At 45.5% G+C, this 71,311-nt stretch overlaps 3 protein-coding genes across 4 annotated transcripts; all 3 read left to right on the forward strand.

Moving 5' to 3' along the window:
* The first annotated feature begins 11,523 nt into the window (after positions 1 to 11,523).
* Positions 11,524 to 18,264, forward strand: LOC126993977 (protein RRP5 homolog). The gene is made up of 8 exons (XM_050853197.1): positions 11,524 to 12,285; positions 14,639 to 14,681; positions 14,853 to 14,993; positions 16,056 to 16,196; positions 16,506 to 16,611; positions 16,852 to 17,028; positions 17,474 to 17,654; positions 18,127 to 18,264. The coding sequence occupies exons 2-7, from the start codon at positions 14,646 to 14,648 to the stop codon at positions 17,590 to 17,592; spliced, it is 720 nt and encodes a 239-aa protein (XP_050709154.1). The 5' UTR covers positions 11,524 to 12,285; positions 14,639 to 14,645; the 3' UTR covers positions 17,593 to 17,654; positions 18,127 to 18,264.
* LOC126993976 (protein RRP5 homolog) lies at positions 18,128 to 32,479 on the forward strand. The gene is made up of 4 exons (XM_050853196.1): positions 18,128 to 18,317; positions 19,954 to 20,227; positions 31,209 to 32,071; positions 32,431 to 32,479. The coding sequence occupies exons 1-4, from the start codon at positions 18,262 to 18,264 to the stop codon at positions 32,477 to 32,479; spliced, it is 1,242 nt and encodes a 413-aa protein (XP_050709153.1). The 5' UTR covers positions 18,128 to 18,261.
* Positions 32,480 to 32,583: 104 nt separating this feature from the next.
* On the forward strand, positions 32,584 to 35,588 carry LOC126993978 (protein RRP5 homolog). 2 transcript variants are annotated; one of them, XR_007748611.1, is made up of 4 exons: positions 32,584 to 32,757; positions 33,065 to 33,259; positions 33,917 to 34,182; positions 34,677 to 35,588. XR_007748611.1 is itself a non-coding variant. In XM_050853198.1 (3 exons), exons 1-3 carry the CDS (start codon positions 32,626 to 32,628, stop codon positions 33,965 to 33,967), a joined length of 378 nt encoding a protein of 125 aa, XP_050709155.1. In that variant the 5' UTR covers positions 32,585 to 32,625; the 3' UTR covers positions 33,968 to 34,056. The 2 variants fall into 2 exon arrangements, 1 of the variants encoding a protein (XP_050709155.1); XM_050853198.1 differs by lacking the exon at positions 34,677 to 35,588 and having other exon boundaries at positions 32,585 to 32,757; positions 33,917 to 34,056.
* The last annotated feature ends 35,723 nt before the right edge of the window (positions 35,589 to 71,311 follow it).

The following is a 71,311-nucleotide window of genomic DNA, read 5'->3' on the forward strand; positions in this document are numbered from 1 at the left end:
TTTATTTGGTTACGTCATTATCAGTGAAGAGTTCGTTATAAAGGTTAATAGATTTGACAGGCAGGATCTTTTGTTTCGGAAGCCATGTTGTGAGTCCCCAATTAATGAGTGGCTTTCAAGGTAACTCACAATTATGTCTCTAATTATGCCCTCAAGTAGCTTACCTACAACCGAACTTAGACTAATGGGCCTGTAATTACCTGGTACTTTTTGTCTCCTTTCTTAAAATCGGTGTCACGTTAGCCTTTTTCCAATCTGAAGGGACAATGCCTTGTCGCAAGGACATATTGAATACGGTTGTGAGGGAGGAGAGTATTTCGCTCTTTGTTTCTTTCAGCAAAGTTGGATATACTTTATCAGGTCCATGACTTTTATTTGTTTTAAGTGATTTGAGGGCTTTAAGGACTTCATCGGGTTTTATTTCAAAGTTAGACAATGCATGCTCGGGATTTACATTAGTACTGGTGTTGGTGGTGGTGGTGGGAGGACTGTTATTATTAAACACCGAGGAAAAGTAATTATTTAATAGGTTTGCAACGTGTTGGCTGTCAGTCACTAGTGCACCGTCGCTGTTTGTTAAAGGTCCAATTCCACTTCTGATCGCCTTTCTGTTGTTTATGTAACTGAAGAAGGATTTCGGATTATTTTTACAGTTGGCTGCAATATTTTCTTCATATCTACGCTTTGCCTGATGCACTAATCTTTTTACTCGTCGCCTTGCATCATTGTAAAGTCTAATGTTTTCGGGCGTGCTTTGGTCTTTCTTTAACCTGTAAGACAATTTTCTCTCCTTGACTGAGTGTTTAATTTCGCTATTAAACCACGGTGGACTTTTATTAGTGTTAATTCGCTTCGCACAAGGTACAAATGTGTCCTGCTGAGTGAGTAAGTGATTTTTAAAGTTTAGCCAGGCGTCCTCTGCATTGCCGTCATCTGATAGTTGCATATCTATTAGTTTTCGTCGGATTTCTACGAAGTTGGCTCTTTTGAAATTGGGCACCTTAACTTTATTTTCAGTCACTGATGTTTGGGCTCTAATGTCAACGCGCACTAGTTTATGATCGCAGGAACCGAGGTGTTCTCCTACCGTGACATTACTGACTAGGTTATCTTGGGTCGCTATAACAAGGTCAAGTATGTTATTTTGTCGAGTTGGTTCAGAAACCATTTGGCTTAGATAATTTTCCTCTAGAAATTCGATCATTCTATGGGACTCACCTTCTGTACCCGACAGTGTCGCCCAGTCGATATGGGGGAGGTTAAAGTCTCCTAGTATCAGTGAGTCGCTGTTAATGAGTGACTGCCTTAAGACGCTGTACATTTCAAGATCGCCATCAAGTGATTGCCCCGGAGGCCTGTAAGTGACAGATATATTTAAATTGACTTTGCAATGTTTACTGCACGCACAAATGTTCAACTTTACTGTTTCCTGGTGTTTTGTCAGTAGGTTGCAAGTAGCTTTTGACAAAAATGGCGACACCACCCCCTCTACGGTTTACACGATCATTGTTGAAGAATCTGTAGCCATCTATGTTGTATTCGGAACTTAAATCAATATTAGTGGTGTCAATAAATGTTTCGGTTATAGCAATTACGTCAAAGTTTTCTGTCAGAGCAAGACATCGCAGTTCATCAAACTTGTTTCTTAGGCTACGCGCATTGAAACTAAGGACTCTTAGGTTATCTTGAAGCTTGGTAATAGAGGTACTGGAGGGTTCAATGTTACGAGTCTGTTGCGGTGTATGGTGTCTATTTACACGGGCGGGATGGAAGGACGTGGCTGAGAGTCGTTTTTTGTTGTTCGGGCGTTACGTACGGCGTTGTTGAGGAGCCTTCCAAATCTGGCTGCCCCGATGGGGGACAGGTGTATGCCGTCCCTTTGGAAAAGTTTACTCTGGCCGTAGAAATCGTTCCAGGCGTTAAAGAATTCGACGTCAAGCTCTCCGCAGAGTCTGCAGGCGGTTGTTGAGGCTGAAGGCCTTACTGTAGAAGTCGCCCTCATCCCATGTCCGTGGTAGAATTCCTGAAATCATAATATTAGGGGATTTAGACTTATACTGCTGGATGAGCCTACGGTACTTGTCCAGCAGTTCCTCAGACCGGGTCGTGGTGACGTCGTTTGTACCTGTGTGGAGAACAAAGAGTGAGTCATTAGAGGCCACAGCGGAGACCTCGTCCAGGGCAGCTGTGATGTCGTCAACACCAGCTCCAGGATAACAGTAGTTACGCCTACGACGGGGACTCTGCCAGAATTCAACCACCTGATGGCGAATCATAGAGTCACCGACCAAGAAGGTGCTCTGTTCCTCGTCCTCCTCCTCCAGTATGGCAAATCTGTTGTAGCAATGAGTAGGATAAATGGCTCTAGGGGCGGGTCTGGCTCCTCCTCTCACGGGGGTGAAGCATTCAGCGTCAGCTCTACCGGTTCCCTGTGACGTGCCTTCTTCGGAAGGTGGCTGGGCATCGAGTGCAGGTGAGGAGGGTGATGAGGCGTCCGTTGCAGCAGGGGCGACGATGTTGGCCTGGATAAACTCCTGCAAGGTATCAACAGTACTTGTTAGTTCGGTGATCTTCTTCTCGCCAGCCGTCAGCCTTTCGTCCTGTTGAAGGAGTCTCGTTTCCATCTGCTGTGTCAACAGGCAGATCTTGCAGACGGTCGATCGTCCTGAGAAGAAATGACCAGAGAAGTTTCCTGTGCAAGTCGAACATTTCTTTAGCGCCATCTTGGTAAGGAGGATTAAGCAATTGAGTAGTGTTTATCTATATATTTGGTTTGCTTTTCTTTTTCGTAGGGCAGAGGGACGCGTGCGTGAATAAGCGAGAATAAGGAGAGAGAGAGAGATAGAGAGAGAGAGAGAGAGAGAGAGAGAGAGAGAGAGAGAGAGAGAGAGAGAGAGAGAGATGGGAAGGCGTAGGAGGAGATAGGGATGGAGGGAGAAAAGGGCGGAAGGGGAGAGAGGGTGGGAACGAGATAGGGAGTGAGGAAGGAGAGACAGAGAGGGGCAAGTGGGGGTAGTAGTGAGAGAGAGAGAGAGGGGGGGCAATGGAGAGGGAGGCGAGAGAAAAGGAGGAGCGAAACGAGGGACGAGAAGGAGTGACGCAGGTGATGAAAAATTTAGAGGATTAATGTCTCTGGGAATAATCTGGTCAAGTCAGGTCAGGTAAGTCTGAACACCTGCGTATGGAGTGGCGTCAGGTTGGAATCTGAAAATATATAAAGAATGTGGCTGAAAGAGTGTAACACTTTGTTTTGTGTATATGTGTATATATGTTTTACAGGGCGCTACGGCGAGAGGGTAGATACAGGCAGAGAGAGGTAGTAAAATAAGGGCAACACTTAATCCTGTCCAGCGAAGCACGTGGTCGCACAGCAAACAGCACACCTCTGCAGGCAGCTAACTCGGTTGACAATAAGCAGTACGCAGCACGACGCGAAATAGCACACGGCACACAGCACAGCAAGATCTACAGTACAGTTCAGTACAGCACACGAGGGTGGAATCGCAAGCGAGAGGTCACGGAAGTGGGAGCGCGTGCGGTTTGACCTCTCGGGGTGAGGGCAAGGCGCTGACTGACTGACGAGAGAGAGAGAGAGAGAGAGAGAGAGAGAGAGAGAGAGAGAGAGAGAGAGAGAGAATATCAGATACACAGGAAAAGAAGGAAGAAAGAAAAAAACTGGAATAACCCAGAGAGAGAGAGAGAGAGAGAGAGAGAGAGAGCTCATTACTGCCGTGTCGTGGGCGGAAGTATAAGCGTGTGAGGTTGACCAGACGAAGGGGACAATTATATGGCGCTCACTATGAGGAGGAGGAGGAGGAGAAGAGGAGAGGAGGAAGAGGAGAAATAAAGGACAAAGTTAATATATGGAAGAAAATGAAGGAGGAGGAGGAGGAGGAATTGGAAGACGAAGATAAATAAGATAAAAAAGAAGGAATAAGGAAAAGAGAAGGAAAAGGAGGAAGGAAAGGAAGAAGAGGAGGAGGAGGAGTTACAAGCGGCAGGAGAACTTCTTAATGTTTACACAGGGCACGCCTCCTCTCTCTCTCTCTCTCTCTCTCTCTCTCTCTCTCTCTCTCTCTCTCTCTCATTTTTTTTCTCCGTTTGGAAGGAAAAAATAAACGTAGGCTGTGTGGAGAGAGAGAGAGAGAGAGAGAGAGAGAGAGAGAGAGAGAGAGAGAGAGAGAGAGAGAGAGAGAGAGAGAGAGATATCTTTAGGTCTTTCACAAGTCGTCACCTACGTGTGTGCGTGTGTGTGTGTGTACTAGTAGTAGTAGTAGTAGTAGTAGTAGTAGTAATTTTGTCCTATATCCCTAGCGATGCTGCCTGTATTACTAGAACTACTACAGCTACTGCTAACACCTCCTTTTTTTTTGTCTTACGTTTCTGTGTCTGCCTGATGATGATTGGCCCAGCTCGTTGTGGCGCAGGCAAGTGTTTATAGAGAGGTCCCCAGAGTCCGGGTTGTCCCGACGCGGGCAGTCTGCGGACACTCGGCGGGGACGGAAAATTCACGGTTTGTCTCGGCGGACGGGAGGCGAACCCGCTTCCGCCTGACGCAGCGCCGGCATGCTAACCACTCAGCCAGCGCCTCCCCACTACCACTAATTTTACAGCAACAACAAATACCACACCACCCCGGGCGGCGGCGGCGGCGACGTGTGAAGTGGTGCCGCCATTAGTCAGCGATCAGCTGCTTGTCAGTGCCAGATAGTGCCAAGTGGTGCCGCGCCGACCTGCTCGTGTCCGCGCCGTTCCTGGCCTGCGCTCAGCGCCCAGCCAGTGGGCGGACACGACCCTGACGGTGGCTGGTATTTGCTTAAGATATCCCACTCCTCTGTCACCCCTTCGTGATCCGACCCCCCCCCAGGCATGTTACTCCCTCCCTCCCCCCCAGGCATGTCCCTTCCCTCCCATCTCCCCCACATCCACCGCAGGCATATCCCAGCTCCTCCTCCTCCTCCTCCTCCTCGCCAGCCGTGACCCCAGATAACCCGGCCTGAGATGACTCCCGCCGCCGAACACGAAGCAGACGCGTTAGTCAAAACACAGGACGAGGACGAGGACGAGGCGGCTGGCGATGGAGCGGAGATTTATGCCGCCAGATGGTGCGGCCAGGGGCGCCGACACACCGACGACCTGACACCCTCCCGACACCATAACACTACCCCCAACAGACTCACACCACCCCGACACAAGCACCGACAACATCCCGAAACCCTGGCACTTTCCCGACACCCCGACACCAGAACGACAACACCCCGAAATGTTTGAGAATAGGATCCTTTGTGAGCTCTTGTAATAGTGTGTGTGCGTGTGTGTGTAAGTGATCACTTGTGGGGTCAGGTTACGCTCCCTTCCATTCCCTTCCCTTCCCTACCTTTCCCTTCCTTTCCCTCCCCTCCCCTCCCCTCCCCTCCCTTCCCCTCCCCATCTCTGTGGTTTCGTGACAAATCTGTGTTTCTTGAGGCGTCAGAAATGAGGCGAAGGTTAGCAAGTTACTATTTGTCATGTGGTCCAACCCCATTCATGTTTGGGAAGGGAAGGGAAGGGAAGGAAGGGTTAGGAAGTTTATGAAAGCCTCCTCTTCTTCCTCCTCCTCCTCCTCCTCCTCCTCCTTCTTCCGTCTTCCTAATCCCTATACTTTAGCATCCTACAGAGATGAAAATTATGATGTAATCTATCTTGATTTTAGTAAAGCGTTTGACAAAGTTCCTCACCAACGACTGTTGCTTAAATTACAGGCTCACGGAGTAGAGGGAAAAGTTTTGAACTGGGTCAAGGCGTGGCTTAGCAATAGGAAGCAAAGAGTGCAAATCAATGGTAAAAGATCTGACTGGGGATGTGTTACGAGTGGGGTCCCACAAGGTTCGGTATTAGGTCCACTTTTGTTTATTATTTATATCAATGACTTAGACACAGGAATTAGTAGTGATGTTAGTAAATTTGCAGATGATACCAAGATCGGTAGAGTAATTGAGTCGGATCTGGACTCTAGTATTCTACAAGGTGAACTCAACAGATTATATGACTGGGCGGATAAATGGCAGATGGAGTTCAATGTAGGGAAGTGCAGTATTCTGAGTGTAGGTAGGAACAACCCCTCACATAACTATTGCTTAAATGACACTCTCATAAGTAGGTCTGGGTTCGAGAGGGATTTAGGGGTCTTAGTGAGCTCTGATCTCCGTCCAAGGTCACAATGCATTCAAGCTAGAAATCGAGCTAATAGGGTACTGGGATTTATTTAAAGGCGCGTAAGCAACAGAATCCCCGAATTCTTCCTCAAACTATATATAGCATTAGTTAGACCTCATCTTGACTATGCGGTTCAGTTCTGGTCACCCTACTATAGAATGGATATCAAAATGTTAGAATCGGTGCAGAGGAGGATGACTAAGATGATTCAGGGGTTGAGAAACTTGCCATACGAGGAAAGACTCAAACAGTTATAATTGCATTCTCTAGTAAGGCTAAGTGTTCGTGGAGAAAAGATCTATGTTTATAAATGTATGATGGTCTTTAATAAGGAGACATTCATAAGGTTTTGTTGGTAAGAGAACCGGGTAGGACACGAAGTAACGGGTTTAAACTGGATCAATCCTGATACAACAGGGACATATGACAAAATTGGTTTACTAATAGGGTGGTGGATGAGTGGAATAGGCTTAGCAGTCATGTGGTGAGTGCCAATACAATTGTCACATTCAAAAATAGACTAGATAAATTCATGGACAGCGATATTAGGTGGGGTTAGATACACGGGAGCTTAGGGTCAAAGGAGCTGCCTCGTACAGGCCTACCGGCCTCTTGCAGACTCCTGCGTTCTTATGTTCTTATGTTCTTCTCTTCCTCCTCTTATTCCTATAATCCTATCCCGGTGTCATCCTCTTGCCCAAACCTCTTCCTCTAGCTATCCCTCCTCCTCCTTCCTCATCCTACTTCCTCCTGCTCCTCCTCCTCCCTTCCTCGGAGTCTTGTAGGCCGTGTATTTATTTGTCCTGGCGGGAAATATTGGCCGGAATTCTGTGGTCGTGTTTATTTTCCGAGATAATTCCGAGGCGCGACGCGCACATAAATTCTCAGCCCGAGGAAGGGAGAGAAAAACACGGAGGGAGATGGAGGAGGAGGAGGAGGTGGGTGGGGGCAGGAGGAGGAGGGGAAGTTCTTGGTTTTTTATCTATTATTGTTGTTTATCTTTGAATGGCTTAAAAATAGCTGTAAATAAAGTGTCACACACACACACACACACACACACACACACTCACTCACACACCGTCGTGAGTGGTTCACGTGGGTGTTGACGCGGCTCCGCGCCCCCACCAGCAGCCGACGGCCTGCTGGCCGCCCCTCTGTGCCCTGAGACGCCTTGCCCTGCCCCGCCCCGGTGCTGGCAGGGCACCACAGCCCCCCCACACACGTTGCCGCTTCTACATTACGCGTACAGCAAAAGCTGGCCGCCCCGCGAGGCACCCAGGCAGCCACGGACTCACGGGGACGGGGCAAGTAAACCTCGGCTCACGACATCGCGTGACCCAGCGGAGGCAGCAGACGGGGCACCCCGCGCCCCCGCACGCTGTGAGCAGCCCTCCTTGTGTCTGGAAGAATGACCTGGCTAACGCACGCCGCCCCGTGACCCACAGCCAGCCCCGCCGCCCCGTGAAGGCGGGACAAAGTCGCCCTGCTGGCGGCGTGCGGCAGCCTGTGGCGGTCTGGCTTCCTCTTCTTCTTCCTCCTCTTCTTCTCCAGGCGTGCTGCTGCCCCTACCTGGCGCCGCGTGTTTTGGGACAGAGGGCAGCACCTACCGGGGCGGCCAGGCCGTGACTCACCCTTGCCCGGCCGTGGCTCCTCCCCTGGCGTGACGTCACGGCCTGCACCAGGGCCTCCAGCAGGCCGTGGCAGGGCCTGGCAGCCCCGGGGTCTCGTCTGGCACACTCCCCTGCGTGTACACACACGGCCTGCACCCACACACCCGAGGGCCCGGCCCCCAGAGCCTCACCATGGAGGAGAATCCTGTTGTGGCGGCGACGTGACGTCACGCGTGACGCCACCAAAGAGAACGGCAGGGGGGACTCGAGCAACTCCAGGCGCACGGCTGGCCACCGCCGGAGCGGCATTAATGTACGTAGCATTATCGCCGCCGCCCACAGAGGCAGGAACTCCTCGTTGGCTGGTGACACATCCAGGGACGGGGGCGTTGCCAGGCTCACTTGTCCTGCCCTGAAGGTGGACGCGGCAGCTTAATTGTCATATGTCCTCACAGTGAAGGCGACAACGTCACCACTAGTCACTGCTGTTACTGCAGTGACGCTAAAAGGTTTACATTGTCATTGTGACGGAGCAAACAGCCCGTGCACCTTGACGAGAAAACAGCCTTGTGGGGATAACGGCTCGGCGATAGTACACCAGCGCCTTGTCATCATCAGGCAAAACCTCGGGAGCACCTACTACTACTACTACTACTACTACTACTACTACTACTACTACTACTACTACACTTCTCCCTTTTCTCCTCTTCCTACTCCTTATCCTCCTCTTCCTACTACTATATATACCGGATCAATTGAAGAATCGCCCCCCCAGAGTTCACAATTGAAGATTCGCCCCACCACCAACTCTGCTCAACTGAAGAATTGCCCCTCAACTCTGCCCAACTGAAGAATTGCCCCTCAACTCTGCCCAACTGAAGAATTGCCCCCCAACTCTGCCCAACTGAAGAATTGCCCCTCAACTCTGCCCAACTGAAGAATTGCCCCCCAACTCTGCCCAACTGAAGAATTGCCCCCCAACTCTGCCCAACTGAAGAATTGCCCCTCAACTCTGCCCAACTGAAGGTGCCCCCAACTCTGCCCAACTGAAGAATCGCCCCCAACTCTGCCCAATAGAAGAATTGCCCCTCAACTCTGCCCAACTGAAGAATTGTCCCTCAACTCTGCCCAACTGAAGAATTGTCCCCCAACTCTGCCCAACTGAAGAATTGTCCCCCAACTCTGCCCAACTGAAGAATGCCCCAACTCTGCCCAACTGAAGAATCGCCCCCAACTCTGCCCAACTGAAGAATTGCCCTCAACTCTGCCCAACTGAAGAATCGCCCCAACTCTGCCCAACTGAAGAATCGCCCCCCAACTCTGCCCAACTGAAGAATCGCCCCCCAACTCTGCCCAACTGAAGAATTGCCCCTCAACTCTGCCCAACTGAAGAATTGCCCCTCAACTCTGCCCAACTGAAGAATTGCCCCCAACTCTGCCCAACTGAAGAATTGCCCCAACTCTGCCCAACTGAAGAATTGCCCCAACTCTGCCCAACTGAAGAATGCCCCTCAACTCTGCCCAACTGAAGAATTGCCCCAACTCTGCCCAACTGAAGAATCGCCCCCAACTCTGCCCAACTGAAGAATCGCCCCAACTCTGCCCAACTGAAGAATTGCCCCAACTCTGCCCAACTGAAGAATCTCTGCCCAACTGAAGAATGCCCCAACTCTGCCCAACTGAAGAATCGCCCCAACTCTGCCCAACTGAAGAATGCCCCCAACTCTGCCCAACTGAAGAATTGCCCCAACTCTGCCCAACTGAAGAATTGCCCCCAACTCTGCCCAACTGAAGAATTGCCCCCAACTCTGCCCAACTGAAGGTGCCCCCAACTCTGCCCAACTGAAGAATTGCCCCCAACTCTGCCCAACTGAAGAATTGCCCCAACTCTGCCCAACTGAAGAATTGCCCCAACTCTGCCCAACTGAAGAATTGCCCCCAACTCTGCCCAACTGAAGAATTGACCCAACTAAGCCCAACTGAAGAATTGCCCCCAACTCTGCCCAACTGAAGAATTGCCCCCAACTCTGCCCAACTAAAGAATTGCAACCCCAACACTGCCCAACTGAAGAATTGCCCCCAACTCTGCCCAACGCAAGAATTGCCCCCAAATCTGCCCAACTGAAGAATTGCCCCAACTCTGCCCAACTGAAGAATGCCCCCAACTCTGCCCAACTGAAGAATTGTAACCCCAACTCTGCCCAACTGAAGAATTGCACCCTCAACTCTGCCCAACTGAAGAATTGCCCCCAGCTCTGCCCAACTGAAAAATTGCCCCAACTCTGCCCAACTGAAGAATCGCCCCAACTCTGCCCAACTGAAGAATCGCCCCCAACTCTGCCCAACTGAAGAATTGCCCCAACTCTGCCCAACTGAAGAATTGCCCCCAACTCTGCCCAACTGAAGAATTGCCCCAACTATGCTCAACTGAAGAATTGCCCCCAACTCTGCCCAACTGAAGAATTGCCCCAACTCTGCCCAACTGAAGAATTGCCCCCCACGCTGTCCAATTGAAGAATTGCCCCAACTCTGCCCAACTGAAGAATTGCCCCAACTCTGCCCAACTGAAGAATTGCCCCAACTCTGCCCAACTGAAGAATCGCCCCAACTCTGCCCAACTGAAGAATTGCCCAACTCTGCCCAACTGAAGAATCGCCCCAACTCTGCCCAACTGAAGAATCCCCCCTCAACTCTGCCCAACTGAAGAATTGCCCCCAACTCTGCCCAACTGAAGAATTGCCCCCCAACTCTGCCCAACTGAAGAATTGCCCCCCAACTCTGCCCAACTGAAGAATCGCCCCACCAGAGCGGTCTGGGGGGGAAATTGTTCAATTGATCCCATTTGTAACCTCCTCCTCCTCCTCCTCCTCCTCCTTATCTTCCTCCTCTTCTTCCTCTTGTCGAGTCACGAGGAGGAGGAGGAGGAGGGAAGGGATGCAGGGTTTTTTCTTACGATTTTCATTTATTTAGGTTTTGTTTTCTTTCTTTTTCCTTCGTCTTCGTATTTTTTTTTATTCTGCTATTTTCGTTCTTTCCTTCCCTTTCTTCCTTCTCTTCCTTCTTTTCTCTTCTTTCTTCTCGACCGTCACTTCCTTCAACTTAATATCAACTAGAGTAGAAATGCAACGTTTAGGAGCCTTCTGATTAATGTAAAATCACTTAGGTTTAAGGACAGACCACCTAGTCTGGACCATGGGGTCTGTGTGGTCTGATTTTCTATGTAAATCTATGTAAATCGTTCTAACTCACACACACACACACACACACACACACACACACACTCCATCCCAGCATCTTTCCCTCCCTTCCTAATTCACTCATCCAAACACTCGTGTGTGTGTGTGTGTGTGTGTGTGTGGCCTATACGTATAAGACCAGTTGGTTGCTCACAACACGGAGCAATAACGATTGATTGATTGATTGATAGATAATTTACAGGTAAACAACAATAAGGGAGAATTAAGGGAGGAATAATAATCATTTCCCTAGTGTTGGTCCTTGGAGAGTTGATTGCATTGTTTTGTTCTTATTTCAGTAATTATAAGACCTGTGAGCACATTGGATTGAAGTATCTAGGTTTGCATGATGTGTTTCCTCGTTAATATTGCTTTTGATCCCATCCCATGCGAGAATAAATCATTCATCTAAATTCTTTCACACATTATAGGTACAGTGGAACATGTGAACGACCCATAGATGTAAAAATGAAGATCTTACCTGCAAATATCACTAACAACCGCCGTTTATTGAAGCCGAGGCCAGAGGAAAACAGATTCACTGGCTTTTGAACTGGAGCCACAGGCTTAATTAGGCCTCTTCCAGAGCATCATCTGTGAGTATCTGTGAGCATGAGGCAGCTGGCTCTGGACGAAGTGGATGCAGAGGACAGGAGATTTTGGCGACAACATACAAGAGTGGCCGATTTCAGCAGAGAAGAAGAAGACGAGGCCAGAGCCGCCGGGGGGTGACGGGCCGGGACGAGGGCAGTGATGAGGTCGTGCTGGAATGCAAGAAGTATGACAGGGAGAGAACGAAGATGATGCATGTGTTTCTGAGTGAGATGGGACGTGGAGTGAACGGGAGGACTGGAAGGGAATGGATGGTGCTGCTGCTGGGGCTCAGTGGAGAGACGAGTGGACGAGTGATCGAGGCAGTGAAAGAGTTCTTGGAGGGCATGTGGCGTGCAAGATGTAGGGAATGATATCTTGCCCCGAGAGCATAGACTTTCCGCATGTTTTCTTTTCTTTTCACGGGAGCTGCCGATACAAAGGCCTGGCTGGGGAGAAATCCCGCGCCACCTGTGACATCAAGATCAAGTAAACACCTGGGGGACATAAACACTGGCGATACAAAGGCCAAGCTTCCCGAACGACACCTGACCTGCCGTGTGTTCCTGTACGAGCCGTGTTTCCATGGCCTGCCAAGACCCATAACACACAAGGAACTGCTTCAGGGTGCCGGTGTGAAGCCGCAGGGAAAGGTGACTGCTGCCTGGGAGTGTGGGTGGACGGTATGCTTCAGAGAAGGGACTTGCAGGTGTGGGTGTGGGGTGGACTGTGTGCTGGGGATTGGCAGGTGTGGGTGTGGGGTGGACTGTGTGCTGGGGATTGGCAGGTGTGGGTGTGGGGTGGACTGTGTGCTGGGGATTGGCAGGTGTGGGTGTGGGGTGGACTGTGTGCTGGGGATTGGCAGGTGTGGGTGTGGGGTGGACTGTGTGCTGGGGATTGGCAGGTGTGGGTGTGGGGTGGACTGTGTGCTGGGGATTGGCAGGTGTGGGTGTGGGGTGGACTGTGTGCTGGGATTGGCAGGTGTGGGTGTGGGGTGGACTGTGTGCTGGGATTTGCTGGTGTGGGTGTGGGGTGGACTGTGTGCTGGGGATTGGCAGGTGTGGGTGTGGTGGACTGTGTGCTGGGGATTGGCTGGTGGGGTTGTGGGGTGGACTGTGTGCTGGGGATTGGCAGGTGTGGGTGTGGGGTGGACTGTGTGCTGGGGATTGGCAGGTGTGGGTGTGGGGTGGACTGTGTGCTGGGGATTGGCAGGTGTGGGTTCGGGGTGGAAGCTGGGCTGGGGATTGGCAGGTGTGGGTGTGGGGTGGACTGTGTGCTGGGATTGGCAGGTGGGTGGTGTGGGGTGGACTGTGCTGGGGATTGGCAGGTGTGGGTGCCGCAATGACTGGTGGTCCACCAGTCACCCACACCCAGTCCTCCTCACACCACTGGTGGGTGTGGATGTATGCCCGAGTGGACTGTGTGCCGCAGAGAGGGGAGGGACTGTTAGGTGTGGGTGCCGCAGTGACTTACTTACTTTGTTGAATCTCCGCTGCTTCCCACTGTCTCCTCTCCTCTTGTGCCTTGGAGACCATTTCCGTTGCCACCTGGCGTTGGTGGCTGGTCAGGTACTGTTGACAGCGTCGCTCGTGGGTGGTACAGTTATGGAAATGAGTTCTGCACCCACTGTGGTGTACCTTCCTCCAGCCCGGCAACGTTGCAGTAGTACTACTCAAGTGTTGCTGTGAATGAACGGTGTTCGTCGTGTTCGGGTGTGGGTGGCGGAGAGGTTCACTGCTTTTCAGGAAGTGTAAGGGAGGCTTTATTCATAATTATCCAGCCTAGGGAGCACCAAGGATTTCTACAGTGTCAGCATACAGTCCTGTTTTCTGGTTCTGAAGGTGCGTAGTATCCAACCAGTGAGTCTTGGGGCTGTCGCTGTGATCTTGTCGTAGTGCAATGTGAAGGTGGCGTCATCACTCACATACACTCCAAGATCCTTGACGTGGTGTTTGATTTCGATGGTTTGCTGGTTGCAGATGTAACTTGTTGTGGTCTTCAGCTCCTGTAGTGGGCCATATCTAAGTGCTTCAAATTTGTCACTGGATAAATTCAGATTCAACAGGGACATAGGCAAAAATTGGTTTACTAACAGGGTGGTGGATGAGTGGAATAGGCTTAGCAGTCATGTGGTGAGTGCCAATACAATTGTCACATTCAAAAATAGACTAGATAAATTCATGGACAGCGATATTAGGTGGGGTTAGATACACGGGAGCTTAGGGTCAAAGGAGCTGCCTCGTACAGGCCTACCGGCCTCTTGTAGACTCCTGCGTTCTTATGTTCTTATGTTCTTATGTTTAGCAGCATGTTGTTCTCTTCTGCCCAAGCTATCACTCGGTCTAGGTCAGCTTGTAGCAGGGCAGTGTTACCGTGGGCTTGTACATGTTTAAGGATCCTCATGTTGTCTGCGAAGGATGTGGCTTGCGCATGCTGGAGGTCTTGGTCGATGTATTGTATCATGACCAGGAGCAGTAGTGGTCCCAGCACCGAGCCTTGAGGAACGCCACTTTTGACTGGGCTGGGTCGAGATAAACTGCCCTGGACTGACACCTGTTGAGTTCGGCCTGTGAGGAAACTGTGGCTCCATCTTCCTAGGTTACCGCTGATACCATGAGCCCTGAGTTTGTGTACCAGTAGCCCATGGTACACCTTATCGAAGGCCTTGGCGAAGTCTAGGTAGATGACGTCTGCGTTCCTACGATCCTTCACTGCCTCAAGTATTCCTCGGTAGTGCTTCAGTAGCTGTGAGAGACAGGAACAACCTCTCCTAAATCCGTGCTGTCCCTCGTTTAAGGCATTCTTCTTTTCTAGATGGTCGATGATGTCGCCCACTCACCCTCCGACCAATGGTGGGTGTGGTTACGGAATAGGGTGGACTGTGTGTCGCAGAGATGAGGATGACTGTAGTAGCCATAACATTGCTGGAAGGGTCGTGTGCATGATATTAATGTACCATTTTGTTGTGCTGTCATTATTACTACATCATATTACCTTGTCTTGCAGGGGAGCCATGACGCAGTTGAAGCAGAAAGGCGACTTGTTTTCGGTGAGTGAGACAAATACCAAGTTTCTGCTGTTTTAGTTAGTCATTCACTTCTCTTGTTTCCGTCTCCATCTGGATATTTTTTTTATATATACATAGCGTTGTAATTTGATCACCATTATTACTGGTTAAGTTTGACGAGGAATTTTCCAAACATATTTCTGTTTATTTCAGGTCAAGGTCAAGAAGGAAAAGAAAGGCAGTAAAGGCAAGAAGAAGAAGAAGCAGCAGGAGGGAGACAGAGAGGTCCACGTGAAGAAAACACCCAAGGCTGACCACTTGTCTGCCCTTGATGTCCAGCCGTTAACTTACAAGGTATAGACTAATGCTCTGTTGGTACTTTTTTTCATCATTCTTTTCCTTACTCTTCTGTCACTGTCTCATTGTTAAGTTTTCATATCAGTGTCTGCATATTGAGTAGACTTTGTTTGTGTGTATATCAGTTTTCTCTTTTTCCCGTGATGCAGTTTCATGAATCTCATTAATAATAATAATAATAGTCTGTGGATGGGGGATGGCTGTCTTCCTTTGCCATTACAGCATTGGGAACAGTAAGGTTGTGGCAATGGATCAGTGTTGAAGAGACCACAGTAATGCAGATGGCTAACCCTGGAAATGACATTAAAATGTTTAATGAGAGATGAAGGACAGAGTAGCAAAATAATGAGATGTAGCTGTATCCCTCTAAGCCAGGGGTTCCCAACCTTTTTGTTCCTCTGTACCCCTTGGGAAATTTAGGGAAAAAACCACAAAACTGTGATATTTTGATGTTATTTTATAATGAAATCTGTATGTGTAAACTGATGATATAATTTAAGTTAAATAACAGTTTTGCTTACTAAAATGAGGAAATTGAAAAAAACACAACATTGTGCAATATGAATGCAGATTACAACACATGTATTGTACAGTAGTGGTTATTCTCTCGGACCCAATGTACCCCCTGAAAAGTGCAAATGTACCACTCGGGGTACATGTACCCCAGGTTGGGAACCCCTGCTCTAAGCCCTGATTAATAAAAGAAAAATAGCATGAATGTAACATATTTTAACCCATCCGCTGCGATGGGCACGGATTTGGCTTTCAGTGGTAGCTTAGTAACGTATGCTCCCAGGTCTCTCTCTGGCTCTGTGGTGGATAGTGGAGTGTTTCCCATGTGGTATTGGTATACAGGATATCCCCTCCCAAGGTGCATGACTTACATTTTTCTTCATTGAATTTTAGCAGCCACTTTTTGTTCCATTCCTCTATCTTGGTGATGTCTTCTTGCAGGAAATCCCCAGTCAAGGGGTTAATGTCAGTTGTAAATCATCATTATATCCTATGGAGTATCATTTTCTTGTTTGGTTGTGTGTGTGTGTGTGTGTTCCCCTGCAGAGCCTGACGGTTGGCCAGGTGCTGCTGGGCTGTGTGTTGGAGGAGAGGGACTATGAGCTGGTGGTGAGTCTGCCCCATAAGCTGGTGGGCAGCATCAGCCTGGCACACATCTCTCGGCCCTACACGGCTCCTCTGTCCAAGGTGAGGGTTGCCAAGGACAGTTTTACCTTAGTATTGCTGAGAATGGTCATGAGTTGTGTGAGTGACTGTGTACACTCATTGAGTTTTCTTGTATTGCCTCACAAATTATTTTAAGTTTCATTTTGTTACTCTTATCTTGCTCATTCTTGTGTGACACCTTGAATGTGCTCAAGTTCAAGGCTAAAATACACCAGCACAGTTTTTCCCCCTTTGATATGTCTATAAACATTTGTGTGTCATTGGAGTCTTTCTTTACACTCCACCACAGTGACCTGATCATTCATTTTTCTATTTATTTGTATTTTCCAGCTGAAGGATGATGAGGAGGGGGAGGAGGAAATCCAGGCCCTGCAGGAGCTGTATCAGCCAGGCCAGCATGTGGTGTCCATCGAGAAGGTCAACAACATGACCTGGGGTGAGCTGGCCTGCACACACACACACACACACACACACACACACACACAAGGCATTAGACCTGTCATCATCATTCTCCTTCATCATCTTCTGTTTAACAACATACTTTCCCATAATCTTTCTGAGGTTTGACGGTCAATGATACACTTCCAATTATTTCTGTCCATTGCCTCAGCCTCTGCAATGCCCAATGCTGCCAGACTTCAACATATTCATCCCTCCTCTCCCTCCCTGTCCACAGTGAGTCTCACACTAATGCCCAATGAGGCGAACTTTGGCATCTCAGCATCGTGCCTGGAGAAGGGTCTGGTGCTGCCCTGTGCTGTGGCCAGCCTGGAGGACAAGGGCTATGTCATGGACACAGGCATTCCCAAGATCAAGGCAGCGTTCCTCAAGAGGGAGGACACGGATAAGGCTCGTAGGTGCCATAGATTGTTTTACGCTTATTTTTTTTTCTCTCTCTCTCTCTCTTGGTGTTGTTGGCATATAAAGAGCAGCTTTGAATCATTTACAAGGACTGTGGCTTCATTAGAGTAAGCATTTTGTCATACTATTACTGTTTCATGCTTTGTACATTATAGTTTCTAGTACAATGAACAACAATATTTGCCAACTCTTCTTTCCTCAGTTTGTGTCCCCAAACTTTTATGTTTTAATCCCTTTGTTATGTCTCTCTTGCTCATCTTCTTTTTTAGCTGCTTTTTCTTTCTCTTCTTTTACTTCTTCTTTTGCTTTCTATTTTTCTTCTTTTTCTACTTTTCATTTACTGTCCTTATTTTCCCTCATGAGGTTGGATGGGCTATGTGTCTATCCCACTCTTAACAGTCATGTACTCTCTGCCTGACTGACACGCACCGTTGCAGACACTTGGGTGTGCAGTGTGTTACGCTGCGTCCTAACAAACATCTTTGGGAGGGACACCAAAGACAACCTGCGCCTGACCCTCAGTGCCAACCCCAAGGCTCAGCAACCCTGGACCTAAGCCACACCACCAATTTGGCACTCCTGCTCGCGGGCACTGCCGTCAACACTACCATCTCAAAGGTAGGCACTCTTGTCTAACTCCCTAATCAGCAATGTATCTATTTTCTTCCCCTTCAGGGCCAGACAGCTGCTGCACTACCAAGGCTGATATTATTATTATTATCATTATTATTATTATTATTATTATTATTATTATTCAAGTTACATATGAACTTCCATGTCAAAAACAGCCTGATATTAAAACATTGTTAGCCTGTCCCACCAAAACAGGTGAGTTGCAGTTATTCTGATACTGCATTGAGAGAATCAAGATCTAATTAAATTTAATGCATTTATTTTCAAGGATTTTAGTATAGTACTCCCTTGAGCTGACTCCACACACACACACACACACACACACACACACACACACACACACACACACACACACACAATAAATCTCATTGAAATAACACCTCCATTTTGTATGAATTTTTTTGGTACATGTCTTGCGTACTTATAGAGGGTCTACTGGATTCCAACCATTCCCCAGATACGAGGCGACGCGCTCACCCTCATGTAGGCGGGGCTGGATGGTGTGGTGAGCCCCCCGCACCTGGCCCAGCCCTTTGACCGGCTGCAGCAGTACGGCCTCGGAGGCAGCGTGAGGGGCAGGGTGCTGTACGTCATGCCCCTCAGCAAGGTGGTTCATCTCACCCTCCAGAAGAATGTCTGCACCATGGGGTGAGTACGGAATGCTGTCGCTGGTGTCAAAGCTTATTGATGTATGAGGCTTAAATAACTATATTGTTAGTTGAGTGTAGCATAGATCAGTTTTCATATCCTGACTTAACCTGTCCGCTGCAATTGGCATGGATTTGGCTTTCACTGGTATCCTGGTAACATAATAGTCCCAGGTCTTTCTCTGCCTCTGTGGTGGGTAGTGGAGTGTTTCCCATGTGGTATTGGTGTGCTGGATATCCCTTCACTGGTATCCTGGTAACATAATAGTCCCAGGTCTTTCTCTACCTCTGTGGTGGGTAGTGGAGTGTTTCCCATGTGGTATTGGTGTGCTGGATATCCCTTCACTGGTAGCCTGGTAACATAATAGTCCCAGGTCTTTCTCTGCCTCTGTGGTGGGTAGTGGAGTGTTTCCCATGTGGTATTGGTGTGCTGGATATCCCTTCACTGGTAGCCTGGTAACATAATAGTCCCAGGTCTTTCTCACCTCTGTGGTGGATAGTGGGTGTTTCCCATGTGGTATTGGTGTGCTGGATATCCCTTCACTGGTAGCCTGGTAACATACACTCCCAGGTCTTTCTCTACCTCTGTGGTGGATAGTGGAGTGTTTCCCATGTGGTATTGGTGTGCTGGATATCCCTTCACAGGTAGCCTGGTAACATACACTCCCAGGTCTTTCTCTGGCTCTGTGGTGGATAGTGGAGTGTTTCCCATGTGGTATTGGTGTGCTGGATATCCCTTCACTGGTAGCCTGGTAACATACACTCCCAGGTCTTTCTCTACCTCTGTGGTGGATAGTGGAGTGTTTCCCATGTGGTATTGGTGTGCTGGATATCCCTTCACTGGTAGCCTGGTAACATACACTCCCAGGTCTTTCTCTGCCTCTGTGGTGGATAGTGGAGTGTTTCCCATGTGGTATTGGTGTGCTGGATATCCCTTCACTGGTAGCCTGGTAACATACACTCCCAGGTCTTTCTCTGCCTCTGTGGTGGATAGTGGAGTGTTTCCCATGTGGTATTGGTGTGCTGGATATCCCTTCACTGGTAGCCTGGTAACATACACTCCCAGGTCTTTCTCTGCCTCTGTGGTGGATAGTGGAGTGTTTCCCATGTGGTATTGGTGTGCTGGATATCCCTTCACTGGTAGCCTGGTAACATACACTCCCAGGTCTTTCTCTGCCTCTGTGGTGGATAGTGCAGTGTTTCCCATGTGGTATTGGTGTGCTGGATATCCCTTCACTGGTAGCCTGGTAACATAATAGTCCCAGGTCTTTCTCTGCCTCTGTGGTGGGTAGTGGAGTGTTTCCCATGTGGTATTGGTGTGCTGGATATCCCTTCACTGGTAGCCTGGTAACATAATAGTCCCAGGTCTTTCTCTGCCTCTGTGGTGGGTAGTGGAGTGTTTTCCATGTGGTATTGGTGTGCTGGATATCCTCCCAAGGTGCTTGACTACATTTTTCTTCATTGAATTGTAGCAGCCACTTTTTGTTTCATTCCTTTAGCTTGGTGATGTCTTATGTAGGAAATCTGCAGCCAAGGGGTTAATAGCTGAGATGCTTCACCAAATGCATGCATGTCAGTTGTACATAATGCCACCACCATGACTGGAATCTATAATGGTTATGTTTTTGTGTTTTTAGCCTTGCCAAGGACCCCAGGGATGGACATGAGATTGGAGACATCGTTCAAGAGGCGGAGATCTACAAGTCCTCGCCCAGTGGCATATTCCTGAGTTTAGGCGGCAAGGCTCGAGGGTTTTGCTCGGCCAACCACATTAGCGACAACACCAAGGTCCTCATGCACATCAACCGAGACTTCCGGGTGGGCAAGAAGGTCCCGTGTCGCCTCCTCAAGTACAACCACATGGACCAACTCTTCATTGTCACACTGCAGAAGTCTGTCTTCGAGCGGCAGGTGAGTGGATTACTAGTGGGACTTAGACTGCCATTATTCAGTGCCTTTGCCTTTCTTTGATTAGCAGGCTTTTTTATTTCTCTCTCTCTCTCTCTCTCTCTCTCTCTCTCTCTCTCTCCCCCACACACACACACACACATGATCTGCTTCCTTTACTGACAATAAAAGACAGACAGTCCGGACGCAAGGAATTTCTTTCATTTATAGTTAAGGTATTGGGTTTAGGGGGAGTGGAACCACTAACCACTTGTTCAGTGTGTTACTTGGTCTTAAATGTACTTTGGAATTTATTGCAGTGAATTGAAGGGATATCATTTGTTTTATTTATTTATTTTTTGCATGATGTCATATTATGGGTCTCAGTAATAGTAATATCACACTATACCATGACTGACATATCATTCTCATTAAGCTCATTGCTTTGTGAATTCAAGGCATATCTTTTTTTTTTTCAATATATATTCCCTAAATGTCCTCTTTTTAGACCCTTCTTTTCTTGTATTAAATGAACTCTTTTATCACTCATTAATTACTCCATAAATGATCTCACCGTCTCGTATCCCTGGTAGCGTGATCCGGCTTAAGTTGTTATTGGAGACTGGTGTTCGGGGATAAACAAGGGAAAAAGTAAATATACATTTATTTAAAATTAAATGAAAGCAATTGCCTTACGCAATATTCTATGCTCAGACGATCATAACACTGGCATATTCAGCAATGGATGCAACATATGACAAACGACATGTCTTAAACATAATACTACAATATGTGCTCAGTTGTTGCCAATAATAATAACACTGCTGCTCCACAAGCAGTGGTTTGTATCTCTCTGCTTACATCACAATCATTATGTACTCTCTTCACAAAATCCTAATAACACATTCCTGTAGTATAATCTACTACAAGTCATGGAAACACATTATTTTACCACACCCAGTGGTTTTACCTTTGCTTTACATCGCAAACAAATAATCACAATCCTGTCCCACTCACAATCCTACTTCACATCTCCTACATTATAATCTCCAGGACAATACAGTCGGTTTCCCTTAGATTCTCGAATTTCTACTCACGATTAAGATCACAACAGCCATTCTCGGCTGAGTGAGTAGCAGGTCTGCTTGAGGCGAGAACCAAGCTCGGTCTACCCATACCACTGATTTCTAGGCCACATTTTTCTGTGCTTTAGGCGGACTTACATCCTTGACACGCCCTTAATTTTCTACATAACCAGTGGCCAATACTTCCTGTCACACCCATCTGCTCGCTCATTATGTTGTATTGTTTTACTTCTCCTGCTATTCGTGAGTCAGTCTTAAGACACTCCCTCAGTGATATTTCTGTTAAATTATTGGCTCATAACATGTCGCCACGACTGACGACACGGGTCAGAGTCTTTTTCAATGGTTGTTCACACTTTCTGACCACGCCCACTGGGCATCTGTTTTCTGTACCTGAGTCTGGGTATCTGTTTTCCTTTACCCTCGTTGTTTCCTCTTGGTACTTGAGATGCTTACACTGTTATATATGTCACTTTTTTGTTAGTGTTTGTCCTGTCAGATGTCTACACAGTTGTATACCTGCCTTTCCTCTCTGGGTATCTGTTTTCCTTTACCCTCGTTGTTTCCCTCTTTGTACTTCTGAGATGTTTACACTTATATATATGTCACCCTTTTTGTTAGAGTTTGTCCTGTCAGGTTTTTACACAGTTGAATATCTCAATCCTAAGTTTCCTCGATTACTGGGTCCTGACCTACTTACCCAGCCGGAAGATCTCTCCCATGAGATCTCACAGTAGTTGGGGGAGAAGATACGCCTTGCAATGTCTGCAGTTGGTTCGAGTCTGGAATTAGGCGGCGCCGTGCGAGCGTGGGACATAGGAATACCCCACGGCAGACGCCACCAGCAGAAGAACCAGGATCACGACATGGCGAAGACAATCCACCAATGGATTGCTGGTTGAAAGGGCTGATCCGGCTCGACTACATAATTTAGGGGCTACAAGCCAGCTGTTAGCTCCTGTAGGGGGATGGACTCAGCACTGCGAAGAGAACCTTGTCAAGCATCAATATCCCATTATCCGTCAGGCTGACAGTATGTCTGTTTACAGGATGGGTAGGGCATGTGAGTGTCAGAGTGATGGGGGAGGCAAGTGAACAGGTCCAGTAGCCAGGACCTTTCAAAACATAGGGGGAAATGTTTTCAAGACTATTGTGTGGCAGAGGTTGATCACTGACTCATGTTTGAAGAAAGCAGCCGATTTACAAGAGGCTGCGTTAGCCTCATGGACGGGCCTGTGGGAGGACAAACTAACATATGGTTATTCTTGTTACAGTGTTTTATACTAGAAAGCATAAAATATATTTTCCTATTCTCACTGAAGGCAATACATCTTGAATCAACACTATACATAAGAAAGTAAGTGCTATTCTGCACAGAAAATGGAAGGGAGTCGATTCGAAAGACATCAAAGGTGTCAATCGGATCTCCTCGCATAGGTTTGGTGAAATAGAAATTACGAGAATCGTGCAAAGCCGTTGTCCTGGAGGACAGTTATTACATCCCTATATAGAGCTAAAAAATCAAGAACTGCAAGGCACAAAAGACCTGGAGGCCGAGCCTAGGCTTCCTTTAATGTACTGAACAACTGTTTGTTTCACATAATGGTTGGAGTTATGTATGTTTGCAGGGGAGCCTGCAGACTCAAATATAAATCTTGTATACCTGGTCTTATGTGTCTCAATGCTAAGTCAAAATATAACAATTCTTGTAGGAGCTTTTTTTTTCTCTTCCTAATGCCATAGTCTATAGTAAAATGGCGCACAACTTGGTTCAATACATCTACAGCTGAATATAGCCTATGAAAGGCAGATTGCATGGCATGCATGTTACTTAATGATGTTGAGTTTTCCATAATAAACATTTAACTATATAAAATCTTTCTCAGTTAATGACTCTAGTACTTTATTTTTTCATGAATAGCATCAACTTGAGCCTGGGTCGCGGTACCAAATAGGTTATTAGACAAGGATCCTCAAAAAAAATTATTTCCCGTTTTTTTCTTTTCTCTATAATTCATAGAAGCATGCAGCTTGTTTTGAATAGTAGTCATCACATAGCCTAAAACTTTTCTTAGATGATGCAACAATGAACTGAATTCGTTTTCAAAATTAAAGAGTGTGTATTTTTTTGCTTTTACAGCTGGATACTCAGGTGACATTTGAATAACATTTCAAGTAACGAAGCAGTTAAAATCCGTGCTTTATATAATGCAGCTAAAACATCTTCTGTGAGGCTAAACGTTACTATAGTCTCTGTCTGTGAGGACTATAAAATAGAGAGTATGTTGGTGTGAAACTTTGGCCCGCATGTGTTGGGGACTCCTGTTGTGTCAATGAGTCGTACACTGAAAGAGTCAAATCAATCTGTGGTTTATTTCGTCATATTTCCGCTCAATTATTGCATTTTCATCCTTATGCATTATTCCTGTTCTATATCGTATTAGTTTTGACATTACATTAGGCAACTCTTGTACCGTCGAAGAGCGAAGGCTTTATCTATGCCGAGGTGGCTCTGAAAGTTTGGGAGTAACCTGAGAAGGTAGGGCCTGTGCATCAGCTGTTTATTGCTGTTGTAGAACGAACATTATCTAATGTGTCATGAGTAGCAGTCACCTCTCCGCTACGAGTCATTATTTTCGGTAGAAGTTTTCTCAGCGATTTCAGGGTTGAGCAATGCAAAGAATAGATCAGTGTCTGTCTCTGGATTTAAAGGGTATGCTCGCCTAATCGTTGGACATTGCTGCACGTCGATGCAATCTTCATGAAGGACTTTTACTATATCTGTGGGGGCCGTTGAAACCTTACCAGTCCTGAGGTTCCTAATTTTTACCATTATATCACTGATCTTCTCTATTACCCTGTAGGGTCCATCAAAAATAGGTTGCAACTTTTTCTTTTCTTTTCTTTTTGGTGTATGTTTGAGGAACACTCTGTCGCCAACGTTGATAGTTTTGATTTTTGTAACTTGGTAATATTTTTCCATTTCTTCTCTACTTTCTTCATCGTAAACCTGGCATCTATCATAAACTTTCTTTGCAACTGCAGCCATTTCCTCTTCATAGGAGTCAATATCATAAACTTTCCTTGCATTGCAGCCATTTCCTCTTCATGGGAGTAAATATCATAAACTTTCCTTGCAATTGCAGCCATTTCCTTTTCATAGGAGTCAATATCATAAACTTTCCTTGCAATTGCAGCCATTTCCTTTTCATAGGAGTCAATATCATAAACTTTCCTTGCAATTGCAGCCATTTCCTCTTTACAGGAGTAAATATCATACCAGGGCTGCTGAAATTTTTTCTAACAGTGTAGGGTACAGGAGGATCTCTAGAAATCCTCTCTCTGTCTCTCTCGATAAATTAGGGACTCCTTTATGGTGCGATAATACGCAGCATTATAGGCCAAGATGTCTATAAGTAGCATTATATCCCAAACGGACACATTTCCTAGAACATTCTCCTCAAAATGGTAACAACAGTATAATTTGCGCGCTTTATTATTCCATTTCCATTTGTATGGTAAGCCGTTATTCGCGTGTCGCACAGGTAGCTTCTAATTTATCTCCTGCATCACGGAATTAACGAACTCTGAACCTTGACCTGTAACAACTGTCTGAGGAACACCGTGTACACAAACAACATCCACGTACAACGCCCTTGCCATTTCGCGGGCTTCCTTACTCCGTAAGGGTACTATAATCAAATACCTTTTAAAAACATCAACTATGGGCATTACGTATCGAACCCCATTGTCCGATACACCCATGGGACCCACAAGGTCCATGTGTATTCTTCCAAAAGGAGCGGTGACGTCTGGATATTGCCGCCAAGGAGCAGGGTGCAAGTTCCCAACTCACTTTTAAAACGACTACCATGACGCACTTCCTTACATAATTTTCTACATCCCGTTTCATTCCAGGCCAGAAAGCGAACTTTCTACACCGACATAACGTAACTTTGGTTCCTCCGTGCCCTGCAGTGGCGACGAATGAGCCAGAGTTATCGCCTTGGAAATACTTGGGGGGTAGAATCACCACCTTAGTGGCTTCTCCGTACGGACTCACTTAAACACATCATTTATTTCCACCTGTAACTCTGACAGGGGCGGCATCTCACATTATGCCCATCTTCAACACAATATAACATAATTTCCACCTGTACCTCTAACAGGGGCGGCATCTCAGATTATGCCCATCTTCAATACAATATAACACATTTTCCACCTGTACCTCTAACAGGGGCGGCATCTCACATTATGCCTTTTTTCTCTGAGTCTTTGCTCAATTTTCATTCTTGGGGCTTCCTTCTTTTAGCATACTTATATGCCGGCTGCTCATCATGCAGCTCACTAATCTCCTGAATACTCCAGTCAAGTGTGTGGCCAATACACTCACTATTCAGGTCCATACATATCATGTATTTTATTTTCTAATTTTTCGGCACCTGTTTCTTTTTCTGCACTAGTGCAATACCTTGCCCCTCATTATCCACGTGTTCCACGGTTTTTGTTGTTCCCCATCCACAAACATTATCGCGCGTGTCCTTCTAATTCAATCTCAGTGTCCTGTAAGCCTTCATCCTTGATAAAAAAAATCTGCTACTATATTTTCCTTGCCAGGCAAATGATTGATTGTGAAACCATACTCACTCATGAGAGTCCGCCATCTAGCTACCCTGCCGTTGGGACTAGCTACCTGTAACAACCATACTAAAGGTCTGTGATCCGTGTGGATCTCAACAGGGTAACCCAGTATTAATGGGGGGTTTACGTGTAACCCATAAATTACAGTTAAAGCCTCTCGTTCAACTGTACTGTACCGCTGTTCTGCCGCGTTCAATTTCTCACAAAAAAAGATACAGGTCTTAGTTTATCATCATTATCCTGTTATTGCAATACTCCACCAGTATTGTAGTAGGATGCGTAGAGTGACTGTACCAAGCATTCTATCCTTAAGGGTTGAGAACGCAATTTTTGTTTCATCCGTCCATATGAGTGGAGTTTTATTTATTTATTTATTTATTTATTTTATTTTATTTATTTATTTATTTATTATTATTATTTTTTTTTTTTTGTGTGTGTACCTTTCTTCCCTTTGTAAATCTTTAGAAAAGGAGCAACAATTTGTGAATAATTTGCAATAAATTTGCGATAATAATTAGTCAATCCAAGAAATGACTGTAAATCATGAACAGTTTGGGGGGCCGGGACGTTTTGTATGGCCTCCAGCTTGCTAGATTGAGGTCTTATTCCCTCTGAGCGGATGGCATGGCCCGGGTAATCTACTTTGTCCTTAAAAAAGTTACACTTCTCCATCTTAAGAGTCAGTTTGGCTTCCTTTAAGCGATCCAGAATTTGTTCTAAGTTATCTGCGTGATTAGAAAATATATCGCCCAGGATAATTATGTCATCAAGGTACACCTGAGCCTTGTTACCTAATAGTCCTGTAAGGACAGTGTTTATTATTTTCTTGAAGCAGGACGGGGCTGTTTAAGGCCAAAGGGAGGGAAGTAAATTCAATGTCCTGCTGGAGAAGAAAATGCCATCTTCTCTGCTGATTTCATCTTGGGGATTTGACGGTAACCCTGTTTCAAGTCTAGGCATGAAAAAAACTTACTATCTCCCAATTGATTGAGTATGGTAATTATATTAGGAGGGTACCGGTCGTCCCCGCAGTGTTTTATTAAGTGCCGGAAGTCCAAACAAAGTCGTAGTACTCCATCTTTTTTGCACTGGGATAAGTGGGGCATTATAGGGTGATCGCGAAGGCTTAATCACACCCTGTTGCTGGAGCGATATAAGTTGTTTATTTACTCTGTCATGATAACTGATAGGAATGTTATATGAACGCCTGTACACTACTTCATCAGTGTTTTGCTTGACGGTGCTTAAAAAATAGGGCGTTACTGTTAATGGTTCTTGTTCTGTGGAAAACACTGTTATATATTTATCTATTAAGGACTTTAAAACCTGATTCTCTCTCTTCACTTGGGAATTTAGCGTCAACAATTTAATAGAGGCTTTTCTTCCTTACTTCAAGCTCTTCGGGATTCATGTCTGTTTTAGCTGTTTCAGCGGTCTTTACAATAGATACTTGTGTAAGATCAGCGTATTGATCATGAGTGACAGGCTTCACAAATCCTAACGTTGTATTATCATCTATCTTTACACTTTCACTTTCAATATTCAAATACGGCACAGTGACATAAGATCTTTGATTGTCAAGTGAAGGGGTTAACTTAACTATCCCTGAGCACAAGACTCTACCCTGAGGAGTACTAACACAAGGCTCAAATACTGCTTCACTTGCCTGTAGTTGTCACTAGCGTATGTAACCTGCAACAGATGCATGCAGTTGCAAAGGTTCCGCTGTTTAAAACGTTTGCCTTATTTTCAGTGAGACCTTCTTCATTTCCATCTACATTTAGAAAGATCCTTCACCGCTAGATATAAGACATATTTTCCTGGCATAATTGTATGGTTTCCTTCTATTATCAGTTTTAAGCTTCGTTTTTTGTTCCTCATTTAGTTGCAATGTTTTCAAAATAATCTCGCATACACGACAAATCAGTACTCAACATAATATGAGGAAAATCTACATCGCGTGTTATCAATAAGTCTTGGAAACTACTTTTCCTTCCATATTAACTTGTCTTTTACCATTTTCAATATGGTATCTTTGCACAGAGACAATATTCACTTCGCTTCATTCATTTACAAGTAGCCCTAATTCTTTAATAAATTCGGTTAACTTCTCACACGCCTCCTGTTTCTAGGAGCGCTGCCACTTTTGCATATGTATTATCATGAGAAAAGATCTGCCTAACAAAGTTACTCTTGAGTTATGTTGATTATAGCCTTCTTGTCATTATTTTTAAGGTCACCCTTGTTCATCATAGCCTTCTTTTCTTGTATTCATGTGAGGGTTACTCCTTCTTCTTCGTTATAGCCTTCATCTTATTATAATAAAGGTCACCCCTTGTTCGTTATAGCCTTCATCTTATTATATTAAAGGTTACTCCCTGTTCGTTATAGCCTTCATCTTATTATATTAAAGGTTACTCCCTTGTTCGTTATAGCCTTCATCTTATTATATTAAAGGTTACTCCCTGTTCGTTATAGCCTTCATCTTATTATATTAAAGGTTACTCCCTTGTTCGTTATAGCCTTCATCTTATTATATTAAAGGTTACTCCCTTGTTCGTTATAGCCTTCATCTTATTATATTAAAGGTTACTCCTTGTTCCTTATGGCCTTAATCTTAATATATTAAAGGTTACTCCTTGTTCGTTATAGCCTTCATCTTATTATATTAAAGGTTACTAACATGTTCGTTATAGCCTTCATCTTATTATAATAAAGGTCACTCCTTGTTCGTTATAGCCTTCATCTTATTATATTAAAGGTTACTCCCTGTTCGTTATAGCCTTCATCTTATTATATTAAAGGTTACTCCCTTGTTCGTTATAGCCTTCATCTTATTATATTAAAGGTTACTCCCTTGTTCGTTATAGCCTTCATCTTATTATATTAAAGGTTACTCCCTTGATCGTTATAGCCTTCATCTTATTATATTAAAGGTTACTCCCTTGATCGTTATAGCCTTCATCTTATTATATTAAAGGTTACTCCCTTGTTCGTTATAGCCTTCATCTTATTATATTAAAGGTTACTCCCTTGATCGTTATAGCCTTCATCTTATTATATTAAAGGTTACTCCCTTGATCGTTATAGCCTTCATCTTATTATATTAAAGGTCACTCCCTTGTTCGTTATAGCCTTCATCTTATTATATTAAAGGTTACTCCCTGTTTTGTTCTTCGCTCATTTTCCGTTTTTTCCACTGCAAGTGTGCATATTTATTTATTTATTTATTTATTATTCATTTATTTATTTAATGTTATTTGTAGTAGTTAACTGAGGGGGGCACTACCCTGGCCTCCTCTTCCTCTGATTCTCTTACTTCACACATTTATCTTAATACTTCACACTTTTGTCCATATGCTTAATTTTTTTTTTTTCATTCATGAGTTTTTATCCATACCTCACACTTTTCTTAGTACTTCATATTTTTTCTAGATCATACTCTTCACTTCCTACTTGGGGGACGCGGGTTAGGCCTTTATAAAGTCACTCTATGGCTGCATGCCTGCCGCACACCTCCACCCTGTGAGGCGAGAGCCCCGTGCTCCCTCCATCCTGGGGTAACAACTAAAACAGGACGCTGCCGCTGCCTGTCACCTGACACCCTCTCACTGATGAATGGATCGCGCTGGTGGAGAGAGACTGCCCATCCCTTTCCACTCCGCCCGGGAAGGAACTCATGAATTCTCGGTTGAGTCGCGTGTGCTACCCATTGCACTACAGAACAACAGTGGTTGGCCAGAGTTTCCATTACCATATCGTCAAAGTCCATGTCCTCCGGAAGAACCATTAATTATATAATTAAATCGTCACTATTATTTCCGCCACTTAAAACGAGCAAAGCTTAATGAAAATAAGAGGCGTTTTCTCGTCAGAGTAAATTAAACAAAAGCACTGTAAGCACATGTCCCTATTTATCCCTATACCGCTGCCGCCAGTTTTAGACCCTTCTTTTCTTGTACTAAATCAACTCTTTATCACTCATTAATTACTCCATAAATGATCTCACCGCATCGTATCCCTGGCAGCGTGATCCGTCTTGAAGTTGTTATAGGAGACTAGTGTTCGGGAATAAGCAAGGGAAAAGTAAATATACATTTATTTAAGATTAAATGAAAATAATTGCCTTACGCAATATTCTATGCTCAGACGATCATAACACTGGCATATTCAGCAATGGATGCAACATATGACAAACGACATGTCTTAAACATAATACTACAATATGTGCTCAGTTGTTGCCAATAATAATAACACTCGTCGTTCCACAAGCAGTGGTTTGTATCTCTCTGCTTACATCACAATCATTATGTACTCTCTTCACAAAATCCTAATAACACATTCCTGTAGTATAATCTACTACAAGTCATGGAAACACCCAATTTTACCACACCCAGTGGTTTTACCTTTGCTTTACATCGCAAACAAATAATCACAATCCTGTCCCACTCACAATCCTACTTCACATCTCCTACATTATAATCTCCAGGACAATACAGTCGGTTTCCCTTAGATTCTCGAATTTCTACTCACGATTAAGATCACAACAGCCATTCTCGGCTGAGTGAGTAGCAGGTCTGCTTGAGGCGAGAACCAAGCTCGGTCTACCCATACCACTGATTTCTAGGCCACATTTTTCTTTGCTTTAGGCGGACTTACATCCTTGACACGCCCTTAATTTTCTACATAACCAGTGGCCAATACTTCCTGTCACACCCATCTGCTCGCTCATTATGTTGTATGGTTTTACTTTTCCTGCTATTCGTGAGTCAGTCTTAAGACACTCCCTCAGTGATATTTCTGTTAAATTATTGGCTCATAACATGTCGCCACGACTGACGTCACGGGTCAGAGTCTTTTTCAATGGTTGTTCACACTTTCTGACCACGCCCACTGGGCATCTGTTTTCTGTACCTGAGTCTGGGTATCTGTTTTCCTTTACCCTCGTTGTTTCCTCTTGGTACTTGAGATGCTTACACTGTTATATATGTCACTTTTTTAGTTAGTGTTTGTCCTGTCAGATGTCTACACAGTTGTATACATGCCTTTCCTCTCTGGGTATCTGTTTTCCTTTACCCTCGTTGTTTCCTCTTTGTACTTGAGATGTTTACACTTATATATATGTCACCCTTTTTGTTAGTGTTTGTCCTGTCAGGTGTTTACACAGTTGTATATCTCACTCCTCTGTTTCCTCGTTTTCTGGGTCCTGACACTCTTCTGTATTTCAGTAATAATAATAATAGTATCTGCATTCTATAAGTGACACTCCTCTTGTTCAGTTCATTGCCTACAGTGAGCTGCAGCCCGGGCAGGTTGTGCAGGCCACCGTCAACAGCTACGACAGCAACGGCGCACGGCTGGCGGTGAGCAAGCTGATGAGCGGCCACGTGCCCTCACTGCACCTCACGGACGGCCCCATGAAGCACCCCGAGCGAAAGCACATCATGGGGGACCAGGTCACCGCCAGAGTGCTCAAGGTCAACTCCAAGAGACAGCACCTTCTCCTGACCCTCAAGTCCCAGCTGGTTACAGCCAAGGAGCCCATTCTTACCGAGTACTCGCAAGAGGCGGAGAACACTCTCACCATCGGCTACGTCATCAAGGTGCTGCCGCAGGGCCTCCTCGTGAAACGACGTGAAAATGACATGAAAGGCTTCGTCCCCAGGTCACAGGTCGGCATTGAGTCGGGCATGAGTCTAGCCTCGGCATTCCACGAGGGACGAGTCGTTCGCTGCAGGGTCCTCAAGGTGTCCCCCGAGAAGCAGAACATCACCCTCAGTCTCCTGGTTGACGAGGACGTTCAGCCATTGAGTAGGGCGCCCAAGTCAGCGAGGAAGGTTGAGGTGCGAGCAAGAGTCAGGTGTGTGGTGGACGAGGTGAGGACGCACGCTATCACAGTCACTGTCCTACCCCACAACGTCGAGGCTTCCATACCTGTCCACCACCTCTCGGATGACCCGAGCAAGTGCCAGCTGCTGAGGGAGGTGCTGAAGGAAGGGGACGAGATCATGAATGCCGTGGTGTTCAGCAAGGTGCCCGGCTCACCACACCCTCACTCTCAAAAATTGAGAAGGATGCCTCTCAGGATAAGGCCAAAGAGGGGTGGAGCAAGGGCCGACAGCTCCCAGCGAGGACAGCCGAGGTGGGTGATGCCATGTACTATTGTTCCACATACACAACCTTTATTTGATTTTTAGGTGATTTTATTTTATTATTATCATTATTTTTTTTACGCTTCAGCTCATGGCGCTCGAGGTTTTCTTGATGGAGATTTATGGACATACACACACACACACACACACACACACACACATACACACACACTGTTACACATAGGTATCTAAAGCAGTGGTTCCCAACATTCTTCCACTCACGACCCTACTCACAAAATCCTGAAGCCCACACAACTCCCTGAGATCAGTGGCTTGCCTTGCACAATTTTTTAATGCACCAATACCCAGGTCTGACATGCTCCTCATATAACCTGATGTTCCCTCTCAGCACTCAGCACCAGCAGCATAAGAGCATAGAATATACAGTACCCTCTTGAGTTTCACGGTTAGTCCTAAATTCTTACCATCCCGACTTTCACTCATTATCACCTATACGCCATGGTGTACTTCGCGTATAGGATAATCCAGCCCTGAATATATCTTGATTCAAAGTTCAAACAGTGTTGTCTTCCCCTCCCAGGAGATGAAGGTCAGTGAGGGTGAGGTGAGCGGTGCCAAGCCTTGCCTCACACTGGGAACGGGCTTTGTGTGGGAAGTTCCCGACACGCCGGAGCTCATGGACTCCTCAGACAGTGAGGACCAAGACGTGCCAAAGGTTTGTACTGTTTGATTATGTCCTATAAAGTGAAATTGATCTCCTGTTGATGTGTGTTGTTTTCCAGGGGTCTGTTTACTACCAAGATGAGTCTCCCTTGTAGATATGTTCCTTTAGGTTCATGCTGCCCTGTACCTCCATCCTAGTTGTTATCCTGAGGCATGTCCCTTCTTCCTAACACTAACAGAAGGATAAGAGATGAAGGGGTCTGTATACTACCTTATAACTATGTGCATTTAGGTTCATACTGCCCCATAGCTCACTCCCGTATGTTATCCTGAGGCACCTTTTTCTCCATGGCTAACAGAAGAAAGAGAAGAGAATGCGGAAGTCAGAAATGATAGCCCAGTCCAAGGAGGAGGAGCAACGGCTGCACCAGCTGGAGTTGTCGCGGCTGGAGGAGGGGCGCTCGCCACAGTCAGCTATGGACTTTGAGGCCATGCTCCAGGGTAGTCCAAACTCATCAGCCGTATGGATACAGTTCATCAGTTTCCACCTTGAGGTACAGCTTCCTAATGCAAGAGTTAGCAGGCACTGTCTTTCAATTCATGAGTAAAAAAAAATCTAGAATTTGATACAGCTCATCAGTTTCCAGTTTCCACCTTGAGGTACAGCTTCCTAATGCAAGAGTTAAGGAGTGCCTCCATTCTTTCTTTCCTTTTGCAAGTAAATTCTTGAACCACTTTCCTCTGTGTGTGTGTATGTCTCCCTATCTGTGACTTGATCTCTTTCAGGAGGAGACCCTCAACACAGCTCTCACATTAAAGTACATTCTTCATTTTCTTCTTTCCTTTCCCTTCCTTAATTCTTCCTTTCATTCTTCCCTTTCCTTCATTTTTCACTTCTTTCTTCCCTTCCCTTCCCTTCATTCTTCATTTTCTTCTTTCCTTTCCCTTCCTTTATTCTTCCTTTCATTCTTCCCTTTCCTTCATTTTTCACTTCTTTCTTCCCTTCCCTTCCCTTCATTCTTCATTTTCTTCTCCCCTTCCTTTCCCTTCATTCTTCCCTTTTTCCTCCCTTCCCTTTCCTTCCATCAGTGGATCGCTGCTTTTTATTTGGACAGCAAGTTGTGAAAGAAAGAGTTGCCAATAAAATGAATAGGAAAAATTTGCCCTGGATTATTGGGCAGCATAGTGATGGTGTGTTGGCATGTCCCCAGAGTGCCGAGGTGGACAAGACCAAGGCAGTGGCACGGCGAGCCTGCAGGTGATGGACGCACAGGAGGAGGAGGAGGAGCGCCTGAACGTGTGGACAGTGCTGCTGAGGCTGGAGGGGCTCTACGGCGGATTTGACTTTCACTGGTAGCCTGGTAACATACACTTCCAGGTCTTTCTCTGCCTCTGTGGTGGATAGTGGAGTGTTTCCCATGTGGTATTGGTGTGCTGGATATCCCTTCACTGGTAGCCTGGTAACATACACTCCCAGGTCTTTCTCTACCTCTGTGGTGGATAGTGGAGTGTTTCCCATGTGGTATTGGTGTGCTGGATATCCCTTCACTGGTAGCCTGGTAACATACACTCCCAGGTCTTTCTCTGCCTCTGTGGTGGATAGTGGAGTGTTTCCCATGTGGTATTGGTGTGCTGGATATCCCTTCACTGGTAGCCTGGTAACATACACTCCCAGGTCTTTCTCTGCCTCTGTGGTGGATAGTGGAGTGTTTCCCATGTGGCATTGGTGTGCTGGATATCCCTTCACTGGTAGCCTGGTAACATACACTCCCAGGTCTTTCTCTGCCTCTGTGGTGGATAGTGGAGTGTTTCCCATGTGGCATTGGTGTGCTGGATATCCCTTCACTGGTAGCCTGGTAACATACACTTCCAGGTCTTTCTCTGCCTCTGTGGTGGATAGTGGAGTGTTTCCCATGTGGCATTGGTGTGATGGATATCCTTCACTGGTAGCCTGGTAACATACACTTCCAGGTCTTTCTCTGCCTCTGTGGTGGATAGTGGAGTGTTTCCCATGTGGCATTGGTGTGCTGGATATCCCTTCACTGGTAGCCTGGTAACATACACTCCCAGGTCTTTCTCTGCCTCTGTGGTGGATAGTGGAGTGTTTCCCATGTGGTATTGGTGTGCTGGATATCCCTTCACTGGTAGCCTGGTAACATACACTCCCAGGTCTTTCTCTGCCTCTGTGGTGGATAGTGCAGTGAGTGTTTCCCATGTGGCATTGGTGTGCTGGATATCCCTTCACTGGTAGCCTGGTAACATACACTCCCAGGTCTTTCTCTGCCTCTGTGGTGGATAGTGCAGTGAGTGTTTCCCATGTGGTATTGGTGTGCTGGATATCCCTTCACTGGTAGCCTGGTAACATACACTCCCAGGTCTTTCTCTGGCTCTGTGGTGGATAGTGGAGTGTTTCCCATGTGGTATTGGTGTGCTGGATATCCCTTCACTGGTAGCCTGGTAACATACACTCCCAGGTCTTTCTCTGCCTCTGTGGTGGATAGTGGAGTGTTTCCCATGTGGTATTGGTGTGCTGGATATCCCTTCACTGGTAGCCTGGTAACATACACTCCCAGGTCTTTCTCTGCCTCTGTGGTGGATAGTGCAGTGAGTGTTTCCCATGTGGTATTGGTGTGCTGGATATCCCCTCCCAAGGTGCATGACTTTACATTTTTCTTCATTGAATTGTGGCTGCCACTTTTTGTTCCATTCCTGTAGCTTGGTGATGTTGTAGGAAATCTGCAGTCAAGGGGTTAACTCTATCTCATGTCCTTAGCAATAGCCTTCAATAAGCTTCTGGTGCTAATGGCGTTGTGTCCCTCCAGGAGGCCGAGAGGGTGTACTTCAACATGTCCAAGAAGTTCAGTCAGGAGCTGAGTGTGTGGGTGAAGGACTCTTCTTCTTCAGTCACATCATGGCTGGGAAGGGACGTCGCTTTGAGCGGGCGCTGCGCTCTCTCGACAAGAAGGACCGTGAGTCACTCTTCCTCACTCAAAGCTGTCACTTAGTTTATCCAGCCTTCCAGTGCATTTTGTCACCTCAAAGCCCCATGTAGTGCACTCCTTGGGGCCTTGTCAGCAGCCTTCTTCACACCAAGGCTACAGCTCCGAGGAATACTTTGTTGTCTTCTACACTAGACTTTATGTACCATCAAGACACCCTTCCTGAAACTTAGCTTTCTTTTGGCCACTCTTCTAAGCTCTGTTTTATAGGAGCAGTGATTAGCAGGCTTTTTTTTTTTCCCCCTTGAGCTGCTTCCTTTATCGTAAAAAACATTAAAACTCCTGACTGAGGCTTTATCTAAGGGCCTCATTTCTCACATTGCAGATGTGGAGCTCATCAACCGGTTTGGCCAGCTTGAGTTTCGCTTTGGGGAGACCGAGTGCGGTCGGACCATGTTTGAGTCCCTCCTCAGCACCTACTGGAAGAGGCTGGACATCTGAGTGTTCACGTGGACCTGCTCACCAAGGCCAAGGACACTGAGGGGGCAAGGTGAGGCTGGTGTGATGTAACCATGGGTGTCATTCTTGCTCTATAGATTCTGCTGAGGCCAAGGCTGGAGGGACAACTTTTACATGGAGGCTTTTTGTCAAGGGGCTATGTTATTCCTCAGTCAAAAGTTTTATGGGGACGATCAACTTGGACAAGAATACAGTGGGGTAGTCACAATAACATGGTCTTGTTGGGCATCATTTTTGCTCTATAGATTCTGCTGAGGCCAAGGCTAGAGGGACAGCTTTTACATGGAGGCTGTTTGTCAAGGGGCTATGTTATTCCTCAGTCAAAAGTTGTATGGGGACAATCAACAAGAATATAGTGGGGTAATGACATGGTCTTGTTGTGCTTCATTTTTGCTTTATAGACTTGAGGGCATAGCTGGGCATGATAACAGAAAACCTTATTCCCGATAACCGTTAACTGATAATGAAAAACCTTAATGGCAATAACTGATATTCGTTAACTAGAGACACAAATATAGGCGATAACCGATAACCGATACCCGATATAAATCCACAATTCCGATACTAGCTAGCGATAAGTCCGATAGATTGATTGATTGATTGATTGATAGTTTATTGTTGCAGGTAAACAACAAGGGAGAAGGGAGGAACATGCCATCCCAACCCCCAGGCAGGACAGAGTGTGATTATACAACTATTAATACATGTGTAGGTAGCACCATGAAACTAAAAAGATACAATGGTAGGAAGGAAAGCACAACTAGGGAGGGGGCGGTACCTCCCCCTGGACAATAAGACAATAAAATGTGGGGACGGAGAACATTGCCCAAGCACTAGATGGGAATGAATACAGAGATAGAGTAAATACTAGTCCTTAAAGTAAAATGGCGAAAACGATATTATATTGATATTTCAGATAGAACAACATTGATGAATTCAAATTTTCATTATCTGTATTTTAGGAAACTTACAAAACCTTAAAACCACACGTTGACGCGTACATATGGACGTTGATACTAGAAATGCCTGAACCGGTGTTGTGTTATTTGGCGTCCCCACCGTCAAAAATTGTTTACAAACACTGGTCTCTCGTGAACGGTGCATGCTCAGACCAGCAAGCATAGACCTGTACAGTCTCACAAAGCTTTTAAACTGTAAGTAAGGGTTGTTGGAAGGCTGAATCAGACATATAGTACAACTACCACCATCCTCGCTGTTTCTAGGACGACACTCTGTACGAGTTGTATTTATATGTACAGAGTGCACGTCGTTCTAGAAACAGCAAGGATGGTGGTACTGTATGTTTGATTCAGCTTTCCAGCAACTCTTAATGTGTTAAAAAAGCATTGTGAGACTGTACAGGGCTACACTTAATGGTTTGAGCATGCGCAGTTCATGAGAGACCAGTGTTTGTACACAAAAGCGCCAGCTTTTGACGATGGGACACCAAATAACACAACACCGGGTGCCTTCAATACCATGACATGCTCACCAACGAATATGGAATATCAAATTTGAGGCAGTGAATAATCATTTTTGGGGCAAAGTTAAATGATTTTGCTCAATGATGTATTGATTTTTGAGTAGCATAAAAAATAATAACCTAGTGTTTTAATTTTCATGACCTAAGCATGAAATCTCATCACAAGCTATTTCATACCCAAGTTTTTTCATACAACACCGGCCACGATGCAGTAAGGAGACAAAAAAATGTTCCTGAGATGCGGAAAAAAAGTAGCGATTATCGCTAGTTTGGTTACAAAAGTAACGAAGATACCGATATATATTTAAATAAGTAGCGGATGGTCGATAATCCGATTTTGTTATCAGCGATAAAGTATCGCGATAACTTATCGCGATAACGCCCAGCTATGCTTGAGGGACTGTACATATGGACTACAATCTAGAGGCAAATGCAGGATACTCACTAAGCACAGCTGAAAGAACATTATATTTGTAATGGATACTGCTTGTGTTGTTTTATTTTTACAGGTTGTGCCGGTGCGAAGGCCTGACTCTCCAACGGGTCACCTGTACAGCAAGAGCAAGAGCAAGAGAGAGGCCAAAACAAACCCCGCCATTTAATTTATTTCTTGTTTTTTCATTTTTTTCTCGTGTTGTATGAATGGTGGATGAAACATGTGGAGGCTGTGGAAGAGGAGAAAATAGGGGGAGAAAAGCGGCAGGGCTGGGGAGGGAGAGATGGGAACTGGGGAGAAAATTTTTCGAGGGGGGACAGCAAAGGGGAGAGGGAGGGAAGGAAGATGTATTTTGACTGGGGAGGAAAGGAAGGCAGGGAGGACAGAATGGGAGGAGGAGGAGGGAAGGAAGATGTATTTTGACTGGGGAGGAAAGGAAGGCAGGAGGACAGAATGGGGAGGAGGAGGAGGGAAGGGAAGATGTATTTTGACTGGGGAGGAAAGGAAGGAAGGGAGAGCATGATTCGGGGGAGGAGGAGGGAAGGAAGATGTATTTTGACTGGGGAGGAAAGGAAGGAAGGGAGAGCATGATTCGGGGGAGGAGGGAGGGAAGGAAGATGTATTTTGACTGGGGAGGAAAGGAAGGAAGGGAGAGCATGATTGGGGGGAGGAGGGAGGGAAGGAAGATGTATTTTGACTGGGGAGGAAATGAGGGAAGGGAGAGCATGATTCGGGGGAGGAGAGAGCGAAGGAAGATGTATTTTGACTGGGGAGGAAAGGAAGGAAGGGAGGACAGAATGGGGAGGAGGAGGAGGAAGGGAAGGAAGATGTATTTTGACTGGGGAGGAAAGGAAGGAAGGAAGAACATGATTGGGGGAAGGAGGGAAGCTAGGAAGATGTATTTTAACTGGGGAGGAAAGGAAGGAAGGGAGAGCATGATTGGGGGGAGGGAGGGAAGGAAGGAAGATGTATTTTGACTGGGGAGGAAAAGAAAGAAGGGAGAACATGATTGGGGGGAGGGAGGGAGGGAAGGAAGATGTATTTTGACTGGGGAGGAAAGAACATAGGGAGCCTGCAAGAGGCCTTATGGCTTACACAGGGCAGCTCCAGATTCTCTCCCACTACCACCTGTCGTCCTCGTCCATGTAGCTATCCAGTCTACTCTTAAAACAAGCTATCGTCCCTGCACTAACTATGTGATTGCTGAGTCTATTCCATTCCCCCACCACCCTACTACTAAACCAATGCTTGCCTATATCTCTCCTAAATCTATAATTTTCTCATTTAAATCCATTACTGCGAGTTCGATCCTGCTGGCTAATTCTCAGTACTTTACTTATATCGCCTTTGTTGTAACCCTTGACCCATTTGAATACTTCTATCAGATCTCCCCGCACTCTTCGTCTTTCTAGTGAATAAATATAAGTTTAGATGTTTCAGCCTATTTTGATATGGGTGGTTCCTCAGCCCCTGAATCATCTTGGTCATCCTCCTCTGAACTGATTCTAGCAAGTTGATGTCCATTCTGTAGTGTGGGCACCAAAACTGGACAGGATAATCTAAGTGTGGCCTAACTAACGCTAAATAGAGTCTGAGGATGACCTCTGCACTCTGCACTGTTGGTTACCGTCCTGTTAATAAAGCCTAATAATACCCTGTTAGCCCTATTCTTCGCACTAATACATTGCTTCCTTAGTTGTAGGTCAGAGTTCACTAACAGTCCTAAATCCCTTTCACACTCTGCTCTACCTATAGAGTCTAAACTATACCCATGTAATGGGTTGCGTGTTCCTAAACTAAGTACGTTACACTTGGTGATGTTAAAATTCATCTGCCATTTCTCTGACCAAGCTGACAGTTTGTTGAGATCCTCCTACAGTGCTCTAGCATCCTCCCCTGTCCTAATAGTGCATCCCATCTGCAAATTTACCTATGTCACTAGTTATCCCATTGTCTATGTCATTGATGTAGATAATGAATAAAAGCGGTCGTTCACACGCGCCTCCGTAGCACGCCCCGCATACGATACATTTGATACATTTAGATCCTGCGTCAGTAGCACGCGGGGCCCCGGAATTCGTGCGGCAGTAGCACGCCCCCCAATGGTCTCTCCCGACGTGCCGTAGAAGCACACCCTCGCAATTTAAATGATGTGCCTTTGAAGTCCGGTTGTCAGCAACTGAGGGGCCAGCATTTCACTCATCACGCCTACATCGTCGCATCCCCTTACCGCTGTCTCGCCACTCTGGCCGGAGTTATCTGGTTTCAGGTCCCGCTGGACTGCTAGTGCAGCGCTCCGCATGGGGCGTCAACAATTACGATCAAAGCTCGATAAGAATCCTCGATACACTTTTTCAAAAGTCGTAGTGAATGAGTGAGTCTTGATTGCTTTCGTGAATAGCCTTCTGATGTTTCTTTGAAGTTTGACGCGAGTCGACATTCAGGTCCTTGGCACCCTGCACACTGTTGAGTTTATTGGATTGAACGCCACACCTTTCATGATCGAACCTCGTATTACTATTATTGGTATTTTATTCATTTATTTATTTATATGTTACCATACTTTACCAATTTGAAGAGCCTGGCTCTATCTATGTTAAAATGCCATCTCCCATCTATCGGACGAGCTGGCTTTGTCTGTCGTCGTCGTCGGCATTGAGGAAAGGAATGAGTTACCATTCGCTGTATTGTCAGTAAATTTACCAATGAGATTATGGAGTCCACCGTCAACGTCATTGATCATTGGTATCAGGTATAACCCAGCACTGGGCCAAAAAACTAAGCCTTGAGGGACACCACTACGGCCAAGCGTCCATTCTTGAATCAAATCCATTGCTCACCACTCTTTGCTGTTAGTTACTTAACCAACGTGCGCTCATTGGTGTAGTTTACTCTCAATATTCTGAACATCGAGATAGACTACGTCCAGTGATTACGTCATAAACAGTGACGAGGTCATTTTAAAAGGTCACAAGGTTCGATAAGCAGAAACTCTTGTTACGCAAGCCATGTTGAAAATCCTTTATTACCGAGTGACTTTCATGGTAATTTACAAGGTGCCTCTAATTATGCTCTCGAGTGGCTTCCCTACAACTGAAGTTAGATTGATGGGCCTGTAATTACCCGGTTCTCCTTTCTTAACACATTTTCCAATCTTGACGAAAGGGCATAATGAATCTGGTTGTGACCGGTCGTGAAAGAAGGGAGTACACATTTCTCACGATGTTTTCTTCCGTCGTTGACAAGTTTATGGAATCAGTTACCCAGTGAGATTGTCCTTTCTGCAGACATTTCTACATTTAAGTCTCGTATGTAATGTCTTTTGAAACCGTCATTTTATTTTTCCTCCTTTTGGCTTTGACTGGCCAGTTTGGACTATTCGTTGCCTTCGCTTTTCTCCAGTACCTTTTGGTATTGTTTGTAGTTCAACTTGTTGTATCTGCACCCTGAAGGGAGGCTTTGCTAGTTCATAATAGAAATACTAATAACCACCTCATGAAATCTAGCCAAGCTTCATCTACGTTGATCCTCTGATAATCGTATTTTGTTCATTTACGTCGAATCTCAGCGCAATTTTCCCTTTGGCAAGTTACACCATTATGAGCTCTCCTCTACCACAACATTACTGACTAGATTATTATTTTATTTTTGTTTTTATATATATCTTTCCTGTCCAGACACTTCCCACGCGTGTGCCTCATCTCCCTTTTCCTCATACGCCAGGTATGCATATCGCTTTCCTTTCTTGAGTCGTAAATATCATCCCCATACATCCACGTCCACGTGCCCATCGTGTACTTCCGCATCACTTGAGGACCCAGTTTCTACCCTGCCGGTCGCATGGCCGGTCTTCGGCCCTTATCATTTTTCTTTTTTCTTAGCGCGCCTGATGCGTTCTGCCTCATTGCTTGAGGTCCCAGTATCCTCTCCACCTGTTGCCCAGCAGGCCCAGAGACCCCAACGGTCTGTCCTGGTGAGAAGACCCAACCTTGTTTTTTGCGCGCCCTGCATTTCTACGTCTTCATCTGTGGATTCATCGATTCAGTCTCTTCCCGTCTGCCTCAAGGAGGTGTCTCGAGCCATCATGGCCCGCCTGACGGGAAGAGGCCCTTTCCTTGCGCGCCCACTCACGTGTCTCCTCATTTAAGGCCGAGTCCTTGATATTTGTGTTTGCGCAACGCGCCCAAGATCACGCCCAATATGTATTTCCTCGCCAATCAAGGACCCTGTGTCTTCTCCGTCTGCCTCATGGCGTGGGCCAGTGTGGTCCACCCTGACGGAAAGCCGTGAATTTTCCTCGCGCTCATAATGTGTTTCCTCATTTGCAGCCCAGCGACTGTTGTCGCGGGCCATATCTCGTCGAGGCTGATGATCACGTTCATCCTTACCCACAGCTTCATGCGATCCTCTACTATTGTTGCAAACAAGTGTTAACTCCTCTCCAGCCACAGGGCCGACGGGGATGATGACCCCGTAGGGTCTGTCGGCTCCGTGCCTCTTCCACACTTGCCTCACAGCGGTTATTATAATCTATATAACACGCCCGACTGAGCGGGTAAGCCTTCTTTACTCAACACTCGAGTCTAACGCTCGTAACAAAAATGCTGTTTACGTGAGAACTTGATTGATCTCCTTATTGACCTTTGCAAGTAGCTGCCGTGAGGGGCGGAAGGGTCTGCCTCATAGATCTTAGGAAAGGAAGTTTGAGACGCACCTTGAATCAGCTCCTTGATGCTAGTAGACTCCATGGCTGGCCCTTCCTCCTTGCCTCAAATTCCAGACTTTCCTCTCACATATGTTAATTTTCCTCCTCCGTGATGTATGTGTCTCTCTCTCTCTCGCTGTTCTAATCATTCCTTCTTTATTTAGTTGTTTTATTTATATTTATCCTCATCGTCTCCTCTGTTTTATTTCCCTTTACTTACCTTAATCTCTCTCCTCACTTTCCTCCTCTCATACGTACATCCTTCTCGGTAAATCCTTTTCACTGTATCGTATATATAGTTCCATTATTTACTTGTTTCCCTTCCTCCTCATCTCTTAACGTATAAACGAGGCTTACGGCAGAGAAATCCTAAGGCACAGTGACCTATTCTTACGTATATTAAAATACGTTAACACACTGTTATCTCCACCTTTATCAAGGTGTGTGTATTTCTCCAGCGTAATTTTGGTGGTTTCGTTCATTTCCTCCTCCAAGTTCAAGTCCATTTTTCTCCCTTTTTCTTCTTCTCTTCCTCCTTTCCTCCTACATCAAAAAACAGCTTAATCTTGACTCTTCCTCCTCCTGTCTTCCTCTTCCTCCTCCTCCTCTTCTTCGTTCCTTTCCTGTCTCCACTTTTATCAAGGTCTGTGTATTTCTCCGACGTAATTTTGGTGGTTTCGTTCATTTCCTCCTCCAAGTTCAAGTCCATTTCTCTCCCTTTTCTTTCCTCCCATACCAAAAAAGTTTAATCTTTCCTCTTCCTGTCTTCCTCCTACTCTTTTTTTCCTTGTTATCTCCACTTTCATCAAGGTCTGTGTATTTCTCCAGTGTAATTTTGGTGTTTTCGTTCATTTTCTCCTCCAATTTCAAGTTATTTTTCTCTTTTCCTTACTCCTTTCCTCCTATGCTAAAAAATAGCTTAATCTTTCCTCTTCCTCCTCCTCCTTTTCGTTTCTTTGTAATCTCTACTTTTATCAAGGTCTGTGTCTTTGTAAACTTTGCAGAATGGACGAAAAAAACACCAGAAATTGCTTGTATATTTATTGAGCAAACTGACACTTCTTGCAGAGAGAGGGGGGGGTGGGAGGGCTTATGTGTCTGTGGGGCATGTGTCTGTGGGGGTTGTCAAAATACTGTGGGGGGGACACCCTGTGGGGCCTGATATATATATATATATATATATATATATATATATATATATATATATATATATATATATATATATATATATATATTTTTTTTTTTTTTTTTTTTTCTTGGCACTAAACTCTGCCAGACTCTTGCAGGGAGGGAGACAGAGACAAGACCACTGAGCCGAGGGAACCAGTCAGGCCTTCAAGATACTACCTGGATGCTGGGGGAGAAGATGGAGGGAGATTAATTGAAGGGCAGAGAGAGATAGAGAGAGAGAGATGGAACTAACTCTCTCTTTCTCTCCGTATTTCTATAAAGAGAAGACTAATAAAGTTTGGAAAAATATATTACTCTTCTTCTTCTTCCTCCTCCTCTCTCTCTCTTTCCTCTGTCCACCAGTGAGCTATTGTAGGACTCTTCCTCCTCCTCCTCTCTCTCTCCTCTGTCCACCAGTGAGCTATTGTATTCTTCCATTCCCTTCCCCTCCCCTCCCAAGATGCCGCCTGGATGTTGGGGGGAGAGAGAGAGAGGATGAGATGGAACACACTCTCTCTCTCTCTTTTTTTTCAATGGACCTTATACACTTTTATGCTACTTTTTTTGTGAGAGAGAGAGAGAGTTCCAGCTTCCAGTCCCTTGCTGAGCTGAGTGACCAGACAGCACCAGCCAATCAGCCATAGCCCTGAAAAGATATATGGTGGTTAGGTCCCGGTAGATTGTGGTGGAGTGGTAGAAATCGTGGTTGAATGTCAGGTCTTGGGTTGAAATTTTGGGGTTACAGAGTTGAAAAAGTTTTGAACAAGTTGAGTTTTTGGGTTGAACTTGTGATGACTGATGGTTAATAATAATAATAATAAAAGTATATAAAATTAATCTGTATTTTCTCATTCCTGAGAGAGAGAGAGAGAGAGAGAGAGAGAGAGAGAGAGAGAGAGAGAGAGAGAGAGAGAGAGAGAGAGAGAGAGAGAGAGAGAGAGAGAGAGAGAGAGAGAGTTACCTCCACATCTGAAAAGGAAAAATCTATAATCTTCCTTCCTCTTCCTCCTCCTCACACACACACACAAAAAAAACATCTCTGCTACACACTAAAGTTATGACCGCAGCAGCAGCAGCAGTTAGACGCTGAATTATTGTCACAAGTTATAGTGTGTGTTGTGCCAGGTCCCTGCTGGTGAGCCTGGTTTCGACCCTCACACCAACCACCCCCAGGGCCAAAACGGAGGTGGGTTGAGTTCTAATGAGTGCTTATAAGTTCTGCAGGTGCTGTTTGTTGTGCTTTCATTGAACTTAAAGGTGCCTTTGACAGAGCAAATAAAGAGGTTATATTGGAACAACTTATTTTAAAGGGCATTAAAGGGAAATTACTGGGCTGGGTCAAAGACTATTTGCATGTTAGGAAGGCTAAGGTGTGGTTCCATGGAGCCTCTTCTGCTGAAGGGAGTTTTGAATTGGGCACTCCACAGGGATGGGTCCTTAGTCCTTTGCTCTTTAATATTCTCATGGACAAAATTGCACAGTACCCCTTTCCTCAGGGCACAGAAGTTTTTATATATGCTGATGATATACTTGTTCAGTGTAATGCTCCACGGACGCTTACCTTAGCCCTCCACCAGCTGGAAGACTTGTGCACTTCTATGGGTTTAGTTGTTAATGAATCCAAAACTAAATTTCAATCAATTGCCAGAGTATGTCGGGCGCCACGTATCAATGACGTCAAACTCGATCGTGTCCACTGTTACAAATACTTGGGTGTATATCTTAGCTTTAAACAGACCACGGAATGTATCACTTATATCAGGAATCAATTTTTACTACGGTTGGCACCGTTGCGTGTTCTCGCACACAGGGGCCTAGGTGTTGGCGTCCCCATACTTAGAATGTTTTACATTTCTGTTATTCGATCATTGATTGATTATGCTGCCCCAGTCTTAGTCCGGTTCAGCGAGTCCCATCTGAAGCCCCTGGAAATTATTCAAAATGAAGCAATGAGGATAATCCTTGGTTGCCCCAAGACAGCTAAGATTGAAGTTCTTCGCGTTGAGTTAGTTCTCCTTTGTGTTGTGTGCCGGATTCGTGAAATTACATGTAGAACTCTCTGCCGCATGGAGGTATTAAGAACACAACAACATGCAAATATTCCCCTTGGCTACTTTGCTAAATAACAAAAAATACTTATAAAAACTAATCTGTAAAATAAAAGTCGACTGCAGAGTGTAAGTAACTGCATATAACTGAATGTACCTCTAAACTAAGCACTTGCTGAAGACGGCAAGCTAAACTATGTGACAAAGGCGGCATCAACATTATCATCAAACAGGACACACTGGCTGGACTTGGATGAGAGGGCTGTCCCTGTGGCTGGCGTCCCTGGCTACCACCCCTCGGGCCTGGTTTTGAATTCCGGCTTGGGTAGGCAGTGTACAGCCCAGCCAGTTGTTCATCCTTCTTTGCAGAATGATCGATAAAATTGGTACCTGGGGAAAAGGTAAACTGTGGCGGTCCCGGACTTCACACCGCCCATTCAAAAGGTCAATGGTACGGAGCTGAACACCATGGCCAGGCACACCTTTACCAGTACCTTTGCTGTCCCACGGTAGACCAGACTCCCACTCCTGATGGACTGCGGTGGACTGTGGACCTTGATTCCTGAGTCTTGAGATGCTTCCCTTCCTTCCCAGACCTGTCAACGAGAGACCCTTGACTAACACGTTCAATACTGTATACAATAATGGCACATTAATGCTCATACAATATAATACAAAACATACCAACATTTAATTAGAGAAAGTGTGTATCATTTCAACACCTTTAGAGATACACACCAAGTTCAAAGTGACAGGCAGAGATGGTGGTGGTGGCTGTACATGACTGGACAATGCTGAGGTGCACAGCATGAGGGATGGGGAGGTAGGTGAGGTGATGAGGAGGTGTGATGTGTTCAGTGTGGTAAGGAGGCAAAGCTTGAGGGGGTTGGGCACATCTGGAGGAGAAAGGACAGCCACATTAGTTAGCAAAGCAGAGGATAACATTAAAATTATTCTAGTCCACATGTCAGACCGTAGCCATAAGGAAGCCGGCCAGAGCGATATGGAAGTAGCCAAAATGAGGGTGTTGTGAGGGATGTGTGGCGTCACTGGGAGGGACAGAATCAGTAATGCAAGAACCAGACCAACAGTGAAGGAGGTGTTGCGAGGGATGTGTGGTGTCACTGGGAAGGACAGAATCAGTAATGCAAGAACCAGACCAACAGTGCAGGAGGTGTTGCGAGGGATGTGTGGTGTCACTGGGAAGGACAGAATCAGTAATGCAAGAACCAGACCAACAGTGCAGGAGGTGGCCTCATATTTACCAGTTTCTGAGCCATAGCTATTGCCAATAAACACCAATAAGTAACCATTTTAATGATAACTCTATATAAAGGCAATTACTGGGGTCGAGGAGGCAGTTTTGGGGTTGGAAATCGGTAAACAGGAGGCTGGGTACAACAATCTGGAACCGTTGTGAGGTGGTACGGGCATGTTAATGAGACAATACAGAGATACTGATGCGAGGAGTACTAGAAATGGAAGTGCAGGGAGGGGGAATGAGAGGTAGACCCAAGACAAGACAGCAGCAGACATGAGAGAGAAGGGCCTCAACACCAACACGACAGGCGATAAGAGGAACGTGGAGGCGGCTCGTCAAAAACAGCGACCCCGTATAAAGACAGGCTAATGAGCTGGCCAAGAAGAGGGACTCCATGCCAGACCAAATGTCTGTACCAAATTGAACAGATCCCTTCATGTTTTATTGGCTAGCATGGTATCTGAAGTGTCCAAAAACAGTTGATGGACTTTCGAGTCACTTTGCTAATCTTTAAAAATAGCTGCTGTTATGTTGCCCAATCAGTGAACTTCAGAAAAACACCCATAACTTCTTCCCAAAGTGACCCACAAAGCTGGAAATGAGCTTAAACTGTTCCTCTTTAAATTCTTCATCTTCTGGTGTGCAACATGACAGGTTTTGCCTGTTTTTACTATTTCATAATAACTGGCTGATCAGAAAAACATCAATTTTTTTTACATTTTTTGAAGATTTTTTTTTTTAAAGTTTTCTATTTCTTCCTGCTGATGCTTTATTTTGGCCAAGGTGTGTATTCAGTACTTGAAAACTGTCCACAGATCATATCAACAAGGTTTATTTTGATTATTTGAGCCTCTGTTTAGTTATAAAATCACATGTTTTTTTTCTATTTTCACTTGAGTTTGTTAGAGAGCGTCCACATTTCTCAGCTGAATGACTTTGTTTTGATAATGGATACACCTGTTCTATGGGTCTCCTCCTTACATACTAGTACATCCACATCACAGACCAGCCACTGTGAATGCCATGCAGCCATCACTGCCACCAAAACCCAGCCCCACAAATCTTGCCTACTGTAAACCTTTCCAGGTCCATCCAAAATGCCTACAAGCTTACACCTGTATTTAAGAAGGCTAAATTAAGGGGGACGAAGAGTGGTCTGAAATCGCGAATATGGCGTGCACAAAAACTGACTCCCAAAGCATGGATGGTCCAGTCACATTCTATGCTTAATGATGAATGTACTCTGTGCATCATTTTCCAATTTTGGGTGAATTCTGAGTTCTTGTGCATGTCAGATTTGTGATTTTTGCCCACTATCCTTCCCCTTGAGTATGTTCTGCAGTGTTCCTTGTTCAGACATATGCATGACCAGAATCTGTCGTGAAATGGCAGAACATATGAACCAACAAAATGTCACATGACTATATGACCTACCACTAGCACACAGGCCTGGGGTACTCAGTTTTCTACTTCCGAGCAGGTTGAACAGCGTCAACCACCCGTCAACCTTATTCTTCTTGGTGGAGTGACGTGAGGTTGGTGAGGAGGCAGAGAGGGTCCTCATGGCAGTCTCAGCGGTTCTGTTGGACAAAAAAAAAAAAAAAAAATATATAGGGTGCCTAAACTTGACCTCCAGCAGTCTGAGGGAGGGAAGGGAGGAGGGAGAGGAAGGGAAGCAGTGGGTGCTGGCCTCACCATCCAGCCACCCGTCACCACCTCCAGCTAACCAGGTTAGGTTAGGTTGGGTCTGTTAGTAGTGGTCAGTATGGGAGGGAGTGGCTGGTTATGGAGGTTAGTGTGGAAGGGAGTGACTGGTGAGAGAGAATGTAAGAGACAGACAGACAGGGAAAGAAGTGCAGATACAGACAGAGAGAACGATGGGATAAAACAAACAGACACACAGACAGACAGAAAAAAAAGACAAGTAGGCTAACACACGAAGACAGAGACAGACAGAAAAAAACAGAAATGCTAACACAGACACAGACAGACAAGCTTATACAGACAGAAAAAGAAACAGAAAGGCAAAAACAGAGACAGACAGACAGACAAGCTTATACAGACAGAGACAGAGAGAAACAGAGGCTAACACAGACAGACAGACAAGCTTATACAGACAGAGACAGAGAAACAGAGAGGCTAACACAGACAAACAGAGAAACAGAGAGGCTAACACAGAGACAGACAGACAGACAACAGACAAGACAGAACAGAAGCAGACAACAACAGAGACAAGACAGAGAGAAAAAAAGACAGATAGAAAGAAATATAAATATATATATATATATATATATATATATATATATATATATATATATATATATATATAGATATAGAGAGAGAGAGAGAGAGAGAGAGAGAGAGAGAGAGAGAGAGAGAGAGAGAGAGAGAGAGAGAGAGAGAGAGAGAGAGAGAGAGAGAGAGAGAGAGAGAGAGAGAGAGAGAGAGAGAGAGAGAGAGAGAGAGAGAGAGAGAGAGAGAGAGAGAGAGAGAGAGAGAGAGAGAGAGAGAGAGAGAGAGAGAGAGAGAGAGAGAGAGAGAGAGAGAGAGAGAGAGATGTACATAGCTTTACATAGAAAATCAGACCACACAGACCCCATGGTCCAGACTTGGTGGTCTGTCCTTAAACCTAAGTGATTTTACATTAATCAGAAGACTCCAAAACGTTGCATTTCTACTCTAGTTGATATTAAGTTGAAGGAAGTGACGGTCGAGCTTATTTTTGAAGGAGTCAATCGTGTTACACTGGACCACTGACGGTGGAAGCTTATTCCATTCTCGCACTACAACGTTGGTGAATAAAAATTTGGTGCAGTCTGAATTTACTTGTCTACATCTGAGTTTTACGCCATTGCTCCTCGTGCGCAAAGTGTCATCGATCATAAACAATGTTGATCTGTCTACATTCGTGAAACCATTAAGTATTTTAAAACATTCGATCAGTTTTCCTCGGAGGCGACGTTTCTCAAGAGAGAACATGTTAAGGGTAGAAAGCCTTTCTTCGTAGGATTTGTTGCGCAAGGAAGGATCATTTTCGTTGCCCGACGCTGATCACCTTCTTATTTAGCAATGTCCTTTGCATGGTGGGGAGACCAAAACTGTATCGCATATTCCAAGTGGGGTCTGACTAAACTGTTGTAGAGCGGGAGTATTACATCTTTATTCTTGAATACAAAGTTTCTTTTAATGAAGCCCAACATTCTGTTCGCTTTATTTGCTGCATCGATGCATTGCTGTGAGAATTTGAGGTTTGACGCGATTTTGAACCCCAAGTCTTTGACGCATTGAACGCTTTTGAGTTTAACGCCGCGCATTTCGTATTCGAACTTCTTATTCCTCGTTCCAACTTGAAGGACCTGGCACTTGTCTACGTTAAAGGGCATCTCCCATCTATCCGACCAAGCTGAAATTTTGTGCAAATCCTCTTGGAGGCTTTGCCTGTCTTCGTCAGTGAGAACCGAGTTGCCAATCTTTGTGTCGTCTGCAAATTTACTAATGCGGTTATTGAGTCCAACATCCACGTCGTTGATGTAAATAATGAAGAGCACTGGGCCAAGGACCGAGCCCTGAGGGACGCCACTAGTGACAGGCGCCCACTCTGAGTTAAATCCGTCGATCACTACTCTTTGTTGTCTGTTGCTCAACCAATTCGCGATCCATTGGTTTACTTGACCGTCAATACCTATTTGCTTTAATTTGTAAAGTAATTTATGATGCGGGACTTTATCAAACGCTTTCTGGAAATCAAGATAGACTACGTCCAGTGATTTGGTTACGTCATAAACAGTGAAGAGGTCGTTATAAAAGGTTAATAGGTTTGATAGGCAGGATCTTTTGTTTCGGAAGCCATGTTGTGAGTCCCCAATCAATGAGTGGCTTTCAAGGTAATTCACAATTTTGTCTCTAATTATGCCCTCAAGTAGCTTACCTACAACCGAAGTCAGACTAATGGGCCTGTAATTACCTGGTACTTTTTTGTCTCCTTTCTTGAAAATCGGTGTCACGTTAGCCTTTTTCCAATCTGAAGGGACGATGCCTTGTCGCAAGGACATATTGAATACGGTTGTGAGGGAGGAGAGTATTTCGCTCTTTGTTTCTTTCAGCAGAGTTGGATATACTTTGTCAGGTCCAGGACTTTTATTTGTTTTAAGTGAATGGAGAGCTTTAAGGACTTCATCGGAGAGAGAGAGAGAGAGAGAGAGAGAGAGAGAGAGAGAGAGAGAGAGAGAGAGAGAGAGAGAAAGTCGTAAAGAAATGAAAAAAAGTTGAAAAAAAGAAAGAAATGAGATGCAAGAGGTGTGTGTGTGTGTGTGTGTTGGATAGTATATGTTAATGGTCTAAATTTTATAAAGAAATAATTGTGCAATTATATATACATCAGTTTATGGTTACATACACACACACACACACACACGGGCGGTGTAGTCATGGTAGCAAAAACAGTCGTTGGGCATCACAGAGGCATGGGTCAAATTCTTCATGCCCGGCACTGGCCGGTATGGCACTCACCCCCGCGGCCCCCATCCACCTCCACGGACCCTATGCCCTATGCGCAGCCTCTGCACCACCCCGGCCACCCCAAAACAAAAAGAGGGGCTAGGGGGCCCTTCCTCCGAGGTGAAGGGGTCGCGTGGGCTTTGCCCTGCACCCATCACTGACGGCAGGCTCCCCGGATGGGGATGCATCATGGAAGCCTGCCGCGCGGTCGTGCCCCCCAGCAAGACCGGATCGGGGTCGAGGCTCGCACCCCGACCCCAACCTCTACTTCTTAATTTGTTTTTGGATATCTTTTTTTGTAGGTGTAGATGAAACTATATTTTAGTTTTATCCGCATAAAAATGCTAAGAGTCACATATTTCCAGGATATGTTACCCTCCTCACTACAAACGTTAAGCACCAGAGTGAGGACGAAGAGAAAACCTGCGTGGGCTACAAAATAGTCTGGATGATAAACAATGGAGGAGTATAGCTAGATAATTTAAATGCACCAGTTTCTTTTGCGTCTTTCAGTGGAATCCTTTCGATCTTCACAAAAACGACACACTTAAGTATTTAAAGGGAGTGTCTACAAAGCAGCTGAGAGTTCCCTAACACACTTCTGCTAAAAAGAAAAAGCTGAAGCTAAAACTAGCCTCAGGATTCCCGCCGGCCAGCTCGTGATTCAGTTTTCAAGTCCACGTACGCAGGAAAGCAGACTCAAATTACGCGTCTTTCCACGAGTCTCTAAAAACTGTCGAGTCAGCTTTGTAGCCGAAGCCTGGTCAAAGATTTCGTCCAGGTTTCTCTCTCTCTCTCTCTCTCTCTCTCTCTCTCTCTCTCTCTAGATAGACAGATAGATAGATAGATAGATAGTTAAGTCAGACCCCACTTGGATTATGCGGTACAGTTTTGGTTTTGGTCTCCCCACCATGCAAAAGACATTACTAAATTAGGTGTTCAACGTCGGGCAACAAAAATGATCCCTTCTTTGCACAACAAACCCTACGACGAGAGGCTCTCAACCCTTAACATGTTCTCTCTTGAGAAACGTCGCCTCTAAGGAAAACTGATCGAATGTTTTAAAATACTTAATGGCTTTACGAATGTGGATAAATCAAAATTATTTATGATCGATGACACTGCGAACGAGAATAATGGCACAAAACTTAAATGAGACAAGTAAATTCAGACTGCACCAAATATTTCTTCCCCAGCGTTGTAGTTCGAGATTGAATAAGCTCCGCCTTCGGTGGCCCAGTGTAACACAATTGACTCATTTAAAAACAAGCTCGACCGACACTTCCTTCAACTTAATGTTACCTAGAGTAGAAATACAAAATTTTGGAGCCATCTGATTAATGTAGAATCACTTACTAATAGGTTTAAGGACAGATCATCTAGTCTGGACCATGGGGTCTGTATGGTTTGATTTTCTATGTAAATCTATGTAAATTCTCTCTCTCTCTCTCTCTCTCTCTCTCTCTGTGTGTGTGTGTGTGTGTGTGTGTGTGTGTGTGTGTGTGTGTGTGTGTGTGTGTGTGTGTGTGTGTGTGTGTGTGTGTGTGTGTGTGTGTGTGTGTGGGTGTGTGTGTGTGTGTGGGTGTGTGTGTGTGTGTGGGTAATTCGTCATGGTCTGACCGCGCGATAGACTCACGATCGCCAGCCAGTATTCTTCTCGACAGAGCATGGAGCTCCCAAGTGATGGATCTCTGGGTACGGCTGAAACCTCACATCGGAGGTGGCCGAGTGGTCTGCGGATATGGTGAGCCCGGGAACCTAGGTTCGAGTCCCACCGATGACACACTGACTGTTTTAAACCATCGCCGAGTGGCGAAATATTACCCACTTGCTGCCCATATCTTCAATCAACCCTGACTTCAGGGACTTCGGTCAAGAGGAGCACCGGGGGCCAGCATGAGTTAAGCAAGTGGCATACATCACGGCAGCCACTATAAATAAAATTCGCCTGCGCCAATAACGAGGTGGGGTCGTCCAAGAAACTCAAGCAAGCCTACCGGCGTTATAGACAGCACCTTAAAAAAAAAATAACGGGAGGCAGGACACAACCCCCGACTAATACCCATTCACTGCTGGCTGGACTACTGGACCGCTAGTTGGACAGGGGAAGACTGCCCATCCATCTCCCTTCCGCCCGGGAATCGAACCCGACACCTCTTGGTTGTACGGCGAGCGCCCTGCCATTGCACTACGGAGCCCCGTGCACGTACGTACGTGAGTGTGTGTGTGTGTGTGTGTGTGTGTTTTATGGTATGGGAAGGTAGACTAAAGCTGGCGTCACATTTAAACCTATTTTTCGCTTGTTGCTTGCCGAGCGCTGAGTATTTATTCTTTTGCGGGCAAGTGAGCAGGATCATCACCATTAAATAAAAAATCAATATGTCAACCATCGAACATCATCACTTGCGGCGGCATATACATAAATAAGCAAACAAACAGACAAACATCCAGAGTAATGGTCGTCACCGTTATCCGCCTTTCCATCAACAATTGCAGATTATAGGAATTCTACATATACCGTTAAGATGATCACTTTTGGAAGGGGAGAGAGAGAGAGAGAGAGAGAGAGAGAGAGAGAGAGAGAGAGAGAGAGAGAGAGAGAGAGAGAGAGAGAGAGAGAGAGAGAGAGAGAGAGAGAGAGAGAGAGTGTGTGTGTGTGTGTGTGTGTGTGTGTGTGTGTGTGTGTGTGTGTAATTCACCACGGCCTGATCACGAGTTGGACTCGCAATCGCCAGTAAGTACCTTCCTGACAAGAGCAAGACTCAATATAGTCAATCTCCGGGTACTGCCAGGACCTCCAAACACCACACCGCAAGGCCTCTTTTCCTTTCATTAGCGCGAGGCGAGGGGGCAGGCCAGCAGACCCCCGCGCCCCGCCTCTTGTCTACGTGGTCAGGGTAACAGATTGGTCTCGAGGGCAAAATCTATCTAAGAACTTGATCATATTGAGCGAGGTGGGAATAAGAGAGTGGAAGAACATGCTGGCCGTGCTGACTCGAATCTTCACGCCCTGGTGTATGAGTGGACGACCACGTGAAGATAACAACTGCTTTGCCTGTGTGTGTGTGTGTGTGTGTGTGTGTGTGTGTAATAGACCGTGCATTCCTTCCTCCAGCTGTCTTGAAGGAGCGCCTGGCTGAGCATCTGGTGCATTATTTTTTATATATTCATTTTGCGAGGTGAGTGAGTGTACGTCTGAAGGCGTCTTAGGCGGAGAGCGAGAAACTTGAACGTAACTCTCGTGTTTATGGCAGAGGAACACATATTTACTGTGTAGCTAATGATCACGTGCAGGAAGGGATCTCTCTCTCTCTCTCTCTCGTTTATATCACTCTAATCCTTTTATTTTCTTCCTAAATTTGTATCTTTCAAGTCTTATTTTCATGTTCTTTTCACCTCCAGCATTACCGCGATCACTACCACCACCACCACCACCACCACGGCTATCACCACCACCATCGACACCACGAGACCCTCCCCCACCGCCTCACCTCCAACCAAACCAACATCTGTTTTTCTTATTACTTTTTCAACGTGGGTTTCTATTTTTTTGCTCTCTTCTCGTTTCGGCAATACCCTCCTCTTTACCTGTTGTATATTTCCCCTATACTTCCATTCTAAGCTTCTTGGCAATACCTGCTTAACCCTAGTGTCCCTTTCAAGGATGTTTTTGCTGCAAAATTCCAAAGCTATTACTTATTTTGGTTTCTTCCTCTCATTCATAATGAATATTAAACATCTTCAAAAACAATATAATAGCTACATCTTCCACTTCTCAACCCTTCCCTCTCATCAGTACATGACAGAGTGCTCAGACTGTCCCTCATGTTTACCTTCTCTTCCCACCCGACTACTCCCTTCTCTTGCGTCCTCTTGATTCTCTTTTCTCTCACACTTGTCGTCCTAAAGTTAAAGCGTTGATGACTTAATATTATGGACTTATCATTTGAAGGGGATCTTGATGAGAAAGAGGAGTCAAGGAAAAGAAAGGAAGTGTGATATATATATATATATATATATATATATATATATATATATATATATATATATATATTTATATATATATATATATATATATATATATATATATATATATAGTGAAAAAAAGCTCAAGCTCCTTTCCTTTCTCGCTCATTGTCTGCCTCTCGGAGTAATTCTAAAACTTAAAGCCCCGAATAAATTACTTATTCATTACGCCCCAAAACTTTCCAATAATTAATACAACACTTATGTTTTAATTACATAGGCATCACTCTTCAATTTTTCTTCCTTCTCCGGGTAAAAAAAAAAGAACCTAAATTATGGGAAGAGATGGTAATAAATTAATGTGAGGCGGGCGTGGGCGGCGTGTGGCGAGGCGGCGCGGCGCGGGGAGCGATGCGTGGCCCGGGGAGGTGCGGGTGGTGGGGGTGTGGCGGAGGGAGATTGAAGATATGAACAGATAGAGGAAAAAGAAAAATGGGAGAGATGAATAAATGGACGGGAAAACACGCATTAACATAGATAAGTAAATACAGATAATATTGGATCAACAAATGAAAAACAGAGAAAAGGCAAAAGCGACCAAGTGGAATAGCATAAGCAACACCAAAACTAACAAAACACACAAATGGAGGCGAACAACCCCCCCCCAAAAAAAAAAAAATAATCACAATCTAGAAAAAAAAATATATTCCGAAATAATGTAAAAAGCAACAACCACAACCACGACGCACAGTTCCACGCCACACAACGCCACACCATACCACACCACACCACACTACATAACGCCCCGCTCCGCCATACCACACCACACCACACCACGCCACGCCACGCCCTACCCCAACAAAGTAATGTATACGCCAGCAGGCACCATAATCTGTGTCTGCGGCAGAGACCAGCACCCAAACCTTTCTTGAGGCGAGTTTGAGTTGAAAGTTTTGAGGGAGAGGCAGATGAGGAGGAGGAGGAGGAGGAGGTGAGAAAACAAAAGATGAAGATGAGGAAGGAGTGAACAAAAAAGGAGGATGAACAGGAAAAGGAGGAAGTTTTTTTTTTGGGGGGGGGGGGTGAAGGCTTTTCTTTCCTTCCCTACTTTCTACCCCGCACTCACTCACTTACTCTCTCTCTCTCTCTCTCTCTCTCTAACCAATACTCTGTCGTGGCTCCGCAGAAGGCATGCCTAGCGCAGCCAAGCTCATGTACCCACTCGTATAGCCGAGAGACTAAAAAGGAACTCCGCATTTTCGTTGCCTTGTGTGAATACCGCCGGGATCTGTTACAAAGACACACGGCACACAGTTTTACCCAGATAACACCACGCAACACCTGAGAGACGAACACATCACCATCACGAGGAAGGTTTTTACCAGGTCTAGTCGAGCGATAACAGCAAGCTAAAGCCCGGGTCACACATAGCCGAATCGCTTCCGAATCCAGCCCAAATGTCATTCGGGATATTCGGGCATGTTCAGGGCAAATTTTTAAGGTCAAATTTTTGTCGGTCTGCAATCGGTTTGCATTCGGAAATATGTTTCGAATGCAAACCGAATGCAGACCAACCCCGAACAGAATGCAAACCAAATGCGTTCCGAACTTACACCGAATTCCGAAATTCAAAATTTAAGTTTTTTTCTTTACCGAATGCAAACCGAATGCAAATCGAATGTAAACCGAATGCATACAGAATGCAAACCGAATACAAATCGAATCCAGTACGAATCGAAATTTGGGTATATATACCGGTATGTCAATTCTAGAAAACCCCAGAAAACGCGGATTGATTTATTTGTTGAGCATGCAATCATGGGTCCGCCACAACAACGGTCATACGGCGACCAAACACGGAAGAAAGTCACACTCCTTTATCTGGAAACACAAAGGAAATAATACATTTTTACATCTTCCAGCCCAGAAGAGCACGGAAACGTCAGTAGCCGCGTGTTCCTGGCGTGGCTCGGAGCAGACAAGAACCTGATCAAAAATGAAATATCTAGCTCAATAGCCACGCGTCATCGAGAGCTTCTATCACTGACAGCCGAGTATTGAGGTATATACAACACGTCGGCGCCATCCACTCCAACGCCCGTCCAAAAGAGCGTGGCGTGAGTTACGGTACGAGGGTAAAGCTTGAGGCCACTGATAAAGGCAGCAGCAGCAACATAAGCATTATAACGATTATATTCCAGACTCCGGCGGGTCTTGGGGACGTCGTGATCAGCTCTGCAAAAAAGGAAAAGCAGCAGTAAAGGTTATTTATTTTCACGACGAAGGCAGTGTTGAAAGTTGGTTGTGGCAGTAGTAGTAGTAGTAGTAGTAGTAGTAGTTGTTGTTGGTGGTGGTGGTGTTTTTGTTGTTGTTGTTGTTGTTGGTGGTGGTGGTGGTGGTGTTGTAGTAGTAGTATTGGTAGTAGTTTCCGTTGTTTTCTCTTGTTACTGCACGTGAGATATGACTGAAAGGCGTTGCAGAGAAGGCAAGCGTATACACACGCGGTCTGTAAGCGAATATGTACTCTATGGGATGGATGAGGAAGGAAAGGGAACCGTAGGGAAGGAAGACCGGGCTAAAAGGGAGGGAAAGGGAAGGAAAGCGGTGCTGGAAAGTTACTAAAGTGAGGGGAAGGGGGTTGAGTGGGCACTGGCATGGGAGGGGGGCGGGGAAGAGGCACTTAAAGGTCGCGTTGAAAGGGTGAGGGGAAAGGAGGCGTGGTGGAAACGAGGAGGGAAAGGGAGTCTTGTGGGGGAGCGCACGAGGGGACGCTAAGGGTTGAGGGGTACACAGAGTTTCTGAAAGAGGCAGGTTTTGCGTTGTGGATATTTGCATTTTGTGAAAGAGAGCGATGGTGGTGTCGCGAGCAGTGACGGGTGAGAGGAGGAGGGGGGGTGGGGGGGGCGAGGGGCTGAGGGGCGGCGTTGTTATGGTAATGGTGGTCGTGGTGGTGGTGGTATTTTTGGGTTGTTGTTGTTGTTGAACTTTCCCTCCATTATAACTTCCCAACATAACTTTGCAACAACACTCTGCTCCTGCTGATTAAAACTTGCTGACGTCACAATGTCTTCTTTAAAAGCGAAAGAAATCAAACGACAAGTAATTACAGTTTAATTAGTGTGTGCCAGCACCTTGGAGGAACGATTCTCAAATAAACCAACCCACAAGACTGCTAATCCCCTTCACGAATACATTAAGTTGCTGCCACGAATAATCGGCTTAATTACAGTGAGAAGGAATATTGTTTGTTCTGGCGTCCTGGGTGCAGCTGAGCACAAGCTACCCGCGTTCTACCTTAATTAAAAAAACGTTATTAGTCAACCAGAACAGAAAACGGAGCTGTAGTTTTTTTTATGGATGCTGTAGTCGGGAGTATGAAAATATAAACAAACTCGACTGATGTTGACCCTGATGTTGACCCTCGTCTCCTTAAAAACAGACAAGCAATGAAAAAAATGACGTAAAAATCTGATTGTTTGATTTTGTAAACTTGTAAACTTAAGGAGAAGCATCCTCGTCTCGCCGTGTAGTGATTTTTAGTCAACGGCCCCGCCCGCCTTTCTCTCTCTCTCTCTCTCTCTCTCTCTCTCTCTCTCTCTCTCTCACTCGTACTGATCGTCGCCGCTCTCCTCCACCTGCGTCCCCTCGCCCTCCCTCTCCCTGTCACACCAAGAGATGAGAAACAAATGTGCGTGTCGTTTCCATTTCCCTTCTCTTGTTCGTGTCCAAAATGTTGTGTTGGCCTCGCATTCCTCGCACCCTCCTCGCCCTTCCTTAGTGGCAGTTGTTTCTCCCTTTTAGTAGTTCTTTCTGACGGCACAGTGGGTCTCACTTACACTGGGATACTACTGTTTTTTTTTCCCCCGTCTGTCAATTGTCCAACTCCTTTCTCCCCAAAGCACGAATGAGGTGAGATTTTTTTTTTTACGTTACTGTTGGATCCGGTTATTGCGTGCGGACCGCACTGATGGGGACCTAATTACTTTTTTTTCATCTATTTGTCATCAGGAAAAAGGCTTAAAAGCGACAGCGGATATCCAGCCTTTTGAGAGTGTGTTTAAGCTGTTGTTTTTCTTGTTGTCTTCCTTCGTTTTTTTTTTTTGGTCCTTTCTGAAAGTTAAAAAAGATGCGAAAGCTATTCCAAGAACCTCCAAAGTTAGCAGGAAAGCGTACCACACAGTATCCGAATAGTTTTCCTTACTCTACTCTTTCAAGCTACAGGATGGAAAAAATATTCGGTCCGATCTGAGACGCCTTTCATGTTAGCCGAGGAACATTATACAAAAAAATATCAGAGTTTTCGCTGCTTTCCCAACCGGATGTTCTTTCTGCTCTGTTCTCATTTTCTGTATTTCTCTCTAAATAGATAAATAAATAAATAAATAAATAAATATAATTAAAAAAATAATAATACACACCAATAATCATATGAAAAGGCAAAAACATTTTCACAACAATTAAAATAATCACGAGGAGGAAAAAAAAAATCAATAGTTATTACACTACACAGCAACAATAAACAAAGCTGCAGGTGTGCATGGCTCAGGCGTTGCCATAAACAAGGAAAACTTAGCTTAGGCGAGGCTTCTGTATGATGCCTCGACGCATAACTCCGCGAGCCTCAAGGAATGAAAAGATAAAGCATATTACGCGGGACTCGCCATGAATTCAAAGTCCAAAAAAAAAATCTTCAGGATGCAAATTTCATGCTGATGAGATCACGGAAATAAATCGACAGTTTTGCGCCTTATGTGCGGTGGTGAGGGTGATGCACGGCGCCATTCAGGGCCGTTACCGCCCTCAACTCAGCGATGCGGGAATCTAAATCACCCCCTTTGATGCATTACACTAAAAACCGCACACACTTACCTGCAGATGAATGTTCCACTCCATCAAGCAAGACTCCTCTCGCCCGCATCCCGTGCTGAAGAAACCGAGAGGGAGGGAGGGAGAACGTCTTACCACCACACGTGCGCCACACACCTGCTGATGAAAACGGTAGTTAATTGAGAAGGCCCAAGACCAAAGAGTATGTTAAAGAAAGGTTACCACTACACCTAGTCACGTAACTATATGCTAAGTCCAAGTCCAGAATATTGTTTAATTTTATGTAACATGAATAGTGACTTTGATGGCTTTTAAGATATTTGTCTGTCTGTCTGTCTGTCTGTCTGTCTGTCTGTCTGTGTCTGTCTGTTTGTCTGTCCGGATGCTCAGCGGCTCCTGGATTTCCGCCTCGATTTCTTCCCTCGCGTCTTCCCATTTTACTCGCTGTGCACGTACAAAGGGGCTCAGGGAATACGGTTATACTATGTTTCTTTTTACCAGCCACGTTAGCGAATGTTAGTTTGTCTGTTTGTCTGATACTCTGTTTGTCTGCCTGTCTGCGTGTGTGCCCGGCGGCTGGCAGGATTCCGTTAAATCGGCGGCCTCTAGTTCCTTCCTTTCCTTGGTCCTTTCCCCTCTTCTCCTGCCTCTCCCATCCCTCCTGCTCATTTATAACTGTCGTCCTTGCAGCCCCGGGCACTAAGGCTGTATTTGGCTGCCGGACTTATCACAGGGACCCCATCTGCATAGAAAGGCGCCATTATTCAGCCAGTTAACCCGAGAGTCCTGCCTTGCCTCTGCCCCCTACCGCCCCTCTTCGTCTCCCTTCACCAGCCCGCTTGCCCCCTCAGTGCCGGCCTCATTTCTCCCCACAACCCCTCTCTGCATGCTCTTTTTTCCTCCTGTTCTCTAAGATTCGTATTATTTAGCAAAGGAAATAATAGAGAAAAAAGCCTATCAAGCGTGGATGACTGATGATCATTGCAGCGAGTACGCGTATATTTCACGTGTGTTTCAGGCGAGAGGATCAACGTGTTTGTTTCATGTATGATTAGTGGAGCTTCAACGCTTCAATCGTGTCGCGCGCCTTGGCTCATGAATTCGTCAAGCCGCGTTGATGAAATATCGATGCTGGCGTGAATCCTGTTTTGTTACGTGGGATAACATTCAGGAGTGTTCGTTGGTTCCTTTTTATCGAAGATGATCTGTTTCTCTTCTCGTGAATCTGACAAGCCGCAAAGATGAAATATCAAAGGCGACGTAAATTCTATTATTTAGGAATGAAATATTGAGGCTCTTTTAAGTTTATTTTGCTCCTTTCTGCATGGCATCAGGTCTCTATACAGGTCATTTGCATATTTCTACATGTATTGGACAGTGCGCCTGATTCATGGTTGTGGTAAAAAGTGGTTGTGTTAACTCCTGAGCCGAGGTAAGCTGAAACGCGTTTGATATGGAATGAAGTCAACTGAGAGGAGTTCCCTTCACCCACCAGGAAGTGTTCAACAATGCCAAAGAACTTCCAGTGATAAATGTCAACTGCGTGATGAACAAAATCCATCCACATGAAACAGTTATTTTTTTTTTAATTTTATGGTAGAACTAATGTTATGCTCTTTCTCTGTGTGTGTGTGTGTGTGTGTGTGTGTGTGTGTGTGTGTGTGTGTGTGTGTGTGTGTGTTTTAGAGAAAACGCTTGAGTGCTACTAAAAATGTTATGCGCTGACTCATTCCTAAATTAATAATGCAACTACTGCTATCACTATCGAATAAATCTTGCAGCTCTAGCGACTATGTCTTCAACGCTCTTGACCCTTTCAAGATGTAAAGTCTCTCAAGAAACAAAGAAACGAACAAAAAGACCATATTTTGCTGCTTAGTTCCTTACCGTGTAGGATCCTGGGGCTGTGCGTTTGTTTAAGCATCAAGTTATAATGTTTATCTGGGAATGATATCAACTGAAGAAGCAAAAAAAGATCTTTGCTAACTGTAAAATCATAAAGTAAGTTACATTATCTGTCTTCCTTCTATCTGAAACTATTATGAATCTAGGGAACAAAATGAAATTCTTACTGAACTACAAAAGGGGTGTGGGAACGGAGGAGTGGGTATTGAAATTAAGGGTATTGGATGATTACTTAGAAAGGGAAAGTTGGTGGCATACGCTTGGGTGGTCGTGGCAACGGTGTTCAGCCGTTTCATTGACCCTTGAGCATGTTATGTATGGGTAAGAACCCAGAGCTACAGAGCAAGTGTAACATCCGGATTATCACAGTTTATCTTCCCCAGGTACCCATTTATCGACCAGCTCAAAAGGGAGGATGAACAGCGAGCAGACTGGGCTGCGGTCGACCATCAGGCCCCATCAAGAAAGCCTACCGGCGCCATAGGCAGCATTACTCAGGGAACATATGCCAGTTTGTACGCACCATTACAGTTCATACTCACATCAGAAAACAAATATTCGCGTATGATGATTACTCTCACCATAGACACCTATTGACATTATTTCGGGACCCTGCCTTCGGGTGTGAGTACTAATTGGAACGGTGCGTACAAACTGGCAAACATGCTTTTGTGTTGGTGTGTTGTGGAACACCTGAATATCTAAAGCCTGAAATAAAGTGTTGGTCATAAATCTGGCGCAGCAAAGCAATAACAAGCTCGGCCTGTCTCATTTTGTTAAGCTTACCCTTGCTATGTAATTTAAAATGCCTTGAAGGAAGGTAATTTTATAGATTTAGTAGTGTTGTGAAAATTTTCCCTCCGAGATTCTCAACTTTTTCAATTACCTCGTTTGCGGAGTACTGTCCTTCCCCCCTTCTTTTTTTAGCCTTGAATATCGTCACTTCTTGCAGTAAACTGTTTTACTGCCTCCTTTTAAAACATCTGAATATCATGTTTTCTATTTTATAACCTTTTGTTACACATCCACTGACGCATGGATGTATACAAATACTATTTCTAATAAAGATAAATAATGAAACACACACACACACACACACACTACCCGTATGATGAACAACCAAGCCAACACACACTCATAATACTCACGCATCAGTTCTGGAGCTTTCGCGTGTTCCCTGCAGCGTCTTCGGCCGCCCACACCTCCACCGGCCAGCTGCTAGGGTGTGTGTGTGTGTCTCTGTAGCGCATGGCGACAAACAAACAAAAAATTTACAACTGAAAAAGTGACAATGTATAATAATTGAGGAAGGAGAGAGAGAGAGAGAGAGAGAGAGAGAGAGAGAGAGAGAGAGAGAGAGAGAGAGAGAGAGAGAGAGAGAGAGAGAGAGAGAGAGAGAGAGAGAGAGAGAGAGAGAGAGAGAGAGAGAGAGAGAGAGAGAGAGAGAGAATATTAACTAAACAAACTTCTAGTAAAATATTCATACATAAGAAAATGAACAAAAAAGAATTATAATGGAAACGTGACATGGAGAAGAAAACATTAAACAAGCAAAAAATGACATGAAAGTAAAAATATCGTAAAAGTATGAAAACAAACAAACAAAAACCTTATAAAAAATACACGACCAAAAAACAATTAATTATTTGTGGTTGGGAATGGAAACTGGAGAGGTGGGCGGCGGTGGTGGTGGGGATGGCGATGTGGTGTGGGCGGCGGTGGTGATGGCGGAGGTAGTGGCGATGCTAGTGGTGTGCTACTTGGGTTTGCAAGGCCTTGGGAACGAGACTTGAGCCTCATGATTGCAAGTTCTTCACGCGGGCAATACAATCATGACAAACCAAGTGGCGTAGTTCATGCATTGTGGACGACCTAACCAACGACCTTCTCATGTTTCCAGCGTCCAAGGCGAACTAGACCTTTTGCCTGGCAGGACTCAACATTCGTTAGCACATCCACAGTTGTTACAGAGTTCTTAGGGCAGTTTTCAGACATTCAGATATCAGGCTTCTCACTTTTCACGTGCACCTGAAAGTCTCAACTAATAACACAGTAAAGGAGTTGTACTGTATAGGTTAATTGTACAAGTTCCGGGGGGCAGCACGAGCCAACGCAAGATGGCGCCACTATAAAGACTCGCCTGCGCCAGAACGGGCTGGGCCGACCATCAGGCCCCACCTGGAAGAAGCCTTGGGCCGACCATCAGGCCCCACCGGGAAGATGCCTACCGGCGCAATAGGCAACAACGTAAAAAAAAAAAAAAAAAAAAAGTTCAACAAAGGGAGGAAGAGAATGCCTGCCGGTCACTCCCCAAACAGTATATAGATATGAGAATGTAAAGAAAAATAAACTGCCATATCAATATAATTATCACTTATTAACATATCACCAACAACTATTTTATACAATGGAATCAGCAGAAATGATTGAGAAATTTTAAATAAGATCATATGATCAAGAGTCTCCACATATCATCATCAGCCGGGGCCAAACTGTGTGTAGTACTTTTAACACTAAAGGATAGCAAAAGAAGAAAATCCATCACACCATGAAGCGTGTGACCCCCGGCCAGGCGTACAGTGTACAGGAGACGGCAGGGTCCCACTAACACGACAATAATACCAAAGGCCCATTGCTGCCACGTCATGGGCTGCACAGAGACTCCCTCAAGTGAAGCTGCTATTTTTGGGATGTGGACACTGATAGTGTTGGCACTCTGACAGCAATGTAGGAGTGGCTGCCCTTGGAACTCCAGGAATATGCAGGGGAACATTGGAGGTCGTAATATTTTCCTTTAATTACTAGCAGTTGAACTGTTAAAGGAAATAAGTTTCCTCAGAACCAGGGTGGACTGCGTCATTCTGGACAGCAGGCACTCTGCCCTTTCATTTAGCTGAATGCTAACATGAGATGGTAACAGCTAAAATGGACCTTGCCACAAGTTCTCTCATTGGAACAAGTGTCGACAGTAAATTACATCACAGTCCGCTGGAGAGGAAGACACGAACACGAGAATTAAATAACTATATGTAATATATAGCACATACAGAAAAAAAGGTCAGAATGCGGACTTTACCTTTTCTGATGCCAGGCTATGAGAAGCTTGTCGAGAACGTGGACCCAAGTTTGGCACAACACCCCAGCTCTGAAGCGCTGAGAAGACAAAGCCTTGACCGGAAACGCCGTGATCAAAGGTTCTTGGAGGAGTATTAGCTATAAATGTATGAAAAGAGGCAACAAATAATGATATTCATTATTTATTTGGAAAATACTTACACACGAAAAGTATGACTGACAGAAAAAAGTATGACAGCAGATAATCGCAGCAGAGATCAGCGTTTTTTTCAGCGTCGGAGGTAGAGGCCGTGCCATCGTGTCCCCTGGGGGTGGACTTATACAGACATGCAAGCAGACAAACCACAGAGTGTGTGTGTGTGTGTGTGTGTGTGTGTGTGTGTGTGTGTGTGTGTGTGTGTGTTTGTCTGTGTGTGTGTCTGTGTGTGTGTGTCTGTCTGTCTGTCTGTCTGTCTGTCTGTGTGTGTGTGTGTGTGTGTGTGTGTGTGTGTGTGTGTGTGAATCTGTGTGAGTGTGTGTGTGTGTGTGTGTGTGTGTGTCTCTCAAGAGGAAAGGGGATTCAATGAGCAACAATTACCATATATGTTCGCAAACTTACTCCTAATGAATAAGTGATTCTTATTATCAACATACAATATGCACGTCAGATCAACCAAATGCTGCCCCGTTTACTGTGAATCAAACAGGGACACACTATATAGTTAAGAGGCATTTTTTTCGTCTCTCATATCTGGGTCAAGAGCGTGAGACTGGTTATACAGCGTGGCGTGTGGGCGCCGTGACGGCCGGCGAGTCGGCGATGCGTCCAGCGGCAGACGAGGCACTGAGACAGACCAGCCCCTGTGTCGCCGACACACCTCAGTGAACGTGACAGTAACGGAGAGTTATACATCTGATAAGGTTATGATATGTACACTGCTTCAGTTAGTCACTACCCACATGCTGTCCTGAAACTCACCAGCCAACCCAGACTCTAGATTCTCTCTCAAAAGAGAGGATCAAAGATGAGCTTCGGGGGGGCAGCATGAGCCCAGAAAGATGGCGCCACTATAAACACTTGTCTGCGTCATAACGGATTGGGGCCGACCATCAGGACCCACAAAGAAAGGAAGGTGCGTCACATCTCCTACGACACATTTCCTACACGTCACATCTACAAATTTAGAAGTCCTCCGAGTAGTGTCATATTTCCTACAGGGATACAATACATCTACACACAAAAATCTATTCAGTCACAATTCCTACAGGGCTCCAGTCACATTTCCTACAGGTCATATTTCCTACACCATGACAGCCAGCGTGCTCTGGAACTTCGGTGCAGCATTTTCCTATGAGCAATGGTTCTTCTGCCCTGCCGACACGATGGCACCTGTGCAGATTGCATAGATATTCTTGTGACAACAGCAGATAATAACAGCCCTGCAAGATGCCCTATTTGTAGACTACCCTTCATGACAGGCTTGAGATATTCATTTAAAGATTCCTTTTTAAAGTAATGTGTTCCAAAAATCAAATTTCAACTTTTTTTACAGTTTAGTTTTGTTTCACTTTTGGACATTCTACGTACTCGCAGAACTGTAGGAGATATGACAGCATAACTGTAGGAGCTACGCCGGATGCACTGATTTGTGCAGGAAATACGCTGGGCACTCAGTTTTTGTGCAGGAATTGTGCCGTACTCATGTTTTTGTGTAGGAAATATGACGGACTATGTATAAGAAATGTGACAATACTCCATTTTTTGTACTTGTGTAGGAAATGTGACTACGCCCCCAAGAAGGTCTACCGGCGCTATAGGCTGAAACGGGAAAAAAATTGTACCAGAGTCCAGATCAGGCAATCGACCAACGGTTTTTGCAGGGATTCCACGGAGTTGCAAGAGATCCCAGAATGCCTCGCAATTCAGTGAATTAAATGCCTTCTTGAGATCGACATAGCCTCCAACATCCCCTCTGAAAACTCACGTCGGCGCTTCACCAGTAGTACGCGAAACACATGGATACGGTCAGTTGTCGAATTCCCAGGCGTGAACCCGGACTGCTCAGGTCTCTGCAGCTTCAGCAGCTGGTTGCAAATCCGTATACCCAATATGTGAACAAGCACTTTGCCTGGTACACTGAGCAGTGTAACACCGCGGTAGTTGTTACAGTCCTTACGGTTCCCTTTCCCTTTCCAGATAGGGACGACAAATCTTCTTAGTCAGGAGGAATGGTACTAGATTTTCTACAGTATCTTGAACACACTTCCCCATGAGCAACTCCGCACTGATGTTACAAACACCAGCTGCCTTTCCACCCTTCAATCTTGCCAAACCCCTCTGACCTTGTCAAGAAATAGGGGGGAGGGGGGTTACTTTCAACAATGCATGGATCAGCGTCCTCCATTTGCGACCCAGCAGCTCGGAACTGCCCATTCGGAGGGTGCGACAAGTACAGCTGCTCAAAATACTCGGCCCTACGAACCCTCTGCCCATCTGTGCCTGACACAAGGCAACCATTTGCTGTTCAATTAGCGCTCACTTGAGAGAGAGGTTCGAAGCGGACCTTCCTCAGAGCTCGGTAGGCAGGTCGGAAGTCATTTGCGTTGAAATGACCCTAGATGTCCTAAGCGAGACTTAGGCCATACCTCTTCTTGTCTCTCCTCAGGAGAGCTCTAGTCTTACGCGCCAAAGCCCTATATTGGTCCCAATTCCCAGCAAGCTCAGCAGCTCGACACTTCTCGGTATTCTCCAGCGTCTCCCCCGAGGCGAAACAACTTGATCTTGGGCGGTCTCCATTGCACTCCTTTGCAGCTTGAAGAGTTTCACCTTTGAAGGTATCCCTCATCGTTAAAGGGTCTTCAAGGGTGCTGAGCACATTGAGCCGATTTGAAAGTGTCACTGGACACTCCTGAGCACATGCCATATCTTTCAGTCTCTCGAGACGGAACAGAGCATGATTACACCTCGAGATTCTTTTGTACTCGACATACAGCCTAAGTGTTGCAACAACAGCCTATCGTCAATTGCAAAGAATTCTGCTCTCCGAAAAAAACAGCAGTTCTAAAGTATTTTCCAACTAGTGTATACAAGGATGTGGTTAATCTCCTTAACTATCCCTCCAGCATTGACATACCAAGTCCAGCGATGCAGCTCTAGTCTCCAGTACCTAGAACCTGCATTTTTTTAACATCTTGGATCTTGCCAAATTAAAAAGGAGTGTGTTTTTGGTGTTTCTGGTACCAAGACCGTGGGACCAACACAACTCACAGCCTCTGTGAGTGCATTAGTAGCATTGAATCCGACCAAGACAATGAGTGTGTCCCGAGAGGGACATTGTTCTGATACGGAGTCGAGTTTGACGTAGAATGCCTCCTTCCCTTCAGTTTCATGCATCTCTGTAGATATGGACATTGTAGCACGAGACATGAACCCCAGGGTGTGCTCCAGCTTCGCTCGCATTATACGCTCATCAAACGAAGTAACCTTAACCACAAATGGCTGCAATTGGCTAGAGATGCCTAAGCTACCCCTTAATTACAGGGCCCATTGATCATGCCGGCCTAGTAGTAGGTGTATCCTCCCCCGACACACGCTACTGATCTCGCCATTGCCGAGCCGCCTCGTCTAAGAGAGTACAATTATATCCACCTGCAGCCTTCTGGGCTCATTCTCTAGCTAAGGCAGTCGTTGATACTCAGAGGGGCTCAGGACGTTCCAGGAACCCACATGCAGAGCCCTACGAAGGTTAATCCGGAGGCTGATTTTGCAGGCGGGCGCTGCTTCTGCACCACACCGACCATCCCAAACACAAAAAGAGGGGTTGAGGCCTTCCCCCTACGAGATCCGGGGTATTCCGTAGGTTTTGCCCTACACTCGTCATTGACGGCAGGATCGTCCGTTGCGGATGCATAAAGGAAGCCTGCCGCACTGTCGGGCCCCCAGCAGAACCGGATTAGGATCGAGGCTTTACGGGAAGGGGTTGCAGGCCCCTCCCCAACCAACCCAAATAAGGGGCTGGAGTGACTGCTAGACGTAATTAGGGACACAGGACCCCTGAGAGGATTAATCCCCGGACCACCCATAAAGGAAGCAGCTTAAGCAGGAAGGACGGGAATAGAGAGCAGCAGCTCAGGGAGGCTGAGGAAGCTGCACTCCTCATCTAGATAGACCATAAAGATAACATTTTCGTAACTTTATTGTTGTTGTTGTTGTTGTTGTTATTGGTGGTGGTGGTGGTGTGCTGCTGAGTCTCTCACCAGTCAAGGTGCGGTAGTGAAGGACGGAGCGTAACTCAATGTAACGATTTTAAGCCTTAACTTTATTCTCTCGTTCTCAACTTTCTTTCGACTTTCTTGCACTTATTTTTCTCTTTTTCCGTCATTCTTTTAGTTTCGTTGTCCTTCTTTCTTCCTTTTTCTCTTACTTTTTATCTTTTTCCTCAAACTTTCCTTCCCTGTTTTTCTTTGTAAAACTTTGTTCCCCCTCTTTCTAGATTTCATTTCTTTATTCATTTCCCTCTTTTCATTACTCTCGGCACGCACCGACCGGAGCCGTGGCCCCCAACGCTTTCTAGTTAACCAGCGGGTGTGATGCTGTGCCGTGTGTTGAGGCAGAGAGAGCCTGAAGCTGAAAAGAACTACGCCCGACACACACACACACAGAATTGTGTGTGTGTGTGTGTGTGTGTGTGTGTGTGTGTGTGTGTGTGTGTAATTCACCTCTTGGTCTGCTGCGGGTCTCTCTCGAGACAGCCAGCCGTTCCCCTACGGAAGAGCACAGAGCTCGTAGTACCGATCTTTGGGTAGGACTGAGACCACTCACACACAACACACCGCGACGACGAGGTCACAACTTGCCTGACGTCGCGTACCTACTCACTGCTAGGTGAACAGGGGCTACACGTGAAAGAAGATAAACCCAACTTATCTTCACCCGGCCGGGGAATCGAATCCCGGTCCTTCTGGTTGTGAGCCAGACGCTCTATCCCTGAGCTACCGGGCCGTGTGTGTGTGTGTGTGTGTGTGTGTGTGTGTAAGGTTACCACATTTTACCTTCCCCGGGTTTCCCCAGTTATACATTTATCGACCATCCCGAAAGGAAGGATGAACAGCTGGATTGGCGTGCCCAGGTCAGGGATTCGACCACAGTCCTGCAGATTCGTAGGTAGGGACAGTAACAACTTTACCGAGGAGGCGCTGTGGTGGGTGATACCTCACTACCCCGGGTCAAAGGGCAAGTGCAATATTCGGTTTACCACATTTCATTTACTCAGGTTTCGGCAGACACCCGAAAGGACCCGAAAAGACTTACCCGAAAGGAAGAATGAACAGCTGGGTGGGCTGCGAGCCGACTTCCCAGGCCGTGATTCGAACCCAGGCCCGCAGATTCATAGTTAGGCATGCTAACCACTACACCATGGAGGCGCGCATGCACAACACCACTTACATTCTCTGCTGTCGGTGTTTATATTTCATTTGTTTCTTGTATGTTTGTAATAAGATAAATATTCCGAACAGCTTTCGTGGAGAAACAAATGTTAACGCACATCCCATCATGCCCTTACTTTGGTGTTGGGCTTATTATATTTTCCGTCTGTGATGGCTACGATTTGCAGCCGCTGTCAGGGAGACAAACTCCACGGCCAACATCGGTATTCAGCAGCAGCCTGAATGTCGATGCACCTTCAAGCCTCGAATTTCCAATCAATTGTCAATAGAAAAATATTCACTTCTATTCTAAAGAAAGCAAAACTTGTTTAAAAACATTATTTTTACTATTAGCTTCATGGGATCTCT

This window comes from Eriocheir sinensis, unplaced genomic scaffold, assembly GCF_024679095.1.
Source record: "Eriocheir sinensis breed Jianghai 21 unplaced genomic scaffold, ASM2467909v1 Scaffold70, whole genome shotgun sequence".
Classification (NCBI taxonomy): Eukaryota; Metazoa; Arthropoda; class Malacostraca; order Decapoda; family Varunidae; genus Eriocheir; species Eriocheir sinensis.

Bases quoted from the DNA above. Each gene is read 5' to 3' on its own strand.
- LOC126993977 (XM_050853197.1), top strand. From the start codon at position 14,646: ATGACGCAGTTGAAGCAGAAAGGCGACTTGTTTTCG. The intron at 16,197-16,505 runs GTGAGGGTTGCC...TGTATTTTCCAG, and splicing joins ACACGGCTCCTCTGTCCAAG to CTGAAGGATGATGAGGAGGG. The intron at 17,029-17,473 runs GTAGGTGCCATA...GCACCGTTGCAG, and splicing joins GGAGGACACGGATAAGGCTC to ACACTTGGGTGTGCAGTGTG.
- LOC126993976 (XM_050853196.1), top strand. From the start codon at position 18,262: ATGCCCCTCAGCAAGGTGGTTCATCTCACCCTCCAGAAGAATGTCTGC. The intron at 18,318-19,953 runs GTGAGTACGGAA...TTGTGTTTTTAG, and splicing joins AAGAATGTCTGCACCATGGG to CCTTGCCAAGGACCCCAGGG. The intron at 20,228-31,208 runs GTGAGTGGATTA...CCTCTTGTTCAG, and splicing joins AGTCTGTCTTCGAGCGGCAG to TTCATTGCCTACAGTGAGCT.
- LOC126993978 (XM_050853198.1), top strand. From the start codon at position 32,626: ATGAAGGTCAGTGAGGGTGAGGTGAGCGGTGCCAAGCCTTGCCTCACA. The intron at 32,758-33,064 runs GTTTGTACTGTT...CATGGCTAACAG, and splicing joins AGGACCAAGACGTGCCAAAG to AAGAAAGAGAAGAGAATGCG. The intron at 33,260-33,916 runs GTACAGCTTCCT...GCATGTCCCCAG, and splicing joins TCATCAGTTTCCACCTTGAG to AGTGCCGAGGTGGACAAGAC.